We start from the raw sequence: 72,089 nt of genomic DNA, 5'->3' as shown, positions 1-72,089 counted from the left end.
CCATGGAGGATTTCTAGAACTTCCTTATATTTTTTCTGTCACCTATTGATACCTTCTTAGCAACTTTTTTTTTTTTTTTTTTTTTTTTTTTTTGCAGCACTTGTCACACCTGTAATTGCCTGATCTTTTGGATAAATTATTGCTTTTATATTCACCTTACTAGGTGGAAAGTTGTTGAAAGCAGGCACGACAGGTGTTTTATGTACTACAGTTAGCACAGTTGTAGGTACATATTTGTCTGAAGTATAGCTTTTACTGAGTGACAGAATGAATGAATAAGTAACATACCTAACTGCCAATGAATGTGATTAGTAAAAATGCGATTATTGAAAGCAATTCTCGATAAGATGCAGCATTATTAACTCATAGCCATACTAGACTGACATCTATATAAACAACATCTATAATGAGAGGTAGTTTCATACCCTCCTCAAATTTAACATACATTGTCTATTTCTCAAGATGTCTAATAAACCACATAAATCATTTTTATTGTGATGCCCATCTCATTGACTATCACATGTTCTGTTAGCTAGTTTTAGTGGTGTCTGCTTGCATGGCTTGACACATTTTTTTTCTTTTTTGAGACAGAGTCTTTCTCTGTCACCTACTCTGGAGTGTAGTGCCATCATAGCTCACTGTAACCTCGAACTCCTGGACTCAAGCAATTCTCTCGCTTTAGCTTCTCAAGCAGCTAGAACTACAGGTATGCACCATCATGCCCAGATAATTAAAATATATATATATATATTTTAATAAAATATATATATATATATTTTAATAAAATATATATATATATATTTTGTAGAGATGAGATCTCCCTATGTTGCTCAGGCTAATGTTGAACTCCTAACCTCAAGTGAGCCTACTGCCTTGGCCTCTCAAAGTGCTAGAATTTTAGGCCTGAGCAACTGGACCCAGTCAAGATTTTTAAGTTTAAATTTCCATGATAATATGTTTTTGCAAAAAGTTAGATGAACTTTTTTTCCCCCATGTATGTAAAACCTAAAGACTAGATATAGACAAGTATTGGGTAGGTATGAAAGGCTTGCCAATAAATCTATTAGGTGCTATCTATGTATATAATTCTATTATCAATTAAAATATCTATTAGTTTAAATAGTCATCTCCCTAATTCTGCCTATCAGTAAAATACGTTGTGCTTAAAATTCACAACAATGTGTGCATTTCAAGGCCTCTTATATTTACTATGGTGGCCAATTTTGGATGTCTTTCTTAGTGAACAATAATGAAGCAGAAATTCACATTTCTTATGACTGAAGTATAAACATGTCTAACAGAATTCTTAAATGTATTAACCTAGTTACAGAGTCTCCCAATCTGCTGATCATCAGAATTGTCTAAAGAGGTTTCTTATGTATTTAAATTCACTGGGCCAAATGCTGGATATTCTGAGTCCGCGTGGGTGGAATGGATCCTGAGATTCGGTATTTTAAACCATTTGAAAATGAATGATTCTGATTGTTAGCTAGAGCTGTGGCCCCTGGAACAATACTTACATATACAGTTTGACCACATTATATATTTATGCAAGCAATGTTTTCATAAGAGTACAAAGAAGAAAGAAAGAGATGCAGAGATGGTTATTATAAATAATTATCATTGCATAAACCCCTTAGTTATTTTAGTGAAGGAGCTACTACTCTCCAACCTGATTATCTCTGTGGATAAAAGTACTGAAGATTTTATTTCTAGTTATGCAATATTAACTTTTCTTGTATTTACATAAAACATAGTTTTTCAGTGCTTTTACTTCTGATTGAGGAACAGTGAAAGATTATATAAGGTTGATGTCGACATATTAAAATGAAGCTTAATGCTTTTTACTCAGTTAAATTATTTTAATATTTTTTCTTAAAAAGCCCACTGTATTGTTACCTTCTAAGAGCTGCTCATTCAGTCTATATTTTATTTCAGAAATATGTATTGTGGCATTTTTAGGAAACAAATATGATAGAAATGATATGAGCAACACTACTTATTTATTTGCAGTAGTGTTCTGCATTATTTCTAGGGTTTTTAACTGTTGATTTTTAGAACAGCCTCCCATTCTGTACCAAATACAGCTAGATAATGAGAGAATATTCTTTGAAAAAGTAGAAGTGAAAATCCAGGAGGAGGTTACTGCCATCAAGTACTGAAATAATGACTTTCAATCTGTAAATTTCTTTCAAAACTCATGATTTTACTCAGTTATTCTCCAGTTAAATTTAGTACATAATATAACAGGGAAATTTTATTTCAGGGACATATAGAGAAACATTGGTGCTTATTAATTCTGTTGGGTGATTGTTGATAGAAGCAAGGTTTGTGAAGACAGACTTACTGCATTTCCTAATATGAACGTAGACACACTCACATACTCTCCTATAAGGCTGAACTAGCATTGGAAGTAGACAAATAATATGCCAATGTGGTGTTATTTCTAGAAAAGGCATAAAAACTTGCTTTCTTTTTTCTCTTGCCTTTCCTGAAGCATCGTGTTGTGTTTATTGATTGTACAGGTGCTGAAGAAAGGGCATTTGGGTTCAATTCTTAGTTCAATCATTAACTAGCTCTGGAAAGACTCTTCAATAAATTACTGAATCTCTATGGACTTTTGTTTCTTCACGTGTTAATTATATCTTCCTGAAAATGTGACTATTAATAGTATCTACCTCATAAGATTATTACAAGGATGACACAAGTCAAAACAGTTAATACAGGTCAAGTAATTAAAGTAATACAGGTTGTACGGAGAGCTCAATAAGAGTTAGCTTTATTTTTCTCCCCTAAACCTTTGCTACTTGCTGATTGATCCTTGGTTTTAAATTTTTCATCTGTTTAAATGCAAATGAGCCAATGAAGAGTTTGGCATGCTAAGTCTATTCAGTCATTTACACCTTGAGGCAAATGCACATATAAAAACTTTTCCTGAGAGTAGATTTGAGAAGGGATAAAGATGACAATTAAATCACTGGACAGCCATTTTGAGAGATCCATTCATAGCTGTTAGCAAAGAATAAGTAACATTGGGTTCAGAGGTGTCCAAGGAAACCTGAAGTCCATATAAAATGTTTGCACAGAACCACCTCGGGGAGAAATACAGGTATCACACAGATGGGTATTAAACATTATGTTCGTAACCAAAAAAAAGAAAAAGAAAACTGGAGAACGGAAAGTCATGTCTGGAGAACATGCCTTTAATTTATAGACAAATGGGTTTTTCTTGCAAATTCAACTTCCCATCCTTTGCTGGGAGATAATTCTCCATGGATCTCTCATGTTTCTCCATAACTCCGTAACAAGCAAGAGGCATTGACAGCTTTGTTTGCTTTGTGCTGGACTATTTTTTTTTTTTTAAAGAATGTTAGCATAGAAAAAAGCTTTGGAAGATAGATTCACAGTTCCTGATTTGGCAGTTTCTGAAATAAGTAAAAGAAAGCTTTACTAGCCTGCATACATCCAAGGTTCCTTTGCTGGCATTTGGATTAAGATTGCTTTCCATATTAACCTCTGAATCTGTGTTTTTGCTTTAAAGAGTGCTGGAGCAGAAAAATAGCCATTGGGGTACCTGTGGTACCCAATCTTGCCACAAAATGTGTCAAGATTGTTTTTTCCTATACATTTATTTTCCACAGGTACACTATCAGTACAGTATCAGACACATTTACTGTATTTCCGTACAATATCAGATACATATACACCTTCTTACTTAGCTTTCTTCCAGATGGAAGAGCATTTCTCTGTTGGACACAACACTCATACCTCCTTTCAGTTCACCTTCCATCACTTTCTTCTTTCTTTCGCTTGCAGTGCCAGACTTGCATTAAATGCCAGACTTGCATTAAATGCCAGACTGCAGGTCCTAGGATCTGGCTTCTGGTGTGGTTAGCAAGATGAAGAAAGGGAAGTCAGCTTTCTATGGGATGCATCTTGATTCATGAGAAATGTGACACATAAGGGTAAAAATGGACAAATCCCCTCTCTTTTTCCCCTTTCAAGGTGCAGATCTTTTTTGCAGCTCTTCTAAGAGAGTCCTTAGTCTCCTACAACACATCTTTGCAGTTCATTATAAAGCAGTAACCAGTGCAGTCATGTATCACTTCTTTCAATTTGCTCCTTTCCTGGCCTCACTTATTTTTTTCCTTAACTTCACTGCCCTGGGCTTGTAATTCACAAAGAAAGAATTAACACTTTAATCCATTCTCAGGCATATTTTTCTAGAGAACCCTAAGGTATCTTCTGTGTTCCTCAACCTAACAGAACCTACAAGAACATTTATGCTTCTAAAGTGAGATCCAACAATATGAGAATCAAAGAGAGACAAAAGTACACTGTCATGCCTAACTGCATTCATATCCACTATCTATGTTCTGGTCCATATCTAAGGACTTCTCGCTTACTCATTATTTAAACTGGGGATGATTTCCCCCTTTAGAAGAAGGCAAAAACAACCTTCTCAGAAAGTATAGTATTCCTCAATGGCCACAACAAGATACATTATATAAAATTGCAAAATAATAAAATGTATGCAAAGATATGTCCATGGAATAACCATGAGAGTGAGGGGAGAAGGCTTACTAGGAGAAAGAAGAGTTGCCATCAGAAATGCACTTGGCTTGCTTCTCAGAGTTTTCTTTAATTTGGGGTATATATTTTCAGTACTCATCTAGGAAAATATATTCCAAACAAACATATTGGTATGTTTTAAAGAAAACTGGCAAGATAGAAGGAGTTTTTTCCAAAAATAATAACAACTCAACATACTCTATGTTTCTTTTTAATTGCAATGCATAAAGCAAGAAAAAAATGCTAATGGCAATCTCATTCTGGGTAACTTCAGGTAATTTTAACATTGAAGTTTTATTATTCTGCCTTGACAATGATACAAATATTTTCAGTGAAGACAGCAGTCAATGTAATAGATCAAACTGTACAGTTCACTCACTCATTGTACAGCAGACAGAAACATTCCCTTTCAGGCTAGAGATTAAATTCCTTAACCTAGCATAGAAGACTTTTTTTTTTAATTTTCATTTAAATATTTTTTTTAACTTTTTTTTTTAAGTTCAGGGATACCAGTGCAGTTTTGCTACATAGGCAAACTTGTGTCATGGAAGTTTGTTGTACAGATTATTTCATCACCCAGGTGTTAACCCTAGTACCATTAGTTATTTTTCCTGATCCTCTCCCTCCACCCCTCCTCCCCTCTTTGAAAGGCCCCAGAGTATGTTGTTCCCCTCTAGGTGTCCATGTGTTCTCATCATTTAGCTCCCACTTACAAGTGAGAACTCTTTAGGATCTGATGGCTTTTCATGTCTCTAGCACCCTCTCACATCTTACTTATTACTCCTACTATACTCATTATTCCTACCAAATTCCTTCTCTTTTTCTGTGGCCTAGATAAGTTCCCTATTGTTTCCCAAATTCTCTTCCTAGAATGGATTTTTATGTCTGCATTCCTAGCTAATTCCTGCACATCCTTAACAGTTTAGCTGAAAGGGAACTAGAACTAAGTGGGCCTAAGCTAGAAAGACGTCTCTGCTTTCTAGCTTAGGCCCACTGGCTGAGTTCTTAGAGCACCCTGAGCTTCATCTATTAGAGATTATATGACAGTTGACAGTTAGTGCTTGTGTTGTTAAAAAATAAATATATATGATATATATATTTCACATATACATGATATATATTTCATATATATTTCATATATGATATATCATATATTTCATATATATCATATATTTCATATATATCATATATTTCATATATATGATATTTCATATATTTCATATATATGATATTTCATATATATGATATTTCATATATTTCATATATATGATATTTCATATATTTCATATATTTCATATATTATATAATATCAGATACATGGGATAGATATATAATATATAAATATATATATATATAGGCTTAGAGATGCCCGTCTCTCAAATTAACTGTTTCAATGAGATGAGTTGCTAGTCTCTTGTGACACAGATTGAACAGAGGCAGGTCCCACTGCGGGCTGGAGAAGAGTGATAGTGGCCAGGCAGTGGGGAATGGCTGCAGATTTAGCTTCCCAGTATCCATTGCCGCTGCAATCCCCAACCTAATATTATTGTTACTCTCACATCCTTCCTTCATAGAAGTTCCAGATTCAACATTGGGCAGAAAAGAACAGGACTCATTAGAAAGGAAAACTAAACATTTAAGTCATTTGGCAATAAGAAAAGTTTATTGGTAGAAAAAAAAGGGATTCAATTAGGTAAAAATCCCTTTAGTAAAGAAAAGATGTTTCAAACAATAGGTGTTTGAAAAATTGTGTTGAAGGTAGGTCGTAATGAGAAAAAGTTTTCAGAAACAATGGGATTGTAGAGAATTACAGTCATGAGTTTATAGATGCTGTTATTGGTTACAAATTGTAATTCCTTTTGTGTCTCAAAAGTCCTTAATAAGCAGACATTTTTTAAATTATTATTTTTAAATTTTTTTCTAAATATATATGTTTATAATTTTAAAAATTAAATTATAAACAGGGCTTAAGATGAAAAGCAACAATCTCTATTTTCTCTACTTACAGTCTAACTGATTTTCTTTCATTTATTCTGCTAGTTATAGTCAAGCATCTAAAAAATAGGCTAACTCAACTGTTTTTAAAATAATTTTTTCTAGACTGTATTAATAATTCTCAGTCTTTTTCTTTTCCAATTGAGGATAGTATTAAAAATTCACAGGACACTTTGACTTTTAAATATATGTTTCAGAGGATGGTGTAGAGTAAGAGGCAAATCTTGCACACTGGAAGCATTTTCTTAGATGTCATTTTTGAAGTTTATTGTGTGATATTACACTTTCACTGCCCCCGCTCCCCCAACTTTTTAAAACAATTTTCTTGGGTGGAATATGGAGAGCCTGAGATCCATCTTTACTTTCTTACTGTAATTAAAACTGATATTGAACATCAGAGAAAATAAGGAAAGTTTAAATTAAAGTTATGTAATAGGTTAGCTGGCTTGCAATCTTAAAACATGACAGTGTCATGAAAATCAAACATGGCTGAAGAATGGTTCTGAATTAATGGGTACTAAAGAGACATCATACGTTTAGAAAATGTGCAGTTCTTGTTTGAGCCTAGATTTTAGAAAATGAAGCTATAAGGAATATTACTTGAGTAATCAGGGATATTTTAGTTTAGACTATGTGTTAGGTAGTAGTATTATATTTGTGTTAAATTTCCTGAAGTGATGCATAGAATTTTACAATGGAGGAGAATGCCCTTATTCTTAGGAGATGCATGCTGAAGTATTTAGGGGTTAATTGCCCCAAGAATTGCAAGTAAGTATATATCTGATATGGCATGATACAGTAATATATTTTTAAACTCTGAGATTATAAGAGACATGGAGTTTGGAGGAAAAAACTCAAACAATAACAGCCACCTAGATTCAAATTACATATGTAGCACTTAGTGTTCTGAAAGGTGAAATGATGTTTTAACTGAGAAGCAAGAAGAATAATAACTACCTCTTGAGTTGTGAGACTACGTGAAAACTGTATGTGAATTTAGTTTGTAAAAGACGAAGTGTTATGCAATGGTAGCTCTTTGCCCTCTTCCTTCTTTTGCTTCCTTATCATCGTCATCATCAACATCATCATCGTCATCATCAACATCATCATCATCATCATCACTTGCAATTTGCTTTCATTAAGCTTAGGTAAGGTGAAGTCAGTCAAGAATCTGGGGCAGAAGAAATGGTATGAATAAATATGAGAGTGTTTGTGTGTCTTCTGAATGTGTTAGACTGCAGAAATAATATTTAAATTACTCACAATATCATATTATGTGAATCATGCTAAATTCCATTTTCTTCAGCTAATGTTGATTAATAATTATATATATGTGTAGTGAGTAATAATGAAGACGACAAAAATACCCATGATGATTGTCCCTGATATTTAATGAGATTAGGAAACACTGGCAATTTTTCCCACTGTATAAGAAGAGATTGTCTTGATAATAAATGAAATAAGCCATGCTTGTAGAATGAGAGGCAAAGCAGAATTTTAAAAAAAAAGATCTCAATATCACTTCTAAAGCTCTTTTCAAAAATTTTTAAGAGGTCAACATGTTCTTTATGAAAAACAGTCACTACCTACAAAAATATAAAGTCTAATCTGATGACGATCAACATGACATTTTCAAAGGAAACTAGAAGATTGTAGTTTGTTATTGGGTAGGATGACAGATGGGCTGCAGAATGAGCAATGGGTAATTCTGTGTTACAATGTCAGCTCAAGTCAAGTGTGGCTCTATAATATCATTTCTAAATTGTAAATGAATAATTCTTGTAGCTTCACAACTGATCTGATTGACAAAGTGGGGAGTACATCAGTGAAACTCTCAGATAATGAAGACTTATGAGAATTTATGCATCCCAGAGAGAAAATTATTAAAACAATGAATAAATGGAAGACTAGGAGCCGGGCCCCCTGTCATCTGGTCTCCTTTCTCTTCTCTGCAGCCTTGTGTGGGCAGGAGGAACAAGGGACATGCAGGCAGAAGCCCATGCTTTCAGACAGCTCACATAGCACTACCTATCTCTTGATAATTTAAGAAGGCTTATTTTCTATCCATCTTTAAAGAACTATATATTTCCTTATGATATTCTTTATTTTAGTTCAGCAACGTTGATGCTGGATAATAAACAGGAGAGTATAGATACAAGTTGAACTACTATTTTAGGGTAAGAAAGACAAATGTGTAAGAAATAAATGCAAGATGATGGGATACATGCAATATGGTGATGGAAAGCACTTAGACAGGAAAGGGTAGAGGATTAACTGTTTTATCAGGTGGAGCCAGAGGTAAGGAAAGGAATCACAGATTAGGAACTATCTAAGTTTAAAAGAATAAAATAAGTTTATTCAGCAGACTTGGTGGTGATGGTGACAAGGCTTTCTAGACAAAGGAACTACACACACATAGGTGAAGAGTTGCCCACTGTGTGTCCAAATAAGGAGCCCACGCTGGCTCCTAGTTATCATATTTGAAGGAAAGAGACAAGTAGTGAGGCTGGAGCAGAATGTTAGAGGCGGAATACAGAAATAATGCCTTGAGATAGGAAAGAAGTATAATTTATGTATACATAGGTAATAGCATATTAAATATTAATACCGAAAACAACACTGACGAAGTTGAAAAAGTTGATTACAATGTTACATAATAAGTGCTTTGAGATTATCTGAATATCAGGCAATCAAGATTTCCTTCAGATTATTTAATAGACTAATCTCATCCTATGTGTTTTCTTTTTTGAACTACTCTTTATTGTTCCATGCTATCTTTGGTCCTTCTATTACTTTCAATAATCTCCACAACTTAGACTACAATGTGAAGACTCCAGGAAAAAAAAAAACAAAAGGAGAAGGGAGTCTGTAAATATAGGCAATCTATTGACATATATCGTCAAATGATTTTGTATATAATTTATACCCAAATCATGTTTTGGGCTTCAAAAAAGAAATGTAATGGTATTTATTGAAAAACATGATATTCTCTAAAGGGCAAGTTAGAAACCTCTGTAGTTGAGCAGCTTTCTGAAGAAACTCGCTGACTAATCTACTAGCAAATTCTAACTCAATAAAACCCCACAATAACTATGCACATTTTTCCTAGGACAAAACTGATTCTACAGAGAATTAGAAACTATTTTCTGGGAAAAGCCATAGCATAGAATTAATAGGAGTTGGCCAGTTGCGGTGGCTCAAGCCTGTAATCCCAGAACTTTGGGAGGCCAAGGTGGGTGGATCACCTGAGGTCAGGAGTTCGAGACCTGCCTGGTCAACGTGGTGAAAACCGCCTCTACTAAAAATACAAAAATTAGCTGGCCATGATGGCAGGCACCTGTAATCCCAGCTACTCGGGAGGCTGAGGCAGGAGAATTGCTTGTAGCCAGGAGGCAGAGGCTGCAGTGAGTAGAGATTGCACCACCGCACTTCAGCCTGGGTGACAGAGCCAGACTCCATCTCAAAAAAAAAAAAAAAAAAAAAAAAAAAAACAACTAATAGGCATTTCTGCTTTCTTCCTTTCATGGGAAAAAAATTAGTTATGACAAGGAATTTTGAAATTGAATATAGCCACAGTTGGTATAGTGATGTTCCTAATTTTTCCTAATTTTCCTAAGACAAATAACTCTGCCATTCTTATGTTGTAAGAAGGAGATATGTCCATACTTACTACAATCAATTGAAAGCAGACATCACTGGCTTGTCCACAAAGCTTGAATTCCCTCTCTACCCTCCAAATTAAAAATGTAGAGTGAAATATGTCTTTCTTATTCTCCCATGGTCTGGCCAGCCCCAAGACTTGATACTCTGGGATGAGCCCCCTACTGATACTTTAGCTTCTGCTGCAGAAGCTGGAAGTCTGGAGCTGACACTCATTCCAAATGTCCAGCCTTGCTGTTACTGGCCCATCTCTATTCTCTTCTGTGCCTTACTTGTCACCATTGCTATTGCTGTTGGCTCTGACCTCCACATTTCCACAAGGCAGGAAGGTAATTCACAGTAAGAGGCAGACACTCCAGCCTGTTATGCTATGACCAGCTCCAGCCTGACTGAGCCCTGGTGGCACGGCACATCGAATGAACCCAATTAGCCAGTTCTTTATTACCTGTCACCTGTGGCTGGTTTGGAAGGAGTTCTCCTGTCAGTTCCTTTAGAATATAGGAAATCAAAGCACTCTGCCTTACTAGGTTTGGTCCTGATTACAAATGTCACCTGTCTAGTTTCTCCACACATGAATAATCAACCTTCTCATCAGCTTCCCGTTGTCATAAATGACATTCTGGCCTTAGCGGAGCCAACTCAGTCTATTATTTCCTCCCTCCTTTTCTCCTGCTCCTCCTCCATCTCCCCTTCCTTTTCCTCCTCTTTTCCTTTTTTTCTTTTCAATGTCTTTCAATACAAACTTTCTGGTGGGAGAGGCAAAGGAGAAAGAAATAAGAGATTTCTTTTTTGAATAGCAAGCTTCTTCACCCCATGCAAATGTATAATTTTTCTTTATCCAGTAAGTTCCAAAGCATAAATGCAAACGCAAGCCTATTACAGCTAAAACATACTGGATGCAGAAAGGTATATGTGTGGGTAAAGAGCAGTGTCCAAACATGTTAAAATATTTTAGGCAATTGTAATTATTTATTTGGGTTTCAAGTTATATAAAGAGGAATATACACTTCAACTTCAGAGCACATTTCTCTAACATCCTTTCGAAAAAAATCTTATATTTTCAACTCCACATTTTCTGAAGTCTTTTTGTTGCCATCAGACACTTCCATTCCCCTCACCCAATCTGCAAACATCTCCTGTCTCCCCATAGCCTGGGAATTTTGCCCCTTCTCTTTTACCCTTTTTGGCCAGAATACATTCTCTCCATTTTCTTTCTTTCTCTTTCATATTATTAGGTGGTTCGGCAACCTCTGGTTCCAATTTTTTTCCCACCTATCTGGTCCTTTTGCTGCCCATTATTTGATTATTTGCTAAAAAGATCTTTAAATTCTGGCCCTGCCAAGGCCTGAACCTATTTCCTAGGTTTCTGACTCAGTCTACTCTACTCATCTGTAAAATATGAATATAGTAACAGACACACAGGGTGAACACTAAATGAATTAACACACACAAATCATTTAGAGCAATGCACAACACATAACCATAACCAAATCATTGTCATCCTTCTTTTTAGGAAATGCATTAGTCAAGGTTCTCTTAGAGGGACAGAAGTAATAGCATATGTGGTGTGTGTGTGTGTATATATAAGTTTATTAAGTATTAACTTACATGATCACAAGGTCCCACAATAAGCTATCTGCAAGCTGAGGAGCAAGGAGGGCCAGTCTGAGTCCAAAAACTGAAGAACGTGGAATTCGATGTTCCAGGGCAGGAAGCATCCAGCACGGGAGAAAGATGTAGGCTGGCAGACTAGGCCTGTCTCATCACTTCACATTTTTCTGCCTGCTTTATATTCATTGGTGGCTGATTAGATAGTGCTCACCTGATTAAGGTCTGCCTTCCTCAGCCCACTGACTCAAATGTTAATCTCCTTTGGCAACACCTTCACAGACACACCCAGAATCAACACTTTGTATCCTTCAATCCAATCAAGTTGACACTCAGTATTAACCATCACAAGTCTACCCCTTGTAAGCTTGAACCCATACATATCTCCTGAGATCATACATAATCTTCAAATAAAGACAATAATAAGGTCATAACTACACCTAACATAATACAACTATCCTTCATACAATCGGAAACTCACCAATCCCCAAATCAAATACTATTACATAAAGTTATTAAGTACTTAAAGGCAGATGTGAAGTCAATAAATCTTATTTCATAAGATAAAGGGAAACAAAATTAAGATATTTTCTTAGTACAAGTATATACATGCACAAACATGTTTTTAACAAAAGAAGGAAGAAATAATCATGACAATTACAGTCCTCATTTCTGCAGCTGGTCACGTGGTCATAGCTGGTATTGATGGCTACCTTCTTCTACTACTCATTCTGTATTCCTTTGCCATCAGCAAGCACCTCAGCAGGTCATTCTTTTTTCCTGGTAGAGTGAACCAAACCTTCATTCCTGAAGGGTCTGGGTCATTTGTAGTCCTGCCTGGATTGGGCTGTTGCAGTTTCCCATTGACCTTAATCACAGGGCATGGTAATACTAATAGATGCCCTAATGGATCTCCTGTATTCCATGTGCACTCTTCCTTACCTCCATTGTGGAATAGTAGACTGATTTCATCTTGATAGTTTGAGTCAATCGCCCCAGCCCACACTGTAACTCCTTCATTAGCCTGTTGACTTAATGGTAAGAGGATCCCAAAGTGTCCAGGTGGCAATCTTTACTTCCAGTTTAATTGAATCATTGTTGTGTCTCCTGGTGGCAGCATTCCTCCCTCTGGAACTAAGACCTCTAGGCCAGCAGAACATAATGTCATGGGAACAGGAAGCAAAACTTTTGCTCGTGGATCACTAGAGGTGATGGTGAGTGGTACCACTTCCACTTCCTCCCCTTGATTCCTGTACCCGTGAATCCTGGCTATTGGAGAAATAGTACCATATATTGGATACTGATTCAGAGCATATGTGGCTTTCTGGAGAACACTGCCCCAGCCCTGTAAAGTATTGTCACCTAGTTGGCATTGTCATTGTGACTTAAAAGGCCATTCCACAATTCTATCAATCCAGCTGCTTCAGAATGATGGGGAACATGGTAAGACCAGTGAATTCCATGAGCATGAGCCCACTGCCACACTTCTTTAGCTGTAAAGTAGTGCTTTGGTCAGAGGCAATGCTGTGTGGAATACCATGACGGTGGACAAGGCATTTCATGAGTCCCCGGATGGTAGTCTTAGCAGAAGCATTGCTTGTGAGATAGGAAAACCCTTATCTGGAGTGTCTATTCCAGTGAGGACAAACCTCTGCCCTTTCCATGATGGAAGAGGTGCAATATAATCAACCTGCCACCAGGTAACTGGCTGATCACTCCGAGGAATGGTGCCATATTGAGGGCTCAGTGTTGGTCTCTGCCACTGGCAAACTGAGCACTCAGCAGTGGCCATAGCCAGGTCAGCCTTGGTGAGGGGAAGTCCATGTTGCTGAGCCCATGAGTAACGTCCATCCCTGTCACCATGGCCACTTTGTTCATGGGCCCATTGGGCGATGACAGGATGGTTGGGGAAAGAGGCTGAGTGGTGTCCACAGAACGGGTCATCCTATCCACTTGATTATTAAACTCCTCCTCTCCTGAGGTCACCCGTTGGTGAGCACTCACATGGGATACAAATAGCTTCAGTTTTTGACCACTCAGAGAGGAGCATCCACATACTTCTTCCCCAAATTTTTTTGTTGCCAGTTTTCCAGTCATGCTTCTTCCAAGTCCCTGACCATCCAGCCAAACCACTGGCTGCAGCCCATGAATCAGTACCTAATCGCACATCTGACCATTTCTCCTTCCAGGCAAAGTGCACAACCAGGTGCGCTGCTCAGAGTTCTGCCCACTGGGAAGATTTCCCTTCACTGCTGTCCTTCAGGGATGTCCTGGAAAGGGGCTATAGTGCTGCAGCTATTCACTTTCAGTTAGTGCCAGCATATCATGCAGCACCATCTGTGAACCAGGCCTTAGTCTTCTCTTTCTCTGTCAACTGATCATAGGGACCCCCACCCCCATGAGGCCATTGGTGTAGGCTGGGTGAGGGAAGGCAGGGTGGCAGGCATGGAGACCATGGACATTTGAACCACTTCTTATTTGTGCCTTCCAGGACCTGCTTGAGCCCGATCACATATACACCACTTACATTCAATAATGGAATGCTGCAGTGCATGACCCACTTTATGGGCAGATGGGTCAGAAAGCACCCATTTCATGATAGGCACTTCAGGCCACATGATGACTTGATGACCCATAGTCAAGCATTCAGCTTCCACCAAATCCCAGTAACAGGCCAAGAGCTGTCTCTAAAAAGGAGAGTAGTTATCTGCAGAAGATGGCAGGGACTTGTTCCAAAATCCTAGAGGCCTCCACTGTGATTCACCTATGGGACGTGGGAGCCAGCTAAAGGCTCCAAAGAGCATCCCTATCTGCCACTGACACCTCAAGCACCATTGGATCTGCTGGGTCATGTGACCCAAGTGGCAGAGCAGCTTGCACAGAAGCCTGGACCTGTTGCAGAGCCTTCTGTTCTGGAACCCACTCAAAATTGGCAACCTTTTGGGTCACTCAAAAAATGGGCCAGAGTAACACACCCAAATTTGGAATGTGTTGCCTCCAAAATCCAAATAGGCCCACTAGGTGTTGTGCTCCTTTCTTGGTTGTAGGAAGGGACAAATACATCAACTTATCCTTCACCTAAGAACGAATATCTCGACAGGCCCCACACCACTGGACCCCTGGAAATTTTAGTGAGGTAGAAGGTCCCTGGATTTTAGTGGTATTTATTTCCCATGCTCTGGCACGCAAATGTCTCACCAATAAATCCAGTGTGTTTTCTACTTCTTGCTCACTGGATTCAATTAGCATAATGTCATCAATATAATGGACCAGTGTGATATCTTGCAGCAGCGAAAAGCAATCAATGTCCCTCTGATAAGATTATGACACAAAGCCGGAAAGCTGATATATCTCTGAGGTATGACAGTAAAGGTATATTGCTGGCCTTGCCCGCTGAAGGCAAATTGCTTCTGGCAGGCCTTGTGGACAGGAATGGAGAAAAAGGCATTTGCCAAGTCAATGGCTGCACACCAGGTAACAGTTGCTCATGTAATGAAACTACCTCTTGTACAGTGGCTGCAATTGAAGTCACCACTTGGTTAAGCTTATGATAATCCACTGCCATTCTCCAAGATCCATCTGTCTTCTGCACAGGCCAAATGGGAGAGTTGAATGGGGATGGAAACTGTCTGGTGGAGTTGGGCACCCCTTCTCAAGGCAGGAGACAGGCAATAGGGTCAGGAATTATAGTGTTTTCCTTGACAATCTAAGAGCAGGGGTAAATCTGAATGTTTTTATTTTAATATTTGCTGAGAAAGGCGAGAGCTTGGCTGTATTCAAAAGCAATTAAATCCCAGGTACCTGCTCAGGTTAAGGTTCAGCTATGTGTATTTTGAAATCATACGGGCTTCAATAATTTTTATAGGTATTATGACCACAAGCTCAAACTATATGAGTATGTTATTTAGCGATGAAAGTTCACTGAGGCACTGTTGTTAATTGGCAAAATTAAGTAGTTATAATATATGAATAAAAAGAAACAGGAATATTGAGATTTCATTTTGTTTTTCTTAATGCAAAAATTAGTTTATACACTGGAAAAATCAGAAAGCATTATTGCACACTAAAGTTGGAATCATAAGAAATGTTTCATTCATACCTTATGATGTATCAGAAAAATAGGAAAATATTGATGCTTTTAAAAAAGGAAAAACATAAAATATTCTTTATAACTATATTGTGTATATAACAAACCATTTGAATTTACAATATTTTAAGCTATTAGTAGAAATGACAGAAAAATGAAATATGGAAATCTCAGTTGACATTTATGTACGTTTTTCAGGAGTACCTTTATAATATTTTAGTAATATTATGTATAACAGGTTGTATAAAATCTACGTGTATTGTCATTGTTTTAATTTTATTTTGCTTTCAATTCTTTTAGGACTGAGGTTTTAAAAAATATGACCTTAGAAGATTGAGAAAAAGTACCTTATTTAGATTTTAGACGGAGAAAAAACCATGAATAGTGATTCAAGCTGTAAATAATTTTCTGCTACTATGAAATATTTAATACAAAACAAAATTAATACAAATTTTAATTTAATGTAATTTAAATTAATACGAAAATATTTGTGTAAGCTATTTTAATACCTAATGCAAAATAGAATGAATACATACTTTTAATTCAATTTGTTTCTAATTATGAAGATAAAATAAAGAAAATTATTTACCTAGACTCCTTTGAAATACCTATAGTCAAGTGTCATCGATTGATCAAAATATGGCAATTAATCCTCTCCATTTTGACATCTTCTGTACCTTGTTTTAATCTAACTCATAGCATTTGTAAAGTGGCATTTGGAGACATAAATATTATTTAGAATAATAGACTATCAAATAGTTCTTTGGTCGAGTTACCTAAATTAAGCTAAGCTCACTTGAATAATGATTTTTAAATTTTTTTAATTTTTAATTGACAAATAATAATTATATATACTTATGGGGTACAATGTGATGTTTTGATATTCATTGTGGAATGATTAAATCAGGCTGCTTAACATATCCATCACCTCACATGCTTATCATTTATTTGTGGTAAGAACATTAGAATCCACTCTTTTAGCAATTTTTAAATATACAATACATCGTTATTAACTGCAGTCACCTTGCTGTATAATAGATCACCAGAGCTTATTCCTCCTAATTGAGACTGTACTCTTTGACAAATATTTCATCCTCCCCCTATCACTGCCAGCTGCACTCTCAGCCTCTGGTAAACCATCTACTCTCTAGTTCTATGAGTTTGAGTTTTTTAGATTCCACATGTAAGTGAGATAATGGAATATTTTTGTTTCTGTGCCTGACTTATTTCACTTAAGCATGATAACCTTTAGATTCATCCATGTTATCGCAAATGACAGTATGTCATTATTTTTTAAGGCTGAATAGTGTGCTATTGTGGATATGTACCAGGTGTTCTTTATCCATTTATCTATGGATAGGCCCTGAAGTTGTTTCCATATCTTGACTATTATGAATAATACTGCCATGAACATGGAAATGCAGACATCCTTGACATACAAATTTTATTTCCTTTGGATATATACCCAAAAGTGGGACTACTGGATCATATGATAGTTTTTTTTTTTTTTAGTTTCTTGAGGAACTTCCATACTATTTTCCAAAATGGCTATACTAATTTACATTCCCATCAACAGTGTGTAAGGATTATCTTTTCTCTACACCCTCCCCAGCACTTATCTTTTATCTTTTTGATAATAGCCATCCTAACAGGTGTGAAGTTCTATCTCATTGTGGTTTTAATTTGCATATTGTGATGATTAGTGATGGTGAGCAATTTTCATATATCTATCTGTTGCCAATTTGCATGTCTTCTTTTGAGAAATATCTTGAATAATTATTTTTAAATACATCCTAAACAATTTCTCACTGTCATAATTAGAATAATTAGAATAAATTTACCTTCTAAATCGTCTGAACCTTCTAAGGAGAGAAAAACAATGAACTGTGAGTTTCAAAGAAAAGGAGATGAATTTAATGGGATGGATGAGAACACATAAATTATTTGAGATAAATAATATAGAGTAATTCCAGTCACCATGAGTAACACTAAACCATCATCCTTCATAATAATACAGTTAATGTGTCTGATATTTATTATTTGTTTCTGCATTAGTCAGCTACTATTATAAATCATTTGGGAATAAATAAGTGGACAAGAGTGAAATGTGAAATGAAATGCAATTTATTATTATTATTTTTTTTTTGAGATGGAGTCTCGCTCTTGTCACCCAGGCTGGAGTGCAGTGGTGCAATCTTGGCTCACTGCAACTTCTGTCTCCTGGGTTCAAGCTGTTCTCCTGCCTCAGCCTCCTAAGTAGCTGGGATTACAGAGACCCCACCACCATGCCCGGCTAATTTTTGTACTTTTAGTAGAGATGGGGTTTCGCCATGTTGGCCAGGCTGGTCTGGAACACCTGACCTCAGGTGATCCGCTCGCCTCAGCCTCCCAAAGTGCTGGGATTACAGGTGTGAGCCACCGCACCTGGCTGAAATGCAAATTTTAACAGTTCTACAACTTATCTTATTTTAAATTCCTGGTTCACTTTTGTAAAGAGATTTTTATCTGTTCTAAGACATTCATTGTCCTCTTTTGACTCCTGAAAAGTTATAGCTCAGAAAGAATTATTTTACAATTCAGAGTGTTTTTAACACTCCAGCGAAAGCACAAGGCTGTAGACAGTCTAAAGACATTTAGCCATCTGGAGGGGAAAGAGAACCGTTATTTCTTTTTAGGTAACTGCTTTGAAAATTGAACCTCACTTAATGCTTCTCAATGTTAATGAGTAAGCAAAAACCTCTGGGACCATCTTACAAAACTGGCAGTGAGCATAGGGTACAATGGAAGGTTTAGAATGAGTTATAACCATGATATCCAGATAACCTCTAGAATAAAATTGGGGTCTCTAACATATCCTGGCTCATGGACATATATCTAAACTTTTTTTTTTCCTTTGACTAGATAAAACACTCCTTTTCCTTCATGCAGCTAATTTCTACATTTTCATCAAACCTCTTCTCGTTTAAAAGAGAAAAGAACTCTTCTCATTTAAAACTTTTCTTAATGTTTAATCAGATTTAAATGTTATTTAATATGTTCCATACGCCTGTATGCACAGATGTTTCATGGCATTCAACAGTAGTTTCACACTCATTATTTATTTGCTATTTCGGTAAGTTCAGGAACCATATTTCACTTGACCCTGTATGTAGTACACAGTTCTTAGAATATAGTAGGTGCTAAATAAATGGGTCTTTTCCCCTCATGCCTAAAGGATGGATGGAATAATTGATAAATGAATGGAAAGGATTAGGGAACTGTAAGGCTCAAGGTGCCATTCACTAAAATGGGAAATGGAAAAAATACAATTAATTTGGTTTGAGATATGTGTGAGATGCTTGGGACAGATCTAGTTACACATACATATATATTTATCAGGTAGTTACTCATAGAGAATATATATAAAGAGAAGAAAGGAAGATCAAGGGTGCAGACTTGGAAAAAAAAATCACACATTATCTTGAGAAGTCTGAAATGGTAAAAAGTAAACCAAGAAGCCAAGGTAGACAAAGATAAGTAACTTCAGGAGAGGAAATGAGGATTCTATAAAAGATAGTGGCATGTATAAGAACAGATTTTCAAAGTTCCCAAAGTTTCAAAGTTCCTTGATCGTCTTTGGACACTGGTTGAAATGACCAAGAGGAATTAAACGTACATGTTAACTTATTTTGCTGGATCTGGGGCCTGGATTTGAGATTATTTATAGGCATATTTATGTTTCCCCACTCACCAATTTGTTTCTCGTGGATCTATTTGAATTCATAATAGACTGGAGGGAGGAGGGCTGACAACCTGAAGCCTAACTATGCATCCATCAGTCAGACAAATATTTATTCAGGCAGCACCATTGAGTGCCTCCTCTGTTCCAAGCATTGCACTAAGAGCAGGGGATGCTGTGGTTATTATGAAAGACATGATTCCTGCCCTTATGTTATTGGGGAGAAGGCTTGAGAGAATAAACACATAAACAAATTAGTAACATTCCTGGAGCTGTGCACATTTCCTGGGATAACAAAATGGATTCATTCTTTACCTTTGCAATATGGTCTTTACTTAGCTTTTATTACAGCAATGGATGAAGATGGATCTAAGAAGAAAGTTACTAAGATCAAATAAATCGGATCCTGTATCATTTCCTCACACCAAAACTGGAGGGAAGTGCTGACCTCAAAATCCATTCCAACTCAGAAACTCAACGCTGTGGAAAGGGTTTGGTGAAAATGACAGATTGTTTGTGAGTTGAAACACGATACCACCTAACACCTGGGTCCAGGCAGTTTTCTCCATTACGTGGTCATGCGCAATACAGAAGGGAACTCACCTCACAGAGCCATCTCTGCCTCATGGAATTATCAGATGTTAACTATGAAATCAATTTGAATACACTTAGGTCTAGCAAAAATCCCACTACAGAGATGGGTTTTAGGTTTAGAATGCTGGAGGGGTCACAGGTATCTAAGTTTTCTTTTGGCAGTTTAGTGATTGAGGTCACTGAGATTTATAGTGTACATCATATGTGTTTGTGCGTATGTGACAGCAAGTATATAGCTGTGGTGACAGAAAGTCAAAAATACAAAAATCGTGCAGAGACCAGGACCCACAACAGAAAAACACAGTTCTAGCTTCTTGCAACCTCCATCAGGATGCTGAGACTAAATACAAAAATATATGTTCTAACCATCACAATTGTATAGTATGATACTAAGCACAATATTGCCCCAAAATGTGGAAGACACCCATGCAAACTTCCCTCACATGATCTTTTGGGGAAACAGAAGACCAGAGTAATCTTGATTTAAAATTTTCTAACAGGATAAAAAAATTAAATTTACTTATGAAACATCTTGCAATAAAATGAGCATGTAATAGCATATAAAACTAATTAAAAATAAGCATATTTAAAGAAGTAATTTCTCCAAACAATAGAAAATTCTAAAATAATAGAAAAGAGTACCAATTACTTGGTACTCTTCAGAAAATACTTATAAAACCACAATCTCTCTCTCTCTCTCACACACACACACACACACACATATATATATTATACATATAACATGTATAATATATATATAAATAATAGTAACAAGTACAACAAAAGCATAAGCCTACTGAGATAAAAAGATCTTACAAGACCTTAAAAAAAAGACAATGCAATTAGTAAAAACCCAAATGCCTGAGAATTCCAGAATTGAATAAAATGAAGGTGTTAGGTTCTATATAGAACAGGAAAAATAAAAATATACTTAAATAGGAAATGAAAAAATTAAAAGATTCTAGAAAAAGAGATTCTCTACAAAGGAAAAACAGTAAGACCGAAAGGAAAATTTTCATCAGTAGCAATAAATGCCAGAATATCAGAAAGTAATATCTTCAACCCACTTCAACCTTCATTAATTTCAACCTAGTATTCTATTCCAGTAATATCTTAAAAAGTCATTCAAGGTTGATGATGAAATTGTCTTTTCAGACATTAAAGACTAAAACTCACATCCACTGTTTGAAAGAAAAACTTTATCCCCAAAGAAAAATGATGTAGATCTATGAACAGGGAGGGTCAGATAAGTCATAAACTACATTAATGTTTACGTATTGACTATTAAAATAATTTTATTTTAAAGTAGTAATAATGGAAAATCTGCCTAAATTAAAAATTTGGAACATAGAAACATAATTAGAGAAAGCAAGAAAATAAGTCAATAAATATAAAATGAATTCTAAAATATAATGATGTTTTACATTTAATATAATTATTTGAAGAATATTAATAAAATAAATCTCAATATTGTATTTGAGGTATACAGAAAATACCATAGGCATATATTCTTGCTCATAATTTAAAGTAAAAAGAAGTTCATATTGGCTTGAAAAGCCACAGGGGTCAGCTATTTCTTACATCAGAGCAATAAAGTATATTAATGAATTAGAGATAACCATGTATTTGGCAATCTGGAGGTGACTTATTGTTACCTTTGAAATGATATTGTGAATGAAGTGATGGAGTAGATTGCAGTGGCATGAAATGAATGAGATGGCAGTAGGTCCCTCCAAGAGTGAAAGAGTTAAGAGTAGTGAGAGGGAAAGTTTAACTTGTTTAAAACTGATTCCCTACTGGCTTGTCTCCTATAAAAGAGTCACCTTTCTGAAAACCTTCATAAAACCTAGCTACAGCCCAGTGCTTCAGAAAATCAGTCCTAGTCAACTGCAATCTTTGGATCCAAGTCCAAGCACACCACAGATGGAGTGTGGCACTTCCCTAAACATGAACAGAGGCAGGGAAGGTGTTGTCACTGCTTTACTCTGCCATTGGGCTGCACGTGGAAGCCTCACACACTGGCTTGTAGGCCTAATAGTGAAGCTGTTTCAACCAAACAGGAAACGGGAAATTGTAGGATAGGGCTAAATTAAAGACATTTTTCCATTTCATATTGTTATTGTGACCTGTACTCAATTTCACCATGGAAAGAGATAGTGTTCACTTAGTTATGCCCTTTAAAAACTCAATAGTCGGCCGGGCGTGGTGGCTCATGCCTGTAATCCCAGCACTTTGGGAGACCAAGGCAGGCGGATCACGAAGTCAGGAGATCGAGACCATCCTGGCCAACACGGTGAAACTCCGTTTCCACTAAAAAATACAAAAAATTAGCCGGGCATCGTGGTGGGCCCCTGTAGTCCCAGCTACTCAAGAGGCTGAGGCAGGAGAATGGCGGGAACCCAGGAGGCGGAGCTTGCAGTGAGCCGAGATGGCACCACTGCACTCCAGCCTGGGCGACAGAGCGAGACTGTGTCTCAAACAAACAAACAAACAAACAACAACAACAAAAACTCAATAGTCAAGGGTTAGGTTTTCATGCCAGAGTCTAATGTCCAGCTCTGGTTGCCAGTGCAGTGCTGTAGAATGCACGGTACATCCCTATTGCTTCTGTCTCTGATTTCTTCCCAATTAATGTTGTTGCTGCAGGAATTTTATATAAGTATTTAGAGCACATTTCTACGACAATGAAGTAATCAAACCACAGGGAAGAGTTCGGTTCGCTGGTAAGTCTCCTACTCTCAACATTTCTCAGTCCAGAATTCCACCGCCTCCCCTCTCCTCCCCTTCCTGTCCCATTACTCTCTCCTTAAGTTGAGGATTCTTCTATTTCCTCTAAAGTACCCAAATATGAATGAATTTTGACACACGCTTTTAAATATTTAGTTAACATTCAGTTATATATACTGTAAACTTATTTTGTAGAATATCATAGCCATCTTTATTTCTAAAATATTTCAAATTTCTGGCAAAAATGTTTTACTAGAGGTCGTGCCTTTCTTAAAAGGAACATTTACCGTTATATTCCTTTATTTGTTAGAATATCAGGTACAAGTATTTATAACATCTTATTTTATTAAAGAAGAAAAAAGAGAGGGCAAGCACTGTGGCTCATGTTTGTAATTCTAGCACTTCAAGAGCCTGAGATGGGAAGCTCACTTGAGGCCAGGTCAGCAGTTAGAGACCAGCTTGAGCAACATAGGGAGATCTCATTTCCACATTTTTTTTTTTTAATTAGCCAGGTGTGGTGGTGTGTGCCTGTAATCTCAAGTGCCAGGATCGCTTGAGCCCAGGAGTTTGAGGCGGCAGTAAGCTATGATTGTGCCACAGCATTCCAGCCTGAGTGACAGAGTGAGATCCTGTCTCAAAAAAAAAAAAAAAAAAGAGAAAAGGAAAGAAATTAAAACAATTATTAGTACTCAAAATAATACTCAGTCAACAGCAATTTAGTCACTTGTTTTTTTATTCTTGTGTCTGAAATGAATATGAAGCAATATCTTAAGCCTTAGGTTTTTAAAATTCACTTAACTTTACAACCAGACAGAGTCCATACCATTCCTGTCTGACTTTTGGAACGGTTTTGAGGGACTTTTCTAGGCAATGAGGGTAGAGTTATGAAGAAGATGAGGAAATGAGTAGCGAGATAAGATGGGAAATATTAAACTGGTATGAAACAGACTTAAGATCAGAATAAATGAGATAGTTGGAGACAAGAAGAGGAACAGCTGAGAGAACATGTGGTTGCATATCTAAAGTGATACTGGTTACGGAGAAAGCAGATAAAAATTGATCAGCAAATGACAAAATTCAACCTAGCTTCATATCAAGAATTTAGCATACAAGAGAGGCTTGCAGAATCTTGACAGAAAGGGTAGCAAACTTAAGGAAGCTGTTAACTTCAATTGTAGAGTTTGCAGAAGCAAACATGAAAATATTTTAAAAGCTGGTTTTCAAAGATAACAAAACTAGAAAGAATTGAGGAAAACATACTGAGAGGTTCTCAACACATCATAGACACAGGAGTGCAGAGCTGAAAGGAAACCTAGAATTAAAGTATACAACCATGCATTTATTTTTATTTTATTATTATTATTATTGTTATTATTATTATTATTATTATTTTGAGATGGAGTCTCGTTCTGTCACCCAGGCTGGAGTGCAGTGGCGCGATCTCAGCTCACTGCAACCTCTGCCTCCCGGGTTCAAGCGATTCTTCTGCCTCAACCTCCTGAGCAGCTGGGATTACAAGTGCGCACCACCACACCCAGCTAATTTTTGTATTTTTAGTAAAGACGGGGTTTCACCATGTTGGTTAGGCTGGTCTGGAACTCCTGACCTGTGATCCACCTGCCTCGGACTCCCAAAGTGCTGGGATTAGAGGCGTGAGCCAACGCACCTGGCCCCATGCATTTCTTTATTAGACATTCATGTATGATCTTCAACAGGCCATGCTTAATTTATTTATGTACTTTGGATAGTTGACTTAAATTAATCTTGTACTTTGTACTTTGGCTAGCTGACTCAAAGAATTGATGATATCCTTTGGGAGACAATTTATAAACAGCTAGTTTCATACAGTTGGAAAGATTAACCAATTGAAGAATATACAATAAACACAGAGGAAGAGGTGGCTTGTGAAGGGGTGGTAAATACATTGAAGGGGGTTATTAAAGAAAACAATAGTTTACATTTTGCTTGAAAATTATTTATTATTTGGTAAAAGCCAGTATGATATGAGAAGACAAATGGTTAAATGTTCTTACTCTGAAGATAAATTACCTGTATCTGAATTCTAGCAACAACATTGATGAGCTCTGTGACTTTGAGTAAATGACAAGGTATCTCTATGCCTCAGTTTCCTCAAATGGAATAACAACAGTGCCTACTTATAGGATTGTTTTGAAGATGAAATATTGTTAGTGACCTACAGTAACATATGATGCCTTCAACATAGCATTGTATAATTATAAATGCTTATTATTATATTAGCTATAAAATAGACCACATGCTGTATATAATTTCTTTTATAGCAGAATTATTACTCATAAAATAGTGCTCTCACTCTGTCTCTATTACACACACATACTACTATAATCCATCAGGGGTTGCCAGATCCATCTAAATAGGAACTAGCTTTAGCTTTCTTGGAAGTTTGAAAGGAATACCATAATAATTTTATTGACAGTAATTTTACAAAGATTAAGAGGTTTGTTTTGGCTTCTTTGCTTATTGAATTATCATTCAATCAGACAGACCAGGGACAACATTTGCCTTAGTATAATAATATATGTTATCCTTCCATACTCTTGTGTTTAATAATATGTTATCCTTCCATACTTGTGTTTAATTCTATATCAAACCATTAACTCTATCTTTAAGCTTATATTCTAAAAAAAATGCAAATTTAAATTTTCAGGAATTGTATCATCCATTCATTTCCCTCATTCAATTACCTGAAATTAAGTTCGTTTGTTTTCTGTTAATACATGGTATTTTGTCAACATAGCACTTAAAAATATGTTTGGACGATATGACTAAAATCTTGTATAGCATCGTGTTGAATAATTAGAGTTTTCTTTTTCATTTCTTTTTTCTTTTTTTTTTTTTTTTGAGATGGAGTCTTGCACTGTTGCCCAGGCTGGAGTGCAATGGTGTGATCTCGGCTCATTGCAACCTCTGCCTCCCGGGTTCAAGTGATTCTCCTGCCTCAGCCTCCCACTGAGTAGCTGGGATTACAGGCACCCGCCACCATGCCCAGCTAGTTTTTGTATTTCTGGTAGAGATGGGGTTTCACTATGTTTGCCAGGCTGGTCTTGAACTCCTGACCTTGTGATCTGTCTACCTTGGTCTCCCAAAGTGCTGGGATTACAGGCATGAGCCACTGTGCCCAGCTATTTTTCTCTCTCTTAAGAGCAGTTCAGATATTGATGACTGAGGGTTATTACAGCAGTTCCAGTGGCCATCAAGATTTCAGGCTCTTTCTGTTTTGCCATCCTAGCTCAGCATGTTTCTTCCATTGCCAGTATGAACTCATTAGTGCAAACCATCGTGCAAGTTCGCACCATCATGTCCGCTCTCAGAAGGAGAAAAGGAAAAGGGCAAAAGGATTTACTTATAAAACTGAGCTCCCTTAAAGAGCTTTTATGAAAATACCACCAAACTCTTCCTATTCATATTATATTAGCTACCTCTCTTTCAAAGTATGCCAGAAAATGTAGTTTTTGCTAGGATTATTCATGGCTTTAATACAGAAGTTGTGTGTAAAAGATACGGAGTGAAGGGTTGTTTTCTGTGCAACTAGCCACTATCAACAGAAGTTTACTATTGTGATTCACTTTTAAAAGAGTGATATGAGTTTGACTTCAAGTATATTATTTAAGAGGTGACAGATAAACTAAAATACTGATCTAAGTATATTGAGATAAGAAAGGGTTGAGAAAATGGTTACAATAGAAATCAACAAACTTTTCCTATGACAAGTGAATAAGCCAACTACTGACAAGTCAATTCTGACAACTGACAAGAAATCAATTTGAAATATTTAAAACTGGAAAGTCATGACATAGAAATATAAGCAAATTACTAATTATATTAAAAGTGCTAAAAAATAATTAAAAGCATAAATAGTTAAACAAAGGAAGCATAGCTCTCTGGGGAGGAAGACTAGGCGTTGAGAAAGGTGAGACAGGAGATGTTGTTTTTCTTTATAAACTTAATTTTATAGGTACTACTTATAGTATAGTATTTTATAGTGTATTCTTTTTGTTTGTTGATATTTTGTTTTTAAGTTTTAGATTTTTTTTACTGTGTTCAGACATTACTTTGCTCAACTTTATTTTGTAAATCCACAGAATTTACCAAGATTTTTGTCTCAAAGCACATGCAGTTTACATTTCTCAGATATTCACTGAAGGTATTCTATTAGGTTGGTGCAAAAGTAATTGTGGTTTTTACATTACTTTTAATTGCAAAAACCGCAATTACTTTTGCACCAACCTAATATTAGAATGAGCAAGGGAATATAACGTTCATTAAGTATTTTTCTATTATGAAGGAGAATAAAATCTAAGGGGGAAGCTAAGATATGCATACAAATGTCTATATATAATGCAAAGCAAAAATAAAAAACATGCTCCAAAAATTACAATAGAAATTTAGGAGAGGAAGAAATTCTTCATATTGAATATATCACAGAAGACAGAAGGATTTATTTTTCTACAATAAAAATTATGCAACTTCTTTTGTTTTTATTGTCTTTACACGCTTGCTAGATTACGATCAGAAATTTGGGCAGTGATTTTACAAATGCAAATTCAAATTAGAATGGAAGTTTGAGAAGCAATAGAAACAAAACCACCCAGAGCCAAGTGATTTGGCCATAAAGAAGGAGCCAGCTACAAAGAATGAGGATGAACTCGGAAGAGATCACTGTGTTTGGAAATAGCCGGATTACCATCAGAATAATTTATACAAATAAGAATGCCTAGGCAAGCAAGCTTTGCTGACATCAATGACCCATGGAAGCATCAGTGTACTCCAATATTAGAAAATAGCCATTGTTAATGAAAAACATTCTTAGCAAATACAAAAAAGACTTTTTCAATAAGCTTTGTTTACTAAAAACAGAAATAGGTATCTTTAACATCCTTTCTTACTTCCTAATGTGTGAAAATAACAGATATATACTTTTTTAATTTAGAAAGACTAAATAAAACATATGCCAATGAAATGCAATGCTACCTCTAAAGACACCAGCCAGTAAATGAGAGAAGTTAGAAACAGTTTGCAATCACCACCGTATCAGTCCACTTACTGTAGCTTTGTTGTATTACTTCATAATCAGAGGGAAATCAGAGATGATGGGTCTTCTCAAACTGGTCTCCATCATCACATCTCAAGCTGCTTGGGGTACCTTCATCTGGATCTACAAATAAAAGTGAATGGAATGTTTTCTTTTCTTTTTTCTTGTTTTGTTTCCGTTTGTCTTCTGATACAAGCAGGGATAAATTTTCCTCATGAACACATACCACTTTTATGTTTAACTGAAGTAGAGAATATGGTTTTAAAAATAGCCGGCAGTTCCCCACAGGCATACTTCTTTCAATTCTGTGGTGATTAAATCAATTGTTACTTAGTATACTCTGAAAGGAAATAGTTCAGGAAGTGAGCTTTATGCAAATAATTGATAGTGCTCCTTAAGGAAACTACTAAATAAATTGCTCTATAAAATGATACACAGTCTCTATGAACCTGAGTGTGAAATCAGAGAACAGTTTCCATTGTATTTGTAATTTCTGTGCTGGGCTTCAATTTCAACAGTCCTCACTAATGGACTTAGTAATTTTGTGTGTGACAAATGGTCTTACCCCCACAGATTACATAGAAAATAAAAGAAGTCGTCTCTCTACCATACATCCCTCTATGTATGTTACAGAAAATGACAACTCAGATTTTTGGCTCAATGGACAGGACCCTTTTGCTTTTGAGGGAGGGATGTCTGAGAGCAAACTTCTCATTCTCAGGTGGTCAGAGAGAAGTACCCCCTGCAAGATTCTATGTGAAAGCTGTGTGTAAACTGTCCCCTTTTATTATGGTTTGCTCAAGGTATTACGTCCAAACTGGAATAAACCTGATGTATAATCTGACACCTAGACACCTGATTTATTCATTCCCTCACCGAGGTAGCGTGTCCAGAATTGGTGGGTTCTTGGTCTCACTGACTTCAAGAATGAAGCTGCGGACCCTCGCGGTGAGTGTTACAGCTCTTAAGGTGGCGCATCTGGAGTTTTCTCCTTCTGATGTTCGGATGTGTTTGGAGTTTCTTCCTTCTGGTGGGTTCGTGGTCTCGCTGGCTCAGGAATGAAGCCGTGGACCTTCGCGGTGAGGGTTACAGCTCTTAAGGTGGCGCGTCTGGAGTTGTTCGTTCCTTCCGGTGGGCTCGTGGTCTCACTGGCTTCAGGAGTGAAGCTGCAGACCTTCGCGGTGAGTGTTACAGCTCATAAAAGCAGCGTGGACCCAAAGAGTGAGCAGTAGCAAGATTTATTGCAAAAAGCGAAAGAACAAAGCTCGCACAGCGTGGAAGGGGACCCAAGCGGGTTGCCACTGCTGGTTCGGGCAGCCTGCCTTTATTCTCTTATCTGGCCCCACCCACATCTGCTGATTGGTAGAGCCAAGTGGCCTGTTTTGACAAGTTGCTGATTGGTGCGTTTACAGTCCCTGAGCTAGATACAAAGGTTCTCCACGTCCCCATCAGATTAGTTAGATACATAGTATGGACACACAGGTTCTCCAAGGCCGCACCAGAGCAGCTAGATACAGAGTGTAGATTGGTGCACTCACAAACCCTGAGCTAGACACAGGGTGCTGACTGGCGTGTTTACAAACCTTGAGCTAGATAGAGAGTGCCGATTGGTGTATTTACAATCCCTGAGCTTGACATAAAGGTTCTCTAAGGCCCCACCAGAGCAGCTAGATACAGAGTGTTGATTGGTGCACTCACAAACCCTGAGCTAGACACAGGGTGCTGATTGGTGTGTTTACAATCCCTTTATGGAGACATAAAGGTTCTCCACCTCCCCACCAGACTCAGGAGCCCAGCTGGCTTCACCCAGTGGATCCCACACCAGGGCTGCAGGTGGAGCTGCCTGCCAGTCCCGCGCCGTGTGCTTGCACTCCTCAGCCCTTGGGTGGTCGATCCGACTGGGCGCCGTGGAGCAGGGGGTGGCACTCGTCGAGGAGGCTCCGGCAGCACAGGAGCCCATGGAAGGAGTGGGAGGCTCAGGCATGGCGGCCTGCAGGTCCCGAGCCCTGCCCCGCGGGAAGGCAGCTAAGGCCCGGTGAGAAATCGAGCGCAGCGCCGGTGGGCTGGCACTGCTGGGGTACCCAGTACACCCTCCGCAGCCGCTGGCCCGGGTGCTAAGTTACTCATTGCCCGGGGCCGGTAGGGCCGGCCGGCTGCTCCGAGTGCGGGGCCCGCTAAGCCCCCGCCCGCCCGGAACTCCAGCTGGCCCGCAAGCGCCGCGCGCAGCCCCGGTTCCCGCTTGCGCCTCTCCCTCCACACCTCCCTGCAAGCTGAGGGAGCCGGCTCTGGCCTTGGCCTGCCCAGAAAGGGGCTCCCACAGTGCAGCGGTGGGCTGAAGGGCTCCTCAAGTGCCGCCAAAGTGGGAGCATAGGCAGAGGAGGCGCGGAGAGTGAGCCAGGGCTGTGAGGACTGCCGGCACGCTGTCACCTCTCAGTAGCAATCTGACTTTCCTCAGTCATTTTTGGGTTATTCCAACTCTCCTTTATATTCTTTGAGCCCCTGCTTAGACAAATGAAGTATTGTCAGGTCACTGTCGTGGCTTATAAGTTATGCATAGTATTTTAGCAAAATTTTTCCTTATTACCTTAAACAGATTATAATGTATACTTTATAAATATATACAATGTTTATATATCACATATTCCCTTTTCTCTTTTGATACAGATATGGTGTAATGACATGGAGTTTTGCACAGAATAGGGAAGAGGGAATATAGAGGGCCTGACGATTTCCCCCAGACCCATCTCTATCATTGTCTTTTCAGGGAATTGTCCTACCAGACAAATATCTCATTTCTCAGAAGCGTTCTGGACAGATTTATTCATTTGTGTGTATGAATAGAATTTCTAGTAAGTTACTTCACTAAGGGCTTTAGTGCCTGGGCAAATTTTTCAGAATAGCATTGCCCTTTGGATAAAAATATTTTTTTCTAGGTTTGAGATAAATCCTTCTGACTCTTCTCATAAAAAGAAATTTTTAGATGAAAAAAATTGTTTTGTTCTTATAAAACAGAAAGCTTTTTTCAGAGCTTTTTGGGCAAGTGGAATGGAACATTTAAGAGTTTAAGTAAGGTGGTTTTTTAAAATATTTTTTCTCTGCAGTGTTGTACATTGAGGTCATAATATTAACATTCGGAAGTCTGTATCAGCTACCTGAAAGTGACATAAAACCAGAAAGTTGCTAAAATACACAAAGTCTAAGTCATCTTGGGAAAATGCTATTCAAGTTTTAATACAGCTATTCCAGCATTAAGTTTATATATGATAAATACACGCGTACATACATCACTTTTCCTCTCATGATAGTACAGTATGTTTAGTAACATTAATCTCTACAGGGGCAGAGTAGTACAAGTGGTTTCACAGATATTGCATTCATTAGCCAGCGACTGTTTTTAAAGGTCTTATGGCAACTTCTTATATTTGCAAAAGGCTTCCCTGAAATAGCCTGACTCAGGAATGAGAATGAAGAAGGAAATTCACAGGCCTCTTCCACAGGTTCTTGTCAGTGAAAGGTCTCTGCCATGGGGCCGTTATTGCTCATCTAAAAGCCTAATAAGAGCAGCTGAAATTTCATATATATGAGGATGTGGCAGACATACAACCTATGGTATACTAAAACTAGAAATACGAAGGCAGTATTTCATTTGACAGAAAAGCAAAATACAGTTATCTTTGGGAAAGTTTCTTTAAATTTCACTGCCTTTTTGTCCTAATTCTTAAATGGTTTATTTTTATTATTTTTTATTTATTCTTATTTTTTGAGATGGAGTCTCATCTGCCACCAGGCTGGAGACCAGTAGCAAGATCTCGGCTCACTGCAACCTCCACCTCCTGAGTTCAACCGATTCTCCTGGCTCAGCCTCCTGAGTAGCTGAGATTGCAGGCATGCACCACCATGCCCAGCTAATTTTTTTATTTTTAGTAGACACGGGGTTTCACCGTGTTGATCAGGCTGGTCTCGAAATCCTGACCTCAAATGATCCACCTGCCTTGGCCTCCCAAAGTGCTGGGATTACAGGTGTGAGCCACCTCACCCTGCTCTTAACTGTTCTTATAGTGACTCTTGCTACCTAATCGTATCTGCGGATAATTCGGTTTGGAAATAAGTAAAAGTTTTGCCAAGCATACAATATTAACGTTTTTACCTAGTGTTTGTGTGGTGTCTGCCTCAATATGAATGTCTGTTGTGTGTGTGAGAATTTTGGTTTGATAGCTTTGTTTATTCAGGCTATTAATGGCTATGGTATGTGAAATTAAATGTGAGTAATGTATTAAACATCCCTAAGTAAGTTCTAGATAGTTTTGAACAATCAAATATTTTTTCACACAACTCAATGCATTGTTCTAGGTATTATAAGGTAAAGAAGAAGTGGTGCAAAGATTTATAAACCATGTTCCCGCCTAAATAGCTTATGGTGAAGACATACAAATAATATATATGATACACGCTTTTGGATACTCGTGATAGAGGCACATAATAAAAAGCTGTAAGAGTTTAGAAGAAAGAGGAATCGTATGCAGTGAACATTGTCAGGAATGACTTGAGTGATTTTTCTTTTTTTAAATTTGGGCCTAGTAACACGATTGCTTTAAGAACATGATTGCTTTAAGAACAGAGGGTGGAATAAAGAAATGTAGAAAAGTGCAAGGATTTGAAGGAAATAGCCATAATGTGTCTTTCAGGATAGGACATTTATCTAAGATATAAAGAGGCTATAAAGTTGAAAATAAGTTCCTATAGTATAAATCTGTATGTTCCAAGTTTCATAATTTATATTTAATATGCTGGTCTTTAGAAAGGGATCCACTGGAGGAGCAGAGGACCTCAAGGTTAAATGAAATATTATTCAGACATATTGGCATAAGGCTTTTTTTTTTAGGAAAAAAAGCTGGATATTTCTCTATACTAGGAAGGGTAGAATGGTCCATGAGCTCTCAAACTGTTAAAATGCTTTCTGTTTTTCTCTTTCCATCCATTCAATGCCTCTATGGCATTATGTAATAACTAAATAATAAATATTTGCATAAACTGTATTCTCTTTTTATTTTAGATATGAATGCTGCCCATGAAAAATGCTGGGGTATTCATCCCTATTTATCTTGAAAGTTTAGGTTTGTCAGAGTCTTCTGAGAGTATTTTTCTCAGCAGATAATGGAATTTTCTAAGATTATTAATTGTGACTACACAGAAAAGTTTGCAAAGAATTTCATCAGTGTTACAAAGAAAAAAACCACGTTTTTCGTTTTTGTTTTTGTAGTGAGCACACCCTTATCTCTGTGACACTATTACCTGTTATAATGACCTTTCAATTCTCTTATTTTTAAACATAAAAATGCACATATAAAAAGATCAAATGTCAGTTCATATTAGTGCAAACACACATATATATATATAAATACATATGCAGATACATGACTGTGTTAGTCAAAGTTCTCTAGAGGGACAGAACTAACTAGTATATATAAATATATATAAAGGGGAGTTAATATTAAGTATTAACTTACACAATAACATGGACCCACAATAGGCTGTCTGCAAGCTGCGGAGTAAGGAGAGCCAGTTCCAGTCCCAGAACTGAAGAACCTGGAGTCCATTGTTCGAGGACAGGAATCATCCAGCATGGGAAAAAGATGTAGGCCAGGGGGCTAGGCCAGTCTCTCTTTTCACATTTTTCTGCCTGCTTATATTCTAGCCACACTGGCAGCTGATTAGATTGTGCCCACCCAGATTATGAGTGGGTCTGAGACAAAGATCTGGACAAACATCTGAACACAGTTTCCTATACCTCCTACTGGAAGGTGAGCATTTCAAGTTCTTAAATTTCTCTACACAAGAGCCCTTCCATCTTAGTATAACAAGCTTTATTGGCTAAGAGTCCTCACAGAAACTGATATCCTAACTATACTATGGAAAAACTCTGTGGACTAGTAACTCGACTAGCTGTAACTACATAAAATGAGAAGTACATTTACAGAAATTTTCTACTCCAAAGAAATTCTGATAATTCTGAAAAGTATTATTTTTTAATTTAGAAGCTTAATTTTAACTTATTCCCTTTGCTTTCCAGTTACCTTAGCAAACTGAATTTCCCCACCTATCCACAACACTAAGATAATGGATGCCTAAGGCATCCATTCAGGTACATTGTTCATGTACCTGAAAATGCAGAGAAAAGTGCATTGATAAAAACAAAATATCATATATATTACAAATATTCACTTTTAATTTTTAACAAATATTTATCAATTGTTAGCAATGCTTTAGACAATATGTGCACAATATTTCTTGTATATTAATTATTTTAATAACTTGTAACAGATGGATGGATCCTACTATTCTGTTGCATATTGGTTTTCAGCACTCCCTTGCTGTCACGGCATTTTTCTTGCATTTTCTCATTTGCAATTCATAACTCTAAGAATTAGAGTGCTTATATTTAGCTGAAAGTATTGAAGCTCAGAGAGGTATAAGGTTACAGGGAAAAAAATTTTAAAAATCTCAGATTTGTGACACTTAATGTAGTGTTCTTTACTTATATCCCTCGAGAAAGAGCATGTAATTCTGCCTTTAAAAACAATATTATCTTAGGCATCTCATACAATCTCTGAGCCTGAGTTTTGTAATATATATCCTAAGCAAAAACCAAGGGTAGAGAAATTTCTTTCTGCTCTATGGGGTTCTTAAAGAATTAAGTAACAGATTATTTGAATCTTGAATGATTTTTGTAAAAATTAAAGTGAAATAAAGTAATCGTGTGTTATGTTTATAGATGCCTAACTTTTTTTTTTTTTTTGCAGGGAATGCTAGCTGACTAGCCCAATGTGCATTTTTGCCTTCTTTTTACATAATTCTATATTTTAACTGTTTAGAGTAAATACTGCCTTTCACAAATCCCATTGCCACTGGAGGTATCCATTTGACTAATATCTGGCCAGTGAGCCATAAGGGAAGTTGCATGGGGTTTTCAGGAAACCTCTCTTAAAAGACTGCTAGTGTATTCAATCTCCCACCCCTTTTTCTCCTTCTCTTCTGTTTCTGCTGTTGGAAATGAAAACATGATAATTAGAACTCTGGCAGCCATTTAGCACAGTTAGATGACCTTGAAAATTGAAAGCAAACCTTAGGATGGTGGAAAAATGCAGCAGAAAAAGCCCAACTCCCTCAGCTGTGGAGCATAACACCTCCACTAAACTGGTTATCTCCAGGCTTCTTTTACATGAAAGAGAGAGAAACTTCCATATTGCTTAAGCCATTATAATTTTTGGAATATGTTGCTGCATGAACATGAAACTAATTATTATAGTACTATTATCTCATGCATACAAATATTTTTAACAATGTAGCCAATACCTATTTTATATTATTAGGCCCTCATAATGTTTTGTGAGGTATAATGAGAATATTTTATTCATGTATGAATATGAAGTAAAGCTCATATTACTAGAAGAATCTGATACAGAGAAATAAATTTCAGAAAATATTGCAAAGATCTAAAGTAGGAAATTTTAACAAGGAAGTGAAGATTTCCTCTTATTAGCCATATTCCATTAGAGAAATAGTATATGGCCCAAATATTTACAAATATATATATGCTTAATACATTTATCATAATACGTTTTCTCTCTGTTTGAATAAAATGATATTACAGCACATCATTTCATTAAGCCTGCCAGCATTTCAGAAAGTGCCCATCCTTAGTAATCAGACTCAAGAATCAGTCTGCCTAGGGAAAAGATGCCAAAAGAAAAGAAAAGTATTTATCATTTGTTAGTTAAAAAAAAAGTAACTTGTTGAGAAAAGAGCTGGATTTACTATCAACTTATTTGTCCTATAAGTTCAGATCAATTTACCTACTTAAACTCTTAGATCCTGCATTTATTTATATTGAAAATAAAGTTCAAAATCTCACAGAGTTGCTACAAGAAGGAAAAGAATTAATACATCTAAAAACATAAACGTGAGAACTATCATCTGCCTGAATTGTAACTCATTCACTTATCATCTTTTTGATATATTAACATTTTAAGGAAAATATGCATAGACAAGAAAATAAAACTGACGAAAAGTATAATGTATACAGCTGAAACAGAATAGTGAGTTTTAAGCAAACATTAAATTCAGTTATCTTAGGGGCATACAATGGCTTGTAGCTATATGGGAAGGTGCATCTCCCAAGATGAGACGGGCTCCTTGAAAGAGATTAAATCATTCTGGATCTATAGCACAGTTTACTCCCCATCAGAACCAAGTAGAAATACTTTCTGATTGAAGGCACACATAATTTATATCTTCAGAATTCCCACAGATTATGTTTAACAAAATATGAACTATCAATAAAAATTATGAACACGTGATGTAACAAGGCACCCTAAGAGTGTGAGCAAAACAACAAAGATGACATTGGGATCCACAAACAGAAAAACAATAAGGTCACTGTATCCAGTGTTTAAAATAGAAATTATAAAAGCCAACACAGCCATCTGCTGATGTGGAAAGGGTAAAGAGCCTTTGCATACCAAGAATTCTGCACCAACATGAAGCAGAGATCAGCTACAGCCAAGAGAAGGGACAGGAAACTTGCTCCAACACCAGAGCGCTCCCCAAAACACTCCTCTGGCTCAAAGCAGATTTCAGCCACCATGGGAAAGTGTCAGAAACGCTGAGAAAGCCCCTCCCTTGAGCCAAAAGCACAAATGGCCTCCCTAAGACTGTGGCTGGCGCAGAGCTGCGCAACCCCATCTGCTCCTAATCATGAGCTTTGAGTTAAGTAACAAACAACAGCCGCTGATTTCCTGGGTTATGTCTAACTTCTGCATCTGTGTCATACAGGTGCAGGGCCTCAGCAAAAGCTGAGGGTGCAGCAAAAACACTGATAGAAACGCTCAGATTATTTAAGACTCACACTAAACACCAAGTAGCAGCATTTCATCTTGAGTAATTGGAAGTCTGTGGTGCACCAAGCCCAGCTCAACTCATTCAATTGCTTCAACCACACCTATTTGCAATCTGACATAAAAAGAGGTGTGCGTTGAAATTACTTCAATCTCTACTATTAATGTGTAGGTGGTGCTCATTATTTAATGAAAACTATGACACACCAAAACACATGAGAAAACTACTAATTGTCAAGAGAAAAGCAATCCACAGAACCAGACTCAGATTTGACCTACATGCCAAGACTGTCAGAATTTAAGATTAACTATGATTAATATGTTATGGTCTAATGCTATAGAAAAGAATCATTTCAAGTGGCTTTAAGACACAGCAATATATGCAGCATAGACAGTAGAATATATCTTAAGGTTAAAAAAAAACAAACATTGGCCGGGCGTGGTGGCTCACACCTGTAATCCCAGCACTTTGGGAGGCCCAGGCAGGCAGATCAAGAGCTCAGGAGATCGAGACCATCCTGGCTAACATGGTGAAACCCCATCTCTACTAAAAATACAAAACATTAGCCGGACGTGGTGGCAGGCACCTGTAGTCCCAGCTACTCGGGAGGCTGAGGCAGGAGAATGGTGTGAACCTGGGAGGCAGAGCCTGCAGTGAGCTGAGATTGTGCCACTGCACTATAGCCTGGGCAACAGAGTGAGACACTGTCTCAAAAAAAAAAAAAACAACAACAAAAAACCAAAAATCATTAATCTGTTTTCAATACTATTATTAGTAATAATACTGGAATCACTCTTTTCAATTGTACATATTACATACAAAATAAAATATGATGTAGTTTTTAAAATAATATACAATGTATTTCAAATACCAATATAAAATGATATGTGGATAAAACAAACAAGTATTTACATTAAAGTTATTGGGAACCATAACATAGGTGTAGAAGAAACAAAAACTTAGTAAAAATACCATCATTTTAAATTTGAATTAGCAATATCAGTGAATGTAATGTATTTTCTCTAAATAGGTCTAAGAAAAATGATCACCCAGTAATAATGAGCATCCCTATGTTCTCATACAGTGTCCTGTATATGCCATTTTTCACTAAAAAGGAGCAGACAGCAGCAATATGTAACTTCAATCTGAAATACGAAATGCAAGATGAGTCTGAAGTACAAAAAGACAAAAAGTAAGTACTTATGGGGTCATATAAAAAGATATTTGAGCCATACTGAAGGGGCTCCCATGAGCAAAATATGGGCTAATTTAAACAATGGAAAGAATAAAAACTACAGTCGAGTGAAAGGTAACAAATATGTTAAAATCTATGAGTTATTAATGATAGTAAACAAAAACATTCTAACAAAGCTGTTCACATTTGGATTTGCTTACAAACCACCTCATTATTATTCTGAAAACTGCTAAGAAAAAGCATCAAATATTTATTTAACCTTTCCCACTAGATCTATGAATTACAGTAACCTAATAGGTTATAAGGAAATGTTACTATTTACAGAAGAATTTCAGAAAATAAATGCAGAAAGGTTAATAGAGTTGGAATATCATCAGTTTGTAAACCGTAATGAAATAGTAAATTGAGGCAATGATCTTCAAGGGCTGCCTTTTATGTGAAAGGTTGCTGGGAAATTTTATATTGAAAGGAAAAGGGTGATAACACCTGAGTCAGTATTAATATTACCTCGAAAGAGACAACCAGAAGCACGTTTGATGTGATGCCTTTAAGATGTATGTGGCATTACCTATCAATAAGTAGTACTCTTTTAAAAAATCAAACCTAGATTTGATCTCTCTGTAAGTGTAGAGGAAATATAGAACATAGGAAAGGGGCACCTTTGGGTGCAATTTACAAAATTGATAATATGGAAAACCTTACAAAACAATCCACTTTTTAAACAAATAGTTTTTCTTCAAAAAGTACTTTTTTGTATTTTTTTAAGCCACATGAAACATATAGATCAAACATATAGACTTAATTACCATATTAATCAAATACAAAGTGTGGACCCTTGTTTTGATTCTGAATTGAACAACTGAAAATCAGAGAAATTTGAAAGTAAATGAATATTTGATAAGATTAGGTGGTAATTACTTTTATTTTAGCTAGATACGTACTGAAGCAGCAACAGATTAGAAAGTATGATGTATGCTTTTGCTTTATCTTGGAGATAAATGATAAATACTTTAAAACATAAAATACATAATATATAATGTATACTCCAAAATGTAATCTATAATCTAAAGTGTAATATAATCTATATTATAATCTATAATATAAAATATAATCTATATGTGTATAATCCCAAATGCAAAGTGTAGGCCATGTTTTGATTCTCAATTGAAAAACTGAAAATCAGAGAAATTTGAAAGTAATTGAATATTTGATAACATTAGGTGATAATTGCTAACTTTTACTTTAGCTATATATATACTGAAGCAAGTATAGATTACAAAAAATGATGTATGCTTTTGCTTTATCTTTGAGATAAATGATAAATATTTTAAAATACAGTATATGAGTGAGGTTGTGAGGTGAGAGTAATTGGAGTAAAAGAAGAAAATATGACCTTAAATTATTAGCTGTTTCAATTCATTATTGGGTACATAGGGGTTTACTATTTCTCTTCTTATTATATATTTGAAATTTTTCTTAATGAAAATTAAGGTCAAAAAGGAAAGAAAAACTAATATTATATGTCGTCAATTATTTAAATTAGATTTTAAAATTATTTGTTGGTCAAATAGAAAAGGAAAATATTAAGGTAAACATTGTGGATATAATACGTGAAGGAAATTTAATAGTCACAGATGTTTATAATAAGCAAACAAAAAGATGAAAATTAGCAAAATATGGTTCTAACTGAATTAGGAAAATAATAAATTCAAACAATGAGAATAATGAAAGTAAATAAAAATAAAATTAAGAAAATGATAAATAATGATGCAATAAACATCAAGATCATATAACTATAAGCATCAGGAGATTATTATAATTTTTGGCAAATTAGGAATAAAAGGAGATTTCTTTAATCTGATAATGTGAATCTATCAAAAACCTACAGCAAGCATAAATCTTAATATGAAACATTAGAAGTGGTCCTGTCAAAATCAGGAACCAATTTACAGAAAATGTTGAGTTTGAAGGTTTGAAGGTCTTAGCTATGCTGGTAATGAAAATAAACAGATGAAAATAATAAGTATTTAAAGGGAAGAAACTCAATTGTCATTATTAGCAGTTATACTTATCTACAAAAAAACTTCAAATTACATAGAAAAATATTTAAATTAATAATAGAGTTTATAATGCTATTTAGATATTCAGATCAAACTCTAAAAATATGATTACTACAATTAACTTTTAACTGTAGGGCTTATAGCTTAGTGCAATGATCCAGAAAGGAAAGTGAAGTTTACCAGTTTTTCTCAATCCACATGATATTGAAGTTGAATTTAGTTCACACTAAATGTAGCTCTCCCCCTGTAGTCTTTAAAATAAGAGTTAACACTGGCTGCACGTTGGAATCACCTGGAGAGCTTTCAAAATTTTCTATACACTGGTAACATCCCCAGCAGGGTGCGGTGGCTCATGCCTGTAATCCTAGCATATTGAGAAACTGAGGTGGGATCCCAGCTACTCGGGAGGCTGAGGCAGGGGAATCGCTTGAGCCTGGGAGGCAAACGTTGCAGTGAGCAAAGATGGTGCCACTGCACTCCAGCCTGGGCAACAGAGCGAGACCCGGTTCTCCAAAATTCATATGCTGAAATCTTAACCCCAAGGTGAAGTGTTTGGAAGGAGATGCCTTTGGAAGGTGATTTGGTCATGAGGATGGAATCCTCATGGATGGGATTAGTGCCCTTATGTAAAGGCCTAAGAGAGCTTGTTTGTCCTTACCAACTTGAGAAGATATGGTAAGAGACAGCTGCCTCACCAGATGGAATCTTCTGGCTCCTTCATCTTGGACCTCTCAGCCTCTAGTACTGTGAGCAATAAGTTTCTGTCGGTCATAACCCACCCAGTTTGTGTTATTTTGTTATAACAGCCCAAATGAACTGAGATACCCCTCCTCTCAACCCAGGATTCCTGCCTAGGGATCTTGGCTTATAATTCTCTTCTTCATATTGTTTTCCAAAAATTACATACGTAATGAATAATTCAATTTACCTGAGTTGTACTGGCTTCAGCTTTGTTGTTTGCATTTTCACCAGATTGTTGTGGTTTATTTGATCCTTAATGCAGAATTTCCATTAAACCACTGATGATTGGGATCAGCTAGGGCTATTTATTAAAAATACAAATTTATAGACCATTTACCAGACACTCTAAAGATTGGAGGTGTCTGGGGAGGTGCATTTTAAACAAAAGTCCGAACTTATTCTTATAATCAAGTAATTTAAAGAAACGCTGTGTAAATGAAACAATTAGCTCTATTTAAGTTTTATATTTTACCATCTTATATAATTTATTGATAAAAGACCAATACAAAACTTTTCTTTTCTATGGCCAGGAAACATATTTACATTATTTCATAATGTATGTAAGAAGAAAGGGTCCATGCTTGTTTTTGCGATGTTCTCCAAGGAGAGGACAGTCTTAGGCTCATTATAAGCTGCTTCACCTGGACAACAAGAGGCATGACATCACCATCGTGACCTTGGCTAAACAACAGCTTTAAATCATGGGTTTCATAAAGATTATTATATTCAAGCAAAATGCTCAGGAAATAGTTGATTTAAATGGCCTCTTTTTTAAACAATATTCTAATATGAATTATAACCTTAGCAACAGGAAGAATCAGAAAACTGTGACCTACTTTAAACATTTTATTTTAAGAGAGCCTAAAGTTGGCTGGCTTCAACTACAAAAGAAAAAAACAACCAGCCAACTGCTGTTAGAGCAAGTGATTATCCAGACTCTGGGGATACAGATTTCAATTACATTGAACTGTTCTCAATCTGCACAGTTAGAACAATATTATAAAATTCATTAGTACATAAGCAAGTGAATGTGAGTTCACATTTCAAAGCATTTGAGAATGCTTCATTTTAATTGAATTTTGTTATAGCTTGTATGCTAGAAAATAATGTCTACATGAATGTTTTAGCTAACATGTATATCTCATAATGTGCAAAAATGATACAGGAGTTAAGAAGGAATTACTGAGGCAGGTAGCAAGGGCATGGGAGTCATCGGTAAGACTTTTCCTTTTAATGAAAAGCAGCCCCAAATCATTTTCTAACAAAGAGCAGCCTACAAGCAGGGAGCTTGCATGGCGAATGCCAGTAGGAACTAAGGACTAGACATTTTCAAACTGGCGGCTCCATCTTCCCTTCTCTGCCAGCCACGTGTATTGTAAGGAGCAGATAAGATGGCTCAGATCATCTGGAAAGCCTATTTGCGTAAGAACATTAGGGTGGGGCGACCAGCCTTTCCCATGCACTACTTAACCATCATATCTGATCAAACCAATCTGTCAGCCCTATGTAAATGAGACACCACCCCCTCAAACTGGACTATAAAACTCAGCGCACTGGCAACCAGCCAGTCCTTTCCAGTCAGAGACTCCTTCCTCTATAGAGGGAGCTGTTTCTCTTTCTCTTCTACCAAGTAAACCTCTGCTCCAGCGGGCGTGGTGGCTCACACCTGTAATCCCAACACTTGGGGAGGCCCAGGTGGGGGGGATCATGAGGTCAAGAGATTGAGACCATCTTGGCCAACATGATGAAACCCTGTCTCTACTAAAAATACAAAAAAAAAAAAAAAAAAAAAAAAAAAAGCTGGGCGTGGTGGGTGTGCCTGTAGTCCCAGTTACTTGGGAGGCTGAGGAAGGAGAATCACTTTAACCGGGGAGGTGGCGGTTGCAGTGACCTGAGATCGCGCCACTCCATTCCAGCCTGAGTGACAGAGTGAGACTCCATCTCAAACACACATACACACACACACACACACACACACACACCCCTCTGCTCCTAAACTCCTTAAGTCCTAAATTTTCATGGTGTATGACGACAAACTCAGGCTTTATACTCCAGACAACATAGGTGCTTCAAAAACACCTCACAACAATTTTCAGAACACCAAATACACTTGAACTAAATAAGTTTCAATTATAAGTAATTGTAGCCGGTTAGTCATACCTATAGGTCTTGAATAGTACAACGTCTCTGGTCTCTTCAAAATAGCTTATATATCCCAAACAGATTTTGAACAGGGTGAAAGTATTATCCAAGATGTTCAGAATTAGTATTGCTTTTTCAGAGATAAATGTCTATTTTACTAGGTATTGTGAGAACTATCTAATCTGATAAAATGGGTCATTAGGATACAATCTGAAACAAGTGTAATTCATTCATGAAACGCTTAATAAATTAAACTGGATTAAATTAGAGATTATAATAGATTCATTCTTTAATCTATTATCATAGATTCAGTTTATTATATCTGGATTAAATGTGTTGAGTAAGAAGAAATTTAGGTGAAATGATTTTTCCTCTAAGTAAAATATATTGTGAAGATTCGGGAAATGTTTAGACAATTCTGTTAATGCAAAAATCTCCTTCGAAAAATAGTTATAAATTAAGAGTCAAAGAAATGTTTTGCCAAACTTTTAAACAAGTGTTTTTAATATTGGAAAAGAACTTAACATATAAAAGCAAATGGGCTGGGCGTGGTGGCTCATTCCTATAATCCCAGCACTTTGGGAAGCTGAGGCGGGTGGATCACATAAGGTCAGGAGTTTGATACCAGCCTGGCCAACATGGTGAAACCCCGTCTCTACTAAAAAATACAAAAATTGGCCGGGCGCGGTGGCTCACGCCTGTAATCCCAGCACTTTGGGAGGCCGAGGCGGGCGGATCACGAGGTCAGGAGATCGAGACCATCCCAGCTAAAACGGTGAAACCCCGTCTCTACTAAAAATACAAAAAATTAGCCGGGCGTAGTGGCGGGCGCCTGTAGTCCCAGCTACTTGGGAGGCTGAGGCAGGAGAATGGCGTGAACCCGGGAGGCGCAGCTTGCAGTGAGCCGAGATCCCGCCACTGCACTCCAGCCTGGGCGACAGAGCGAGACTCCGTCTCAAAAAAAAAAAAAAAAAAAAAAAAAATCCAAAAATTAGGCGGGCATGATGGTGCACGCCTGTAATCCCAGCTACTCAAGAGGCCGAAGCAGCAGAATTGCTTGAACCTGGGAGGTGGAGGTTGCAGTAGGCCAAGATCGTGCCATTGCACTCCAGCCTGAGGAGGCACAAAGAGACTGTCAAAAAATAAAAAATAAGAAAAAGCAAATGAACCTTGAAGTCAAGAGCAGCAGCCTTGCTTCCAGTTCTTACATAGCATTATCTTTTTTGCTTTTTATCTTTGATGGCAATGCTTTTAAGTTGGAAAAGTCAGCCATTTCTATGAGTCTGATTTTTTTAAAATTTCTTTAAGGTCAATTAGATTGTTTTCAGAAAAAAATGAGCTATCACTATTTGCATCTTGATAAGTAGTGAATATATATGTGAAAGGCTGGGGCTGAAGTTTTTAAAAAATTATCTGTAATTTGACAACTAAAGAACACAAAGATTCTCAATGACTAATTGCCCCAAATTTACATCGGTTTACTTTGTACAGAGTATTTCATTCGTTCGCATTATAAACTTGTTGTCCTAATTATAAGAAAAATATATATTATTTGTATGCGCATATGTCAATGCTACTTTTAGGGAAAACCTATGGCAGCACCATTTTAAAAACTATAACACATGTCAAAGGCCCTTTTCTTAACAAAATGTATTTTGAAATTAGGTACTTTTAAGGTACCTTCACCTTTTAGAATGAGGGCCATAATTTATTATAACACAGGAGTACATAATGCTTTATTTGCTGATATTTTACTATGTATCTCATGCTACAGTTTTAAACACATAAAAGATAATTTTATATCTAAAATAATGATGTCAAGGAAAAGTAATACTTTTATGTAATAGTTATTGGTTTTTTCTCATGAGAATGAAATAAAATAGGCAGTCAAGTAAAGGCTAGTTGCATTGGTCTAATTCACAATCAAAGACTACTTAGCTAATTTCTGGTTTCCAAGTGTTTGTCATAACAAGAATATACATATGTTTGTCATATATGTTTGTCATAAGAAGAACCTTGTGAAACTCTGGCTATTCAAACCTGTTGCTGCAAGTAAAGAGAAAAAAAGAATGAAAACTCACACTCTACTACTGATATCTTAGCATTCACCATTTTGGGACTAAGAATGGCATTCATGCCTAGAACGAAAGGATGAATTGCTAGGAAAAACAGCAGGCATAAGGAATACTGTTGTGTTCCAGAATAGAAATCTGTGTATCAGGGTAAACAGATGGGGGCTGGGCTCCAATGGAAGGAAACAATGTGAGAAAGAAAGTATAGAAAAATGAGAAGTAATGACAGTGTAATTAATGTGATGATAGATGCCAAAAACAAAGTGGTTAAGACAAAATGTACATTTATTTAAAACGAAGATAAAGCATAATCAATAATTTATTCAATTTTTATGAGGAATAAATAACAATTTTAATTTTAAAGGAACAAATTCAGAATACAACTTCCCTGGATATATCATCTGAAGCTATGTTATTGAGATTAATATGGATTACTAAGTAATTTTGACATCATAGGCTTATCAGTTTAGTTGGACAACAAATCTTATATTTGAGAATAGATTTGCTCTGCTTCATAGATATTCTATTAATGCTATTATTCTATTAATATGGTGGACCATGATTATTCATCCTTAAAGTTTAAGAAAGAGACAAGATAACAGAAAAGATTGAAGTGCTTGGCACAAGAAGAACAGGCTCTGAAAACCTTGATACTACAATTTAATCAGTAAGCATCAAGCAATTGCCTCTGTGTACTTTATATCAGGAACAGGATTAAGTGTTGGAATTTAAATGCGATGATTTATTTGCATATATGTAGTTGAGTAAATTTTTATGGGTGTCGTGAACTAGTGCAATGATCTTTTAATTGATTGGCAAATCATCAGATTTCACTCCCCAAATTCTATTCTTTTAGTTTATGCGTGACAGAGACTGTTTCTTTCATCAGGTACATTTATTGATGTGCTTTTGCAATCATTTTTATTCCTAAATTTTGGAATTCTTATTATGTTCTAACAATTAAACTAAACATCTTAACTTACATTGTTCTTTAAAATGAAAATTTAAGTTGTTGCATTCAAGAAGCTATCATACTATATGAAGACCATTAAAAGAAGAGTAAATGATTGAGAATGAAAAAACAAAATAAACATAAGAATCTTATCATAATGAAATTTTTAAGTAAGGAAATGAGATGAATCCCAAGGGACAAATATTTTCCTTAATTTTAAAAAAGTCTTTAGTGCTATATTTAAAGCAGAATAAACAACTAAGAACAAGTCAATACACTGAATTAGAACAAGGTGTAAGATTTTTTAAAAGGCCAACTCCTATCTTGTTTCCATCTTCTAAATATAAGAGAATTCATCTTAACATTTGGAAATACAGTACAAAGAATTCAAAAGGAGAATGCCTCTCTGAACTGTGTTGAGTCATTAGGAGGAACACAGGTGTTTTTAAAGCTAACTCACCTTGTAGACTTGCTTAATTTACATTACATGCTACTGGAATAATGTACAAACATTACTCAGTCACTGTTTAATACCCTTGAGAATTAATGAATAGAAAAAGAGGCTCTAAACATAGGAAGTTTGACTAGCTTGATTTTAAGGTTGGATTTTCAGAAGTATAGAGAAGTGAACTTGACATAAACTCATAAAATGTAGTGACATTTGCTGTTTTTTTCCTTTTTTAATTGTCAGATTCTTATAGTTTGGATTATGCAAAGTATTCTCCTTATGCACTCTCTTCACAATATTCTTCTCATATTCTAGGCACATCACAATATTTTTATTTCTTCAAACCAAATATGTGTTCATTCACATTGCCATCCCTGCTTTATAAAGTATTTATTGAGGAATAACAGGTATAGAACAAAATGTACAAATAAGTCGTATAGCTTGATCAATTTTTAAACCTGTACATGGTCATGTAAGTATAATAGAATAATAAACCATGTTCTCATCACCCTAGAAGCATGCCCTTCAGTTTCTGTTCTCCCAAAAGAGTCACCATTAGCATGACTTTTGCCACCAAAGTGTAGTTTCAGCTATTTCTAAACTTTTTACAATATAATCTCTTTCGTATCTAGCATTTATTATTCAACATTTTTGTTGCAAGTTTCGTCAATATTGATGCGGGAAGTTGGAGTTTTAATAATTTCCTTGCTCTATCACATTCTGATCTGTGAATATATTAGTTTATATATCCATTTTTGGTGGACATCTGGGAAGTTAAATATTTAGTACTATTAGTAGTTGTTCTGCTATAAACATTCTAATATGACGTGTTTATCTGTTGAAAGTGTATATGCATTTCAGTTGGCTATACATCTGCAAATGGAATTACTGGGTAATAAAGTATGCATGTTATACTTTATTAGATATGGCTAGATAGATGATCAAAGTAATTGTACTCTGACAGTATATGAGAGTTTAAATAGCTCAAATTTTTGCCCACACTTTGGTTTATTCCATAATTATTTAAATTAACTATTTTTGGAGGAGTTTACATAGTGGTATTTCACTGTCATTTTGTTTTTCATATCTAAAGTCTAAGGAAGGTGAGCAACTTTTCAATTGTTTAGTGTCCATTTGAATATGCTTTATTGCAGACATCCTGTGTAATTCTTTTGTCCGTTATTCTAATGATTTTCTTCCTTTTCCTTTGGATTCACATGAGTTCTTTATACATTTTTCATTTAACCCATAGAGGAATTTTGGAGACAGTTTTCTTAGTAACGATTTTTCCTATTCATGAGCATAGTATAATCCCTTCATGTATCTAGACTTACGGTTTCTCAACAGTGTTTTGCAGTTTTCAGTACAGATTTCTCAAATATTTTCACTCAATATATCCCAACATATTTGATGTTTTCAGTGCTATTGAAATTCTAGTTTTAAATTTCCTATGTATTTGTTGTAGTTACATAGAAATTCTCCTGTTTTCATATATTTACACTTTGCCAACCTTTTATTTAGATTTTGCTAAATTTACTTAGTAATTCTAATGGTTTTTCCACAGATTCTTTTTGATTTTCTAAAGGCACAATAATATCCTCTGCAAATAATGACAATTTTATTACTTCTTTACCCATCCTTAAGTCTTTTATTTTCATCTGTAGGCCTGTGGCATATATTAAAAACTCCAATACTATGTTGAATATAATTGGTAAAAGGAATATCTTTGGCTCATTCAATATTTCATAATTTGGCTCATTCAGTATTTCATAATTAAGCCTGATGTTTAATTTTTTGTGGATTTTACCATAGGATTTTTTGTGGCCATTGTTTTAGTTTTTAATTTGCTAAAAGATTTTTCCTCAAATTAACGGTGATTGAATTTTATCAAAGGCTTTTCTGGATCCCTAGATATGATCATTTAATTTTTCTCCATTTATTTTTCTTAATGGTCTAATTTAGATTGATTTTTAACAGCTTTATTGAGATACAGTTCACATACTATACATATAAACAGTTATTTGGTTTTTAATATTAATATGTTCACAGTTGTGTAATCATCATCACCATCCATTTTACAACACTTCTCATTTTAAAAGAAACCCTGTACTCATTAGCAGCCACTTTCCAGCCTGTCTCTGTTCTGAAACCAGAACCTCCAAGCCTTAGATCTAGATAGCCATTAGAATAATTTGTCTCTATAGATTTCACTATTTTGGATATTTTATATAAATAGAATAATACAACATATCTTCTTTGTGAATGGCTTCTTTTACTTAGCATAGTGTTTTTAAGGTTTAACAATGTTGTTGCGTGTATTGATACTTTATTCATTTTTAATGCTGAATAATATTCCATTTTATGGATATAGCACACTTTTTAATCCATCAGCAGATGGACATGTGGATGGTTTCCACTTGTTGTCTATTATGAACATTTGTGTACTAGTCTTTATGAGGATGTGTGTTTTCATTTCATTGGAGCATATATCTAGGAATTGCTTGGTCATATGGTAACAGTATGTTTAACATTTTGGGAGCTGCCAGGGCAATCGCATCATGTTAAATTCCCACAACGGATGAAGTTTTCACACTCTCCACATACTTGTCAGCACTTAATCTTATCTGTCATTTTAAATATAGCCATCCTAGAGGGTGAGAAATGCTATCATTGTGGTTTTGATTTGTATTTTCCTAATGATTAATGGTGCTGGGTTTCTTTTCAGGTGCTTTTTTTAATATCTTCTTTTATTTTTATATCTTCTTTTAAGACATTTCTTTTGAGATCATTTACCCATTTTAAAATTTGTTTTTTTTTGTTGTTGTTGGGTTGTAAGAGGTCATTATGTACTCTTGGTGCAATCCTTTATTAGGTAAGTGATTTGAGAATATTTTCTCTCATTCAGTGGGATATATTTTTACATTCTTGATATTGTGCTTTGACCAACAAAAGTTTTTAGTTTGATAAAATCTAATTAGTTTCTTTTTGTTACTTGTGCTTCTGTGTGATGTGTAAGAAGACTTTGCCTAACCCAAGCTTATGAAAATATACACTTAGCATTTGGTCTATACTGAATAATATTCCATTTGTACTTGTATTTTTTTGCTTAAATATATTCTTAATTTCTTTATTTTTGATATGATTGTAAGTGGAATTTTATTAGTTCCATTTTCATATTGTTCATTGCTAGTACACAGAAATACAACTGATATATGTATATTAATATTGTATCCTGCAACTTTGCTGTATTCATTTATTAGCTCAAATAGATTTGGTCTTTATGGCTTTTTATATGTGATATTATGTCTTATGCTAAGAGATATAAATTTATTTATGAATTAATATTTTTTATTTATTTTTGCCAAATTTCCCTGAGTAGAACATCCATACAATGTTGGCTAGAAGAGTCTTATTTTGTTCATTATCTAAGTGGAACAGTTTTTGTTCTTTTCCCATTTAGTCTGATGTTAGCTATGGGTTTTCTATAAATGCCCTTTATCAGGTTGAAGAAGTTTTCTTCTATTTGCATTTAAAGTGATTTTATCATAAAATGGTATGGGATTTTGTCAAATGCTGTTACTGCATCTAAAGCAATGATCATGTATATTATTTTCTTTATTCTATCAATATGGTATACTGTATGGATCGACTTTTCTCACTTTGAACTAGCATTGCGTCCTTGAGATAAATCCTACTTGGTCATGATGATGTATTGCTGGGCTGAACTGGCTGTTACATTTTGAAGATTTTTTCACCTATATTCATAAAGGATATTGGTCTGTAGTTTTCTTGTGATGTCTTGTTTTGGCTTTGATGTCAGAGTAATACTGATCTTACAGAATAAGGTAGGAAGTGCTTTCCTCTCTTCCATTGATGTGGAGTGATTGAAACAAATTGGTGGTAATTCTTTAAAATGTGGGTAGAATTCACCAATGAAGCCATCTGGTTCTGGAATTTTCTTTATTAGAAATTTTTTTATTAACTCAATCTGTACTCTTATTAGGTCTGTTAAGATTTCTATTTTTTCTTCTCTTGTCAGTATGTAAGTTTCTAGAAATAATATTTTCTATTTCATTTGGGTTATCCTGTTTACTAGCATGCATTTATTCATAGTATTTTCTAAAAGTACTTTATTTCTGTAAAATTAATAATGACATCCCATGTTTCAATACTGATTTCAGTCATTTGCATCTTTTTTTTCTTGCTCAGTCTATCTAAATGTTTGAAAATTTTATCAATCATTTCAGAGAACAAACCTTTGGTTTTATGATTTTTTTCCTCTATTGATTTTCTATCCTCTATTTCATTTATTTCCATCCTAATTTTTATTAATTCCTTCTTTATTTTGAATTTTGTTTGCTCTTCTCTTTCTAGTTTCTTAAGATGGAAGCTTAGTATAATAATTAGAGGCACTTATTCTTTTTAATGTATGCATTTATAGGTGTAAATACCTCTAAGCACTGCTTTTGCTGCATTTCATGTTTTGGTATGTTGTGTTTTCATTTTAGTCTTCTCAAAGTTTTTTATAACTTTCCTTTTGATTAATTCTCTGGCCAACTGGTTATTTAGGGGTGTGTTTGCTTAATTTTTACATGTGTGTGAATTTTTCAGACTTCCTTCTTTCATTGATTTTTAATACCATTTTTGTGATTAGAGAACATATCCTGTATAATTTTAGTTCTTATAAATTCTCTGAGACACATTTTATGGCTTAACATATGTCTGTCCTGAAGAATGTTCCATGTGTGTTTGAGAAGAATGTATATTCTGCTGTTCATTGGTGGAGTGTTCTATAAATATGTCTAGCTGGTTTATAGTGTAGCTCAATTCTTATACTCCATTGTTAATCTATCTGGTTTTCCTATCTATTATTGAAAGCAGGTATTGAAGTCTCCAAATATTACTGTTTAATTGTCTTTTTCTACCTTATGTCAATTTTTGCTCTTTATATTTTAGGCTCTGTTGTTAAGTGCATGTATGGTTATAATTGTTATATCTTGTTAGCAGATTAGTCTTTTAAAATTACAAAATATCCTTCTTTGTCTTAAAGTTTATTTTGTCTGACATTGATATAACTACTCTGGTTGTCTTTTTGTTATTTTTGCAAAAATAATTCTTTTGTATAACAAAAATATTGTTTTCACCTTTTCAGAGGACTAGCATATGATTAAATTATGGTTTTTAAAAAATCCATTCTGCCAATCTCTGTTTTTCAATTAGAGAGTTTACTTTGTGTGTGAAAACAACTCAAAGAATTATGGTTATTGTCATCTAGTCACAAGCTCATTTTATTAAATAATAGGTGAACTAAACAACTAATATATATACTACCTAAAATTCCGCAAATATATACACAATTATATATTTCAATCTATATAATAAATATATCTTTTCTATTAATTTGTTGATTTATATTTATTTGTTCAAAGTCTTCTCAGTTCTGCTTTAGACATCAGGAATATAAAAATAAATAAGAGAGGTCAGGGACTTACCCTACCCTCAGAAAGTTTATACTCTAGTAGTGGACATAATAAAAAGTTATAAATTAATAAAATAGTTCAAATCTTAAAGTCTTATAAAGATAATTAACAGAGTGATGTGCTAGAACGCTTCTAGAATTTAGGGAATAGCTACTTTAGCCAAGTTTGTCAGAGAAGACTTTTCTGAGAAGTTGATACTTGAACTGAGGCTGAAGAAAGTAGCTAGGTGACAATCTGGGGAAAGAACATCCAATTAAATGAAATGTTAAAGCTCAGACGTTGTGCCAGGAGAATAGGTTTCTGGCCTAAAGGTGAGAAATAAGGCCATTCTAGCTGGAGTATAGTGTTGGAAAAAAGAGATAAAGATGAAGGTGAATACAAAACAAAAAGATGTGTACAAATTATACAAATAAATTATGAATAACAATAATTACTCTAAGAAATGTGCTTTCATAATTGATAACAGCTGTTGTCAAAGTACTGTGTTAAGAATGTTGAAGCTGATTCAAGGCTTTCCAGAGAACAGTACTGTGGTCATGTGGAAATATTTGTGCACATCTTGTGTGGAGAAGTGATTATCCATAAAGATTTAAATATATTTGTATGTGTCATATAAATCGTACATAAAATTTTATATGTATAAATATATATATATATATATATATCTTATATTCTGTTTATCTACCTATCCATCTCAGGTACATAGTAAATTACATTAGACATTTTGCAGTAATATTTGTCACAGTGAAGTATATATTAGGTCAGTACCTAATAAATGGTATTATTTACTTTGGGTGGCTGCATTATGATATGTCTATGATAAAAACTTTGAAATCAGATAAAGCTAAGTCTGAAGCCTGGATCTATCAATTAAAATCTGAATGCTGGAACTAGCATATTGTGTGTTTTGAAACTACTTTTGTTTGAAAATGGTCACTGCTGGTGTTTTAAACTTACGCTTGATAACTCTCATTAGTATAAAAGTTTTTCATCAGTGAAGTGATCTATAAATATGTGCTGTGGACTGAAAATTTTGAAAACAGAATAAATAAGCAACCTCTTTTGCTCTTCTAAATGATTCATTTACTATGAATGGTTTTAAATGCACTGCAGGGAAAGTACCCGATAACTTTTATATTAGGAGGCAAAAGAACACAGTTCATGAAAATTTTGCCTCTTGAAAGAGGTAAAGTTGTTTTTTAAGCTACTCTTTAAATAACTGTAGTTTTTAAAAATCTTTTTATCTTGAGAGTACATTTTAGAGGACATGCCAAAATTTATTTACTTTTGGAAATTTATTTTTAAATTCGACATTGATGGGGCATATGTGCAGGTTTGTTACCTGGGTATATTGAGTAATGCTGAATGTATGTACACTGTCTTTTAATCATCCTGTTGTCAAATAGCGAACATAGTTTTCAATAAGTCAGTTTTCAGACCTTGCTCCCCTGTCTCCTTACCCCCACCATTTGAAACCCCCAATGTCTATTGGTCCTATGTTTGGGTCCATGTGTACCCAATGTACAGCTCCTACTTGTAAGTGAGAACATAGGGTATTTGGTTTTCTGTTTCTGTGCTTATTCACTTAGGATAATGACCTCCAGCTGCATCCATATTCCTGCAAAGGACATGATTTCACTCTTTTGTGTGGCTGTGTAGTATTCCATGGTGTGTGGCTCTGTGGCTGTGTGGTATTCCATCATGTTTATGTACCACATTTTCTTTATCCAATCCACCATTGATGATCACCTGAGTTAATGTCACATCTTTGCTATTGTGAATAGTGCTACAATAAAAATATATGACTGCTGGTGACTTTTTGGTAGAATAATTCATTTTCTTTTGGGTTGTAAACCAAAAGTATCTGAAACAGATACTTTTATCTATCAGTCAATTTAGAAAGTTTACATTTGCCAAGGTTAGGGACGTGCCCATGACACAGCCTCAGAATGTCCTGATGACATGTGCCCAAGGTGATTAGAGTACAGCTTGGTTTTATACATTTTAGGGAGATGTGAGACATCAATCAGTACATGTAAGATGTACATTGGTTTGGTCCAGAAAGGCAGGACAACTTGCAGTGGGGACCTCCAGGTCATAGGTAGGTTTAAAAATTTTCTGGTTGTCAATTGGTTCAAAGACTTATTATCAACAGAAAGGAATACCTGGGTTGCAACAAGGGGTTGTGGAGACCAAGGTTTTATCATGTAGATGAAGTCTCCAGGAAGCAGGCTTCCGAGAGAATAGATTGTAAATGTTTCTTATCAGACTTAAAGACCTGTTCTATCAATAATTCCAAAAGGGAGGTGGATATAATGACGCATGTCTGGCTCCTCCTTCCCATCATGGCTTGAACTAGTTTTTCAGTTAACTTTGAATGCCCTTGGCCAGGCGGATGGGTCTATTCAGATGGTTGGGGGGCCTTAGAATTTTATTTTTGGTTTACACGGCATATACGCAGTAATAGGATTGCTGGGTCAAAGAGTAATTCTACTTTTAGTTCTTTGAGAAATCTCCAAATTTCTTTCCACAGGGGCTGAATTAATTTGTATTTCCACCAACAATATATAAGTGTTCCCTTCTCTCTACAATCTTGCCTGCATCTGTTATTTGTTGATTTTTTAATAATAGATGCTCTGACTGGTGTGAGATGGTGTCTCACTGTGGTTTTGATTTGCATTTCTCTGGTGATTAGTGATGTTAAACATTTTTTCACAATTGTTGGCTCCTTGTATGTCTTCTTTTGAGAAGTGTCTGTTCATGACCTGTGCTCACTTTTTAATGAGGTTATTTGTTATTTTCTTGTTGATTTGTTTTTTATAGATTCAAGATATTAGTCCTTTATCTGATGTGTAGGTTGCCATGTCAAATTTAGCAAGGGACTTTTACCCTTTATTTTTAAAATATATAAAATTTTATAAACTGCGTATTTTCTGATTTTAATGAAAGGGTAACCATCTTTTCACAAGAGTTATATCATATATATAGACTTAAATTTCTTTTTAACTCTTGAAATGTACTGTCAATGGCATAAAGGATTAATGGATAATTGATTACTTTTATGCACTTCCGTGTGAAGAGACCACCAAACAGGCTTTGTGTGAGCAACATGGCTGTTTATTTCACCTGGGTGCAGGCGGGTTGAGTCCAAAAAGAGAGTCAGCAAAGGGAGATAAGGGTGGGGCCGTTTTATAGGATTTGGGTAGGTAAAGGAAAAAGGGGGGTTGTTCTCTGGCAGGCAGGAGTGGGGATCACAAGTTACTCAGTGGGGGAGCTTTTGAGCCAGGATGAGCCAGGAGAAGGAATTTCACAAGACAATGTCATCAGTTAAGGCAGGAACCGGCCATCTGGATGTGTACGTGCAGATCACAGGGGATATGATAGCTTAGCTTGGGCTCAGAGGCCTGACATTCTTGTCTTCTTATATTAATAAGAAAAATAAAACGAAGTAGTGGTAAAGTGCTGGGACGGTGAAAATTTTTGGGGGGATGGTATGGAGAGATAATGGGCGATGTTTCTCAGGGCTGCTTCGAGCGGGATTAGGGGCGGTGTGGGAACCTAGAGTGGGAGACATTAAGCTGAAGGAAGATTTTATGGTAAGGGGTGATATTGTGGGACTGTTAGAAGAAACATTTGTCATTTAGAATTATTGGTGATAGCCTGGATACGGTTTTGTATGAATTGAAAAACTAAAAGGAATAAGAGAAGGAGAAAAACAGGTATTAAAGGTCTAAGAATTGGGAGGACCTAGGACATCTAATTAGAGTGCTTAAGGAAATTCAGCATAGTCCTGCCAGCAAAGATTATTTATTTACTTCAAGAGTTAAGAGTGGCAGTTTGGGGATAGCACCAGGAGATATCAGCTGTGATGGCTTGGAGAAACAGTGTAAACCGGCAGTGTAAACAAGAGCAGGGCATGTGTGAGTAGTTGAGAACGGTGAATAGGAGTATGACTAGACAGAATATAGTAGGGATGATAGGTTTTTTTGGGGCACAGTTTAAGTTGGTCTGGCGTCTGGAATGAGACTGGGGCCTAATAAAAAGGAGCATCTATACAGGAGCTCAAATGGGCTGTACCCTGTAGCATTCTGAGGACAACTCTGACTTCTGAGAAGGGAAAGTGGTAAGAGTATTGTCCAGTCCTTTTTAAGTTGGTGGCTGAGCTTGGTGAGGTGTGTTTTTAAAAGACCTTTAGTCCGTTCTACTTTTCCTGAAGATGGAAGACCATAAGGGATATAAAGGTTTCACTGAATACTAAGAGCCTGAAAAACTGCTTGGCTGATTTGACTAATAAAGGCTGGTCTGTTATCAGACTGTGTAGAGGTGGGTAGGCTAAACTGAGGAATTATGTCTGACAGAAGGGAAGAAATGACTGCGGTGGCCTTCTCAGACCCCGTAGGAAAGGCCTGTACCTATCCAGTGAAAGTGTCTACGTAGACTAAGAGGTATTTTAGTTATCTGACTCGGGGCATGTTGAGTAAAGCTAATTTGCCAGTCCTGGGTGGGGGCAAATCCTTGAGCTTGATGTGTAGGGAAGGGAGGGGGCCTGAATAATCCCTGAGGAGTAGTAGAATAGCAGATGGAACACTGAGAAGTTATTTCCTTGAGGATAGATTTCCGCGATGGAAAGGAAATAAGAGGTTCTAAGAGGCGGGCTACTGGCTTGTACTATAGCATAGCCTGCCTTTGCTGGTGTGTGGCGATTAGGCCTGGTGGAACCGCCATCAATAAATCAAGCGTGATCAGAGTGAGGAACAAGAAAGAAGGAAATATGGGGAAATGGGGTGAATGTCAGGTGGATCAGAGAGATACAGTCATGGGGGTCAGGTGTGGTATCAGGAATAATGTGGGAGGCTGGATTGAAGTCTGGGCCAGGAACAATGGTAATTGTGGGACTTAAGAAAGAGTGAGTACAGCTGAAGGAGCTGGGGAGCAGAAAGTATATGCGTCAGGTATGAGGAAGAAAATAGATTTTGGAAGTTATGAGAAATGTAGGGAGTGAGTTGAGCATAGTTTGTGATTTTTAGGGCCTCTAAAAGTATTAAAGCAGCAGCAGCCACTGCACGCAGACATGAGGGCTAGGCTAAAACAGTAAGGTCAAGTTGTTTGCACAGAAAGGCTACAGGGTGCGGTCCTGGCTCTTGTGTAAGAATTCTGATCGCACTAACCATGCCTAGGAAGGAAAGGAGTTATTGTTTTGTAAGGGATTGAGGCTTGGGAGATTAACCGGACACGATCATCAGGGAAAGCACGTGTGTGTTTATGAGAATTATGCCGAGACAGGTAACAGATGAGGATGAAATTTGGGCTTGACTGAAGTAATGGGGGCTGTCTGTGAAGCCTTGCAACAGTACAGCCCAGGTAATTTGCTGAGCCTAATGGGTGTTGGGGTCAGTCTAAGTGAAAGCAAAGAGAGGCTGGGACGAGGGGTGCAGGGGAATAGTGAAAAAAGCATCTTTAAGATCAAGAATGGAATAGTGAGTTGTGGAGGAAGGTATTGAGGATGAAAGAGTGTACGGGTTGGGCACCACAGGGTGGATAGGCAAAACAATTTGGTAGATAAGGCGCAGATCCTGAACTAATCTGTAAGACTTATCCGGTTTTTGGACAGGTAAAATGGGGGAATTGTAAGGAGAGTTTACAGGTTTTAGAAGCCCATGCTGTAGCAGGTGAGTGATAACAGGCTTTAATCCTTTTAAAGCGTGCTGTGGGATGGGATATTGGCGTTGAGCAGGGTAAGGGTGATTAGGTTTTAATGGGATGGTAATGGGCATGTGATCGGTTGCCAGGGAAGGAGTAGAGATGTCCTATACTTGAGGGTTAAGGTGGGGGGATACGAGAAGAAGATGCGAAGGAGGCTTTGGGTTGGGGAGAAGGGCAGCAATGAGATGCGGCTGTAGTCCAGGAATAGTCAGGGAAGCAGATAATTTGGTTAAAATATCTCGGCCTAATAAGGCAACTGGGCAGGTGGGGATAACTAAAAAAGAGTGCATAAAAGAGTATTGTCTAAACTGGCACCAGAGTTGCAGAGTTTTAAGAGGTTTATAAGCCTGGCGGTCAATACCCACAACAGTTATGGAGGCAAGGGAAACAGGCCCTTGAAAAGAAGGTAATATGGAGTGGGTAGCCTCCGTATTGATTAAGAAGGGGACGGACTTACCCTCCACTGTGAGAGTTACCCAAAGCTCGGCGTCCGTGATGGTCTAGGGGACTTCCGAGGCAATCGGGCAGCATCAGTCTTCAGCCGCTAAGCCAAGAAGATCTGGGAAGGAGTCAGAGAGCCTTGGGCCAGAGTTCCAGGGGCTCTGGGAGTGGCTGCCAGGTGAGTTGGACAGTCCAATTTCCAGTGGGGTCCCACACAGATGGGACATGGCTTAGGAGGAATCCTGGGCTGCAGGCATTCCTTGGCCTGGTGGCCAGATTTCTGGCACTTGTGGCAAGCTCCTGGGGAGGAGGTTCTGGAGGAACGCCTGGCTGCTGCGGTTCAGGCATTTAGGAGTTCTTGCATGCTGGAGATGTGGCTGGGGTTTGTCTCACAGTGGAGGCAAGGAATTGCAACTTTTTTCTATTATTGTACACCTTGAAGGTGAGGTTAATTAAATCCTGTCATGGGGTTTGAGGGCTGGAATTTAATTTTTGGAGTTTTATTTAATGTTGGGAGCAGATTGGGTAATAAAATGTATTTTGAGAATAAGATGGCCTTTTGACCTTTTAGGGTCTAGGGCTGTCAAGTGTCTCAGGGTTGCTGCCAAACGAGCCATGAACTGGGCTGAATTTTTATATTTGATGAAAAAGAGCCTAAACGCTATCTGATTTGGGATAAAGAAAAAGGAGCATTAACCTTGACTATGCCTTTGGCTCCAGCCACCTTTTTAAGAGTAAATTGCTGGGCAGGTGGGGGAGGGCTAGTCACAGAAGGAAACTGCAAGCCGGATCAGGTGTGAGGAGGGGAGGTGATAAAAGGATTATAGGGTGGAGGAGCGGAGGCTGAGGAAGAATTGGGACCTAGCTCGGCCTGGCGAGGAGCAGCCTGGGGGGGAGGGGAGAGATCAGATGGGTCTGTAGAAAAGGAAGATTAGAAAGACTCAGCGACGCTTGGGGTTGGGACTGAGGGGAGAGGTGGGAGGGAAAGAAGGAAGATTTGGGATGAGTTGCACTGGGCACAGAGACTAGGAAGGGACTGATGTGTAAAAGAATGCCTGGACGTCAGGCACCTCAGACCATTTGCCTATTTTACAACAAGAATTATTTAGATCTTGTAGGATGGAAAAATTGAAAGTGCCATTTTCCGGCTATTTGGAACTACTGTCGAGTTTGTATTGGGGTCAAGCAGCATTGCAGAAGAAAATAAGATGCTTAGATTTTAGGTCAGGTGAGAGTTGAAGAGGTTTTAAGTTCTTAAGAACACAGGCTAAGGGAGAAGAAGGAGGAATGGAGGGTGGAAGGTTGCCCATAGTGAAGGAAGCAAGCCCAGAGAAAAGTGAGAGTAGAGACACGGAGGGAAGGGGTTCGGGGGTTCTTACCCTCCAGAAAAGCGGGAAAGGGGTCAGGGCACAGAGATACGAGGTCGGGGCACAGAAATAAGGGATTGGGGCGCAGAGATACAAGGTTGAGGTAGTTGCCCCTCCCCCACAAAACGGGACTTGCCGCTCAGGGTTAAGGAGAAGGGGTTGGGGGTTTCTTCCCCCCCAGAAAGGTGGAGAAGGGGTAGAGACATAGAGAGAAGGGGTTGGGGTACTTGCCCCTTCCCCAGGAAAGTGGGACTTGCCGCTAAGGGTGAAGGACCAAGGCAGGCGTCCCTGCATGGTCTGACACCTCTGAAACCTGGGTGAATAATCAGAGAGGCGTCCCTGCAATGATTAAACACCAAGGGAAGGCTGCCTTCCCTAGTCTGTGACTGGTGCCGGAGTTTTGGGTCCACGGATAAAACGTGTCTCCTTTGTCTCTACCAGAAAATGAAAGGAATTGAAATTAAGAGAAGGGAGAGATTGAAGTGTGACACCAAGATTGAAAGGAGAAAGAGGTTGAGGGATAGTGAGGGAGGTTGCAGAAGAGAGTAAAAAGAGGCCGCTTACTGGATTTGAAATTGGTGAGATGTTTCTTGGGCTGGTGGGTCTGAGGACCTGAGGTTGTAGGCGGATCTTTCTCATGGAGCAAAGAGCAGGAGGACAGGGGATTGATCTCCCAAGGGAGGTCCCCCGATCCAAGTCACGGCACCAAATTTCATGTGCGTCCATGTGAAGAGACCACCAAACAGGCTTTGTGTGAGCAACATGGCTGTTTATTTCACCTGGGTGCAGGCGGGCCAAGTCCAAAAAGAGAGTCAGCAAAGGAAGATAAGGGTGGGGCCGTTTTATAGGATTTGGGTAGGTAAAGGAAAAAGGGGGGTTGTTCTCTGGCAGGCAGGAGTGGGGATCACAAGTTACTCAGTTGGGGAGCTTTTGAGCCAGGATGAGCCAGGAGAAGGAATTTCACAAGACAATGTCATCAGTTAAGGCAGAAACAGGCCATTTTCACTTCTTTTGTGGTGTAATGTCATCAGTTAAGGCAGGAACCGTCCATCTGGATGTGTACGTGCAGGTCACAGGGGATATGATGGCTTAGCTTGGGCTCAGAGGCCTGACAATTACCATTTGAAAATAAGTGAATTGAGAAAGCATAACAGTTGTCAGAATTGATTGTTTTTTATAAATCCTTTGTCATGGCAATCAATACAATGGAGAAGAAGAGAAGTGAGAAATTTCAAGTATGTCTTTCCATTGCTATATATAAATTATTAAATATTTTGCAGATGGAAATGGTAGGTTTCTTTTTCACCATAGTTTCTCTAAGAAGCAAGTTGTCTTAATCTTTTTTCTTCTAAGTAAAATTTGCAAAGTTCACTAAATGTAGGAGTTTTCAGAGATTGCTGTGTGGGCTTATTATAACTATCTGCAATTTCAAGCTTGTACATGATTTTTGGAAAGTTTGATTTATCTCTACCTTATTAATTATGTGCTATTTTATAATATAAATATCATTTGCTTCAAATTGGTCAATGTGTCCTTAATTGCTCCTGAAATTAAGCCTGTGAAGAAATGTATACCCAAGAATCACAAATTTGTAAGATCCTAAAAGAATAATTAACACATGCTAATCTAGTTAGTATCTCTGAAGAAGAAAGAAAATTTCAGTTTATTAAAATATCACACTATTTCTCTTCAGTATTATAGGATTCTTGACATAGAGAAATCCTAACTTAGGGGATTGTAAAATCCTATCTATTAGCAAATAAGTTAGTCCAAGGAGATTGTAAATGTTGATGGGCTATGTTACCAACTGGTCTTAGCGTCCTATGGAACTCTTTTTTTCTGAAGAAAAGGCATTTTCGAGGTATCAGAACATCCTTTCTCTACTCCCAATTAAATGCCTCTTTCTTTAAGGAGATCTTGCCCAGGAAAATATCACTGATGAAGTTAAATATCTTGACATCAAAAAATATCTTGGAAACAAATGAAAAGAGACAATTGTATTTTTCTCCTCTTATATTAGGAAGGAATAGTAATAATTTCTATGGGCACAACCATGTCTATTCTTTTAAAGGATTTCTTAAAACTGTATGACTCAGACTACTCTTCAGACACATGAAAATGAGAAAAAAAGTCTTCATGTTTATAAACCTCCAAGTACTGCAATGGAAACTGAGAGTAGTGACTTTGTACCATTCAGTATAAACTAGCACAAACACATTTGAATTCTTAGATCTAATTTTCTAAACACTGTTTTCCTAAATAAGACAAAGCATAAATTGGTCACTGTTTCTACAAGTGGGGCTTCTAAGTGGAAGAAAATTGGGGAAAATAAATCCCTGCTTCTGATTCAGTCTTGAGGGAAACAGAATGAATAGAAAGTCTAGCCTCGATACGAGAAAGAGTACAAGGGGTGGGCTTACTGTGGGCAGCACTGTGAATTGGCATAGACATTGGGTCTGCTATGCCTGGGATATCTTTTGTGAACATAAGACTTTGAGTACCAACCAGATATCTTTTATTTTCTCTGTATTGGAAAATCTATGGAAACTCTTAAGGTTCACTGTAAGAAACAGAAAAAAAAAAAAAAAAAACAAATAACAGTGGCTTTAAAGTTTTTTCTTTTCTTTTTTTTTTTTTTTTTTTTTTTTGAGATGGAGTCTCTCTTTGTCACCAGGCTGGAGTGCAGTGGCACAATCTCGGCTCACTGCATCCTCTGCCTCCTGGGTTCAAGTGATTCTCCTGCCTCAGCCTCCCAAGTAGCTGGGACAACAGGCGCATGCCCAGCTAATTTTGTATTTTTAGTAGAGACGGGGTTTCACCATGTTGGCAAGGATGGTCTCGATCTCCTGACCTCGTGGTCCACCCGCCTCGGCCTCCCAAAGTGTTGGGATTACAGGCGTGAGCCACCGCATCCAGCCTAAAATGTTTTTTCTAATAAAATGGAATCTAAGCAAACAACTAAGGTCGACATTATTTGTCTCAATTGTCAAGGGCTGAAGATGCTCTATTGTATTGCTCCATCATCCCCTTACCTTACCCTTTCATATCCTGCGCTGTGGCATTTTCAAATTAATGCCAACTTAATTTCAACAATATACCAAAACTTTGCTCCATTCTCTCTAACTCCTTCATGTTATTATCACAAATTATGCCTGTATAACTTTTGTGCCTGGCAACATAGATTTATAATTATAGCTTTATGCAGTTTTCTTTTAAATAAGAGAAGAAAAAGTGAAATATTGAAAATATATTTATATCCTGTTTGTGGCTTTTAGGACTGGGAAAACTCTGAGATCTAATAAAGACAAGCCTTTTGCACAGCTTTACCAAGAAACCAAGAGACATGTAAGATCATAATTATTTGTGAATTAGGTCCATTCTGCTCCCTCCAGTACTAGGAATGTAGACTGTTATTTTCATTACTGCCACTAAGCTAGGAAGCAGGAAATGAAAGTAGAGTAAGTTAAAACTGCCATAAAACTTGCTTTTTGTTATTACTGAGATTCTGCCATTTTTCTCGCATAAATGCTTCCCAGGTTGCTGAAAACTTCTGGTTAATTTCCAGAGTTCAAAAAAAGTTTGTTCTGACAATATTTGCCAGTTTTTTTCACTGCTTTTATTTATGGGCAAATATTCAGAGGTCTTTACTATATCATTTTTGCAGATGTCACCCAGCCATGTCATGTTAATGTAGCAACCAAGAAAGAAGAAGAGGCAAAAAAGGGTATGGTTTCTTCTAAGAACATTTCCAACACATTACACACAATACTTTGTCTTCTATATCATTAAACAAAATTTATACACGCCCCATCTAGCTACAAAGCAGGCTGGAGAAACATTTATTCATAGGGGCCAAATATCCTGTTAAAAATTAGGGTCCTGTTATTAGGCAACCATATGATAATGGTTATTATGGCAGAAAAAAGGCAGCTGCATTATTTTTTTAAATACAACCCACTTCCTCTTCCCTAAAAGAGCCATCCTAATTCTATTTTTATAACCAACCTCATAATTCTACCCAGCCACCTTATCCAGCCGAATGCTAAAGATAACTGTGTGCTAAGCTTTCCTGTCTATCCAGCTCAAGTGTAGCTTTTTACTGTGTAGCAATGTAAAAAAAATCAGAAAATATGGATAAAAAGGAAATTCACTAATGATTTATTATATCCATAATCAAACACCACTTGGCAGGAATTGCACTGATTACCAGACTTCTCAGAGGAGTGTTTCTTATTTAGGCTAACTGAAAGACCCTGGTTCTCCACCTGTCTTTGCATATTTTCCTTCATAGAATTAATGTTCAAAAAAGTTTAAAAAGAGAGAGAGAAAGAGAAATAAAAAGAAAAAAAGGACAAAAACTGCCAAATAGAGGCAGAAAAAATTAAATTATGTTTTTCATCTCCTTTCCTTATCACAGTAACGTTAGTTATTATGTTATCTTCCCTCCTAGGTACTGCATGTGATATCAGGATTAACAGTTTTTACCTCTGAAAAACAGGGCACTAGTTTTTCACCCTTCAATATCTGAGTTCCTAAAATCCACTTCTATTGCGATCTGGGAAAGAAATACATAGCACAACTCTTCTGGCTCCAGAATAAAATTATTTCTGCTGCCATTTGCACCAGCATGATTCATGGCCTATATCTACCTCTTGACATAAACAACACTAAAAATAAGACACTAAGCCCCCTGCTTCAGCTGCCATGGGGGAAAACATATCCACTGCCATACTTGTCATCAGAAATAGTAGTCTCTAATTCAGGGGGTTTAATTTTGCCTTCCCAAGTCTCCTGTGGATATGTCTGCTAAGTAAAAAACTAAGTCAACATGTAAAACCATACCTGTAAGTTTATCTGGAAAAGGAAGTATCTGTCCTCCAGACTTTAGCGTGTATTAAAGATTGCTGTACAGGGTTGAAATAGCATTCTGTGACTCTATTTTTAACATCTGCACCAAATCCCAAGGCAGTCAAGTCATGGTACAATAAAGGACACTGCATCCACTGACAGCTACAGCTATAGTGCAAGCAGTGGAGGCAGGGGATGCCAGGGGAGGTCAAATGACCAGAAGAATATTGTGTTTTGGGGAAAGAGAAATGGAAAAGTGAGAGAATAAAGAATTAGTAAAATATATTTAATGAGTCCAAATTATCCATTGCAAAAAAGAGAAAGTCTTATATTTTTCTTTCAGCCTTTCTTCCTTCTTAACCCTCTTTCTTTTATCCTATTTTTATTCTTTTTCTTTTATTCTTATCTTTTTTTCTTAAATAATAATACATTCACTAGTCCCTCTATGTGAACTTACACATTTTAAAAGCTCTACTATAATGTTTCAAATGATTCATTGAACAAGCCACATGCAAAGAAGGATAAATTTCTAATTAGTTACTGAGTAATGCTAAACCAGTAGTAAACTTTAGTCTTAATCATTCTGTTTATTTGCTTGTTTGTTTGTTTTACTTTTTAGTGTTTTACATCACATTAAACTCTTTGTGGCTTCCTTGGATAATGGTTACCCATTGGGACTTCATGAAATACTGGCTTACTGACTGTTTCTTTTCCCAGTTTTATTGAAGTATAATTGACAAACAAAACTTATATACATTTAATGCACATGATGTGATATTTTGATATACATGTACATTGTGAAATAATCACCACAATCAAGCTAATTAATATATCCATGACCTCACAGTTATGTGTGTGTGGTGAGAACACATAAGATTTACTGCCTTGGCAAATTTCAAGTCTACACTACAGTAATGTTAACTATAATCACTATGCTATACATTAGATCTCCAGAACTCATTCATCCTATATAATTGAAATTTTGTACCCTTTGACAAAAATTTTCACACTTTCCTAACCCTCCAACCCTTGGAAACCACAATTCTACTCTGCTTCTATGAACTCATCCCTTTTAGATTTCACATATAAATAAGATAATGCAATATTTGTCTTTCTGTACCTGGCTTATTTCACTTAATATAATGTCCTCCAAGTTCATTCATGTTGTCTCAAATAACAGTATTTTCATCTTTCTTAAGATGGAATAATATTCCGTTGTGTCTGTGTGTGTGTGTACACACACACCAAAATTCCCTTTCTTTCATCTGTTGGTGAGCACTTAGGTTGGTTTCATAACTTATCTGTTTTGATTAATGCTGCAATGAACATGGGAGTGCAGATATCTCTTCAAGACACTGATTTTAATTCCTTTGAATATATACAAAAATGGGATTGCTGGATTATAAGATAGCTCTACTTTTCTATTTTTAATTTTTCAGAAAACCCTCATACTATTTTCCATCATGGCTGTACCAACTGACATTTTCAGTAACAGTAGACAGGAATTCCCTTTTCTCCGCATTCTTGCCAACACTTATCTTTCATCTTTTTGATAAAAGCCACTCTAACAGGTGTGAGGTAATATTGTGGTATTGATTTGCATTTTCCTAATGATTAATGAGGTTGAAATTCTTAAAAAATATACCTATTGGCCATTTGTATGTCTTTCTGAAAAATGTCTACTCATATCCTTTGCCCACTTTGGAATCAAGTTATTTATTTTGTTGCAATTGAGTTGTTTGAGTTCCTTATTTGTTGTGAATTCCAATCCCTTATTAGATATATGGTTTACAAATATTTTTTCCCATCACTTAAGTTGTCTCTTCATTCTGCTCATTTTTTCCTTTGCAATTCAGATGTAGCCTATTTGTCTATTTTTGCTTCTGTTTTCTATGTTTTGAGTGTCTTATTCAAAAAAATCATTGCCCAGAACAATGTCACAGAGCTTTTCTCCCACGTTTTCTTCTAGTAGTTTTATAAATTCAGTTCTTACATGTAAGTCTTTAATCTATCTTGAGTTGATTTTTGTTGTGTGAGATAAGGGTTCAGTCTCTTTCTTTTGTGTGTGGATATCCAGTTTTACCATCAACATTTGTGGAAGAGACTGTCCTTTCCCCACTATATGTTCTTGGAATCTTTGCCTGAGACCAACTGAACATAAATATGTGGATTTGCTTCTCAGCTTAATATTTTGTTTCATTGGTCTACATGTATGTTTTTATGCCTGTAATATATTGTTTTGACTACTATAGCTTTGGAGTTTATCTTGAAATCAGGTAGTGCAGTGCCTGCAGCTTTGGTCTTGTTCAAGATTTCTTTGGTTATTCAAGGTCTTTTGTGGTTTCATATTGGCTTTTATCTTGAAAGTTTCTAATATCTACTCTTTCTTTTCTTTCTTTCTTATGTTTTGTCTTTTCTTTTCCTTTATTCATTTTAGAGAAATTCTGAAAATTAGAAAAGGGAAAGCTCTTCTTTAGTATACCAAGAGATACCTGAAAAAGTCATTCAACTGCTGAGGATCTTCAATTAAGAAAAGCATCATAGTCTTTAGTAAAGGCTCTCTAATGCAAATGATTGTGGTCTTATTCTGAATAATCAAATGTATGTCAAGCATTTCTTAGTTCCTAGAACATTTTCAAAAATTAAACTTTTTGAAATAAAGACTAATTATATAATTTAACTTCAGTAATGATTCTTAAAAGAGACTTCTTGAATTTCATTATTTATTTTAGTTTAAAACATGTTTTTGGCCCTTTTGACTTAAAGCTATTGTCTTCTCAGGCACATGTCTCAGACATGTCACTTGGCAAACAAAGTCGGCCCTGTAAAAATTTTCTGTCTTATAAATTTATTTTCCTTTTGAATTCTTTTTTAACTTTTTGTGCTCAGACACAAAAGACTGAGCAATGACATGAAATAATATATTGCTCTCTAGAGAATTACTCATTATCCATTAGACATTCATCAAGCGCTAGTAAGCATTAAAAAATGTAAAAAGCATAGCTAATTAATGACAAAAACATTCATATAATTAGTAGAATGAATATAATGACTTGAAAAAAGTCTCAACAAAAAGAAAGGTGAAAGTTTTTGAGAAAATGTAAAAGACTGAAAGAAGTATAATTACCTTATTTATTCTCTCAACCATCTTGTTTTGAACAGAGTGGTGGTTAAAATAAATCCCAGTTGGATCATATTGAAACACTAGTATATCAAAGTGTCATCTTCTAGACAGTGACAGTCATTGTGGTACAGAAAGCCTGGGTTGGAAAAACATCAGTTTTTGAAGCGGATATTTTTTAGCTGTAAGATTGAATTATTATAAGAATAACACAGTAAATTTGTGTTTGAGGCCAGAATGAGAAAGTAAAGCAATAAATGTACCATATGATAGAGAAAGAAATAAAGGGAAGAAAAGACTGTTTTTTCAAGAAATGGCAATGTTTTTTTAAAAGAATGTTAAATGTTTTACTTATCTTTTTTTTTCAGGGTAGTCTTTGAGATATCCTATTGCAGCCCTTTTTTTAGTGTTGTGACATTTCACAATGATGTGCCTTAGTTAGGTTTATTTGTGCATACATTGTCCCTCAAGAGATCAAAATTACATGGGGATATTCTATTTTCTTTCTCTATGTATTTCTTTTAACAGATGGATGTAACCAATAAAAAAGAAACGAACGTATAGTTTCAGATAGCTTGGGGCACTGTGACATTTGTTTTGCATAATCGTATTCTAGGGATAAAACCCAGGTTTGGAGACAGAAAATATTTGGTTTAAATCATGCTTTATTTCTTACTACCTGTGTAACATTTGCAAATTGCCTATGATTGGGTCTGTGACAGTTCAGTTAAAATGAAAATTATCAGTTAAAATGGAGATCATGATATCTGAGTTTCAAAGTTGTAATAATGGTTAAAGATGTTAGTATGGGAAAAGTACTTAACAAAACGAAAGAAGAATAATATGTTCTCAACAAAAATAGTTTTCTTATTTCATTTTTGTATCTCTTAGTATTTTATTTTTCAAAATCATTTAGAGCAGTGTTTCACAGAGTTAAATAAGAAATTATTCTTTCTTTGGAAAGGGGGGGCTCAAGAGGCAAAAACTTAAGGAGAAAATCTTTTCCAATGAAAAATGTATTTAAAATATCTATAAGTACAAAAAAGCATATCTATATAAATGATGTTGGAGGGATAATGAAGCTTTAGAAAGAGATGTCTGTGTAGTCATTTATAGCTCTAAATATGCAAAACAAGACATCAGCAAGACGGCTGACTAGAGGTGCCGAACATTCACTTCTTCCACAAAGAAAGAGCAATATAACAAGAAGATAGTCACACGTCAAACAGAACATTTAGGAGAGAACAATAGAATTTATAAAGGAAGTGCAAAGTCCCTCTGAGTCATGGGAACTCAGGATGCCATCATAGACAGAACAGCAAAACCCCAGACAGTATCAGCTTGGAGCTAAGAGGGCCTCCCCATTATGGGGAAAAGATGAGCAGGAAATCCCCAGAAGTTCACATTTTTCTTGCAGACACTTGCAATTTTAATGGCAGGAGAGCCCCCACAGTGCTCACAGGCCCTAAACCCAGTATAGGAAGTTGCCTGGAACCCACATGACTACATTGTTCCAGAGAGGGAACTAACACTGGGACCCCCACACTCCCCAGAATCCAGGCTGCTGCAGCATAGTGCCATTTTGAGAATGAAGCCACTGCCAGAGTGCATCTAGCCCAGGGGCCCAATAACTCCTGCATGACCACATTCCTGGGGCCTCACAGTCAACCTACCACATCTGCCTGGAAGGCCATGAACCCAGCTAGACCCAGCAGTATAGCCATGAACCCAGTATCTGAGCCCATGCAACATTTGGCACTTCAAAGAATAGGTGACTCAGCACAACGGGGAGGCCATCCTCGAGACAGAGGAAGCCTGAGAGCCAATAGCCAGTGGCCAACCTCCACCAGCAACTCTGGCCTCTCCAGCAGCAGAGCTTATGCTCACCCCACCCCTAAAAGCTTGAGGACCAAACCACCCAGGCTTGCTGCCACCAGTGATCCCCTCCTGCACCAGCACTAGAACTGCTGCTCACCTGTGCACCCCCATAAGGGGCCCAAGGACCAGTGTACAAGGGCCCATCACTGTCAGTAACTCTGCCCACTCCAGTAGTAAAGCAGCCAAATGCTCACATACCCACACATGGGCACAAGGACCAGTCTGGTTGGGGCTTGCTGTGGCAGCTATCCCCACTCAGTCTAGTGGTTGGGATGCCACATGACCAATCCAGAGGCCCATGAGCAGCCCAACTAGTGCCCACTGCCACTGGTGTCCATATTCTTCCAGCAGCAGAGCCTCCAAGTGCTCAAACATCCCCAGAAGTCTAAGGACTGGCCTCTCCAGGGTCAACAACTGCCAGTGACCTGGCCCACTCCAGTAGCAAAGTTACTGCACACCCCCACCGAACACCAAGGGCCCAATGACCAGTTCATTTCAGGCCCACTGCCATTAGCAACCTCATCAATTTAACCAGTGGAGTTGCCATGTGCTAGCATACCCCTTGCAATAGAGACCTGAGAGGCAGTCCTCCTGGTGACCCCTTCACTTAGCAAAGTCAAAACATAACTGGCACAGACACCTGCAGTCTAACCCAATGAGGCATTCACAGACACCACTAATGTTGAAAATACCCAAATAAATCACATGTGAACTACACTATTGCACCCACCCAGAACCAAAGCCAAAATGCTTACCCTACTGACACTAAAGGACACATCCATAGAAAACATATTTTCCTACAAAAGCTACTACATAAAATTAGAAGATGTGAGTATTCAGATATTAGTGTAGTGACACAAACGTGAAACAGCAAAGAAACATAGCACCTGTATTAGTCCATTTTCACGCTGTTATAAAGACCTACCTGAGGCTGGGTAACTTATAAAGGAAAGAGGTTAAATGACTCACAGTTCAGCATGGCTGGGGAGGCCTCAGGAAACTTATAATCATGGCAGAAGGTGATGGGGAAGCAAGGCAGCTTCTTTGGAAGGCATCAGGAAGGAGAAGAACAAGCAGGGGAAATGTCAGATGCTTATACAACCATCAGATCTCATGAGAACTCACTCATTCTCATGAGAACAGCATGGCAGAAACTGCCCCCATGATCCAATTACAGCACCTGGTCCTGCCCTTGACCCATTCGAATTATGTAGATTACAATTAAAAGTGAGATTTTGGGTGGGGACACAGCCAAACAGTATCAACACCTCTAAACTTACAAAACAATTCTCCAGTAACAGACCTCAAAAAAAGAAAATTTATAAAATGCCTTAAAAATAATTAAAAATAATGATCTTAACAAAACTCAGTGAAATAGAAGTGAATACAGATAGATAATTCCATGAAATCAGAAAAAAAAATTGTGAGCTGAATGGGAAATTCAACAGATATCAATATTATAAAAAATAACCAAACATAAATCTTGAATTAAATAATTGAATGAATAAAATTAAAAAACCAATGAGAGTTTCAGCAATAGAAAATGAAGAATTTATGAAGAATTCTTCATGAAGAAGAAAGAATTTTTGAACTTGAAAATGGTTTTTGATATAACCCAGTCAGACCAAAAAAAAAATGCAGAAAACCTATGAAACTAATGGGACAACACTAAATAAAGAAATGTTTACATTATGGGAATTCCAGAGAGTAAAGAAATGGGAAAGAATATGGAAAACCTGTTTAATAACAACTGAAAACTTTCTAAGTCTTGGAAAAGATGTGAACATTCAGATTTAGGAAGCCCAATAATCCACAAATAGATACAACCTCAAAAGATCTTTTCAAAAGCACATTGTAGAGTCAGAAGCAAAGAGAGGATCTAAAAAAAAAAAGATAAAAAAGAAAGAAAGAAAAAAGAAAGAAAAATCAAGTCACATATAAAGGAGTCCCCATCTCACTGACAGCAAATTTCTCAGCTGAAACCCTAAAGGCCAAGAAAAAAAATGAGACAATATATTCCAAGTGCCAAAAAGAAAACCCTACCAATCAAGAATACTACCACCAAAGCTATCATTCAGAAATGAAGGAGAAATAGTTTTTTCCAGACAAACAAATACTGAGAGAATTTATCACCACTAGTCCTACAATAAATGCTTAATGCAGTTCTACATCTGGAAATGAAAGAATAAAAACTAAAAACACATAAAAGAATAGAACTCACTAGCAGAGGAAATACACAATGAGAAAAAGAAAGGAATCAAATCTTATAACTGCAGAAAACCACCAAACAACAAAAATAAACAATGAAAGAAGAAGAAAGAAACAGAATATACAAAACAACTAGAAAAGAGTCAACCAAATTACAGGAGTAAGTCAATTGCCTATCAATATTAATCTTGAATGTGAACAGTTTAAATTCCCTAATTAAAAGTTATAAAATGGCTGAATGGATTAAAACAAACAAGACCCAATGATGTGCTTCCTACAAGTAACTCTTCTTGTCTGTACAGACACATATAGACTGAAAGTAAAAGGATGAAAAAAGATACCTCACACAAATAGAAAACCAAAACAAGCATGAGTAGCAGCACTTCTATCAGATAAAATAAACTTTACATAAAAAAACCTAAAAAAGATATAAAGAAGGTCATTACATAATGATAAGGGGATCAATTCATCAAGAAGATGTAACTATTGTAAATATGTATGCCCCC

The 72,089-nt window shown here is 36.6% G+C and overlaps 1 long non-coding RNA gene across 1 annotated transcript, besides 1 other annotated feature; it reads left to right on the top strand.

Annotated features, from left to right (window-relative positions):
* Nucleotides 1-33,609: 33,609 nt before the first annotated feature.
* LOC105377516 (uncharacterized) lies at nucleotides 33,610-64,057 on the top strand. Its single transcript, XR_939412.3, has 5 exons — nucleotides 33,610-33,833; nucleotides 38,012-38,119; nucleotides 62,804-62,873; nucleotides 63,193-63,252; nucleotides 63,979-64,057. It is a non-coding gene; the product is annotated as an uncharacterized LOC105377516 (long non-coding RNA).
* Nucleotides 53,901-54,520: an enhancer, noted in NCBI's record as "NANOG hESC enhancer chr4:163636456-163637075 (GRCh37/hg19 assembly coordinates)". NCBI's record gives its function as "activates a minimal SCP1, AML or CMV promoter by ChIP-STARR-seq in naive H9 embryonic stem cells {active_cell/tissue: H9 hESC(naive)}" and the evidence as "EXISTENCE:reporter gene assay evidence [ECO:0000049][PMID:30033119]".
* Nucleotides 64,058-72,089: the final 8,032 nt, after the last annotated feature.

Source organism: Homo sapiens, chromosome 4 (genome assembly GCF_000001405.40).
Source record: "Homo sapiens chromosome 4, GRCh38.p14 Primary Assembly".
In the NCBI taxonomy this organism is placed as follows: Eukaryota; Metazoa; Chordata; class Mammalia; order Primates; family Hominidae; genus Homo; species Homo sapiens.
The sequence above is the reverse complement of the archived record's forward strand: the minus strand, read 5'-3'. Positions and strand labels throughout refer to the sequence as shown.